This window comes from Vicia villosa, linkage group LG2, assembly GCF_029867415.1.
Source record: "Vicia villosa cultivar HV-30 ecotype Madison, WI linkage group LG2, Vvil1.0, whole genome shotgun sequence".
Taxonomy (NCBI): Eukaryota; Viridiplantae; Streptophyta; class Magnoliopsida; order Fabales; family Fabaceae; genus Vicia; species Vicia villosa.
Window position 1 is genome coordinate 214414597 of NC_081181.1, and position 72089 is coordinate 214486685.

Sequence of the window (72089 nt, forward strand, 5' to 3'; positions counted from 1 at the left end):
CATCGTCACAATAATAATTCACAAAATACAAACTTTCTTACAAAAACCAGAAAATATTCTTTCACTATTCAAGAAAAGATGCTTGCATGGTCCAAGAAAAGATGCTTGCATGGGCCTTCTTTCAAGATAAGATTCTTTCTTATCTTTGCTTTTGTCTTTAGCAATGTTTTTTCCCATAAGATAAGATTCTTAGCTTTGGAATTATTTATTGTTTTTTGAAATGGTAGACAAGATAAGATTCTCTCTTGTCCATTTCTCTTTGTCTCGAGATTCTATTATCTCTTTGTTGTCTTAGTTGGAAAGGTGGTGAAGAATTGATTCTTCATATAATCCAAGGTTCTAACCATAATTTCTTCTTCCGTTTCATTTGGATATTTTCTCTGGAAGAAGTTCTTCAAATTTCCCATAGAAATTTGTTGGGAACTTTGTTCTTTGATTTTATTATTTGTATCTTCAGCTATACCTGCTTGAATCAGAATAATTTTATTCTGGATTTCTTCAGAAATCGTCTTGTTCCACCATTTATAGAAGAAATTTATTTCTAAAATGGGAATGTTGAATTTGTCTTGAGATATGGTGATAGACCATCTCCATATCTAAGGAATCTGAAATTTGGCAAAGAACAAAAATGGACATTGTCCTGTTACTAAATTATCAGATAAAATATTTATGATAAGTGGACTATTATCACACCAGGGTTTTTACAAATCAAGTAATTCTTTGGGTAAAATTTCTAAAGACGGACCAAATTTAGTCCACCATTCGTAAAACCAATTTGGTATGGGTTTATTAATCATTTCTGGATTAATAGAGAAGAACCAAGAATGCTTATTCTTAGGATTTTGATAATAAAAAGCTTGAGTAAAATCTTGGACATAGTCCCAATAATTAAAGTAAATATACTTTCCTTCAGCAATTCTTATTGCTTTTTCACCAATAGGGTTGAGACCTCATTCTCTTGGTAACAAGATTTTATTAATGTGGCATCTACTGAAGTTTATAAAACTTCCAGGATTATTGTTTTGGTAGTGGTGAGTAATTGTTACCGATTCGGTAACAGTCAAAAGAATTTCTAGGTGAGGCCTAGATTTTCTATGAAGACCTGGATATCCTCGTGATTTGAGGTATCTCGTTTTGATAGACCATCCATCATTTGGATTTATCTTAATATCTTCTTCATCAACATACATGATTTTTTCAGTTACTGGATTTTCAAAATAATCCAGTTGTTCTTGAGATGGGTTATTAACCGCAACTTCCTTGTAGGATGTATTTTTATTAGAGGAGGAAGCAATATCTTCCTTTTTTGATGAAGATGCAGGTAATTGCTGCATTTTTCTCCCTTTGTAAACTGTAGTCCAATCCCCTATTAGAGGAATAATTGATTCGGGATGGGGTAACATATTGTTACTCCCTCTTCCACCACGGCCATAGCCTCGGCCTCTTCCCCTATATGGGGTCATCATTTTTTCCCTGCAAAAATTCACGAGTTAGGTAGTCAGCAAGTGAATTATTTTCACCTTTAATGTGTTGAAAATCAAATTCAAACATAGATAATTGAGATTTCCAGCTAGCAAAAATTTGCTTAGCAACAAGATTTTTAACATCTTTTTCAATAATTGATTTAGCTGAGCTGCAATCAATTTTTAATAAGAATTTCTTATTAAGAAGATCATCTTAAAATTTTGAAATACATTTTAAAATAGAAAGAATTTCTTTCTTGATAGTAGAATATTTAGATTGAGTAGGATTCCATTTTCCATAAGTAAATCTAACTAAAACTTCTTTTGATGTTTCAGGTATAACCTGTTTAAGGATTCCTCCATAGCCTAAGTCTGAAGCATCAGTTTCAACAATTTTGAAATACTTAGGATTAGCAAGAGATAAACAAGGCAAACATTTAACCTTATTTTTAATTCTTTGGACTGCTTGAGAATGTTCATTAGTTCAAGGGCCAGGATTTTTTCTAAGCCTAGCATGTAATATGGCAGTATCTTTAGCAAGATTTTCATAATAATCTGCTATATGATTAAGACTACCAAGAAATCTTTGTAATTGTTTTTTATCTGTAATTATATTGGGGAATTTTGAAGCAAATTCAATACTTCTTTGTATAGGAACTATTGTTCCTTGGTCAATTTCATGACCTAAAAATCTAACCTTTGTTTGAAAAAAATTTATTTTAGGAGCAGATATAACTAATCCGTTATGTTTAATTAATCCTTTAAATATTTTCAAATGTTTAATATGTTGATCTATAGTTTTAGAAAAAACTAAAACATCATCAATATAAACAATTATAAATTCTGTATAAGGATTAAAAATATCATTCATAATATTTTGAAATTCAGAAGGGGCATTTTTAAGGCCTAACGGAAGGACATTCCATTCATAATGTTCAAAGGGTACAGTAAAGACAATTTTATACTAAATTTATTTTAAAATCTAATGGTTCAGATTCATTCTCATGTTCTCACATAAAAATGTCATTCTCGTATGGTAAGTTATATATATATATATATATATATATATATATATGAGGAGGGATATTCTTACTCCAAGAGTAAGTTATCAAGACTTACTCCTCATTATAACCATTGATTCTTCTCAATCTAATGATTAAAATTAATGAGTGTTATTTTTCTCTCTCCACATTTAGTTACTTATTAGTTTTAACCATTAGATTGAAAAGAATCAATTGTCATGATGAGGAGTAAGTCTTGATAAGTTACTCTTGGAGTAAGATTATCCCTCATATATATATATATATATATATATATATATATATATATAAAAGGGGGTGATATATCAAGAAATAGTAAAATGATATTATGCTAATTTATTATTAATCTAATGTACATGTTCAAAAATATCATAATAAATAATAGTAGACATACATAAATTTATCTACATATAATAAATAGCTACTAATTCATATGACAAAAATATGTATCGGTATTATATAGCTTATTAATATTAGGGGTGTTACAAAAAATGCAATAGAGGATTTGATTTATAAGGGATGGTTGATAAATATGTACTCCAAAATAAAGGAGGAGCCACAAACAGTAAATAGATAAAGATATCACCTTATCCTAAAAGGAAGGCGAAGCCTACCTACGTTTCCAGAGAAGAAAAAGACATTGGATATGATGAACATAAGGAGTTAAATACGAAGCTCATCATGAATGATTTAGATGATGGGGAATCATTTCCCTCAAAGGCCAAAGCGAAGTTGAAGAACCCAAACATATATAGATGGCAAGTTCATATATGTTTAACTAAAGGATGACCTTGCAAAGACAATGATGATTGGAGTAGATCTCGTTAAAGATATCAAAACACATTTGGGCTTAAAAATTATGTGTAGAAAATTTTTTTCACAAAATTATGTAATATTATAAATATCTCTTATTAGAGTTTGACCTAACTCATCCTTACAAAATCGGTTGGTAAGGTGAGGAGTGTCCCTCTATATATACTCTTTCAATGCTCTATCTCCAACCAATATGGGACTTTTAGGATCTTCCTAATACACCCCCTCACGCCCAGCACTCTTTTTGGGCTTGGTGCGTGGATATTAACGGTGGGCGGCCCATGATCCGATCGATAGGTTCTGATACCATATTAGAGTTTGACCTAACTCATCCTTACAAAACCGGTTGGTAAGGTGAGGAGTGTCCCTCTATATATACTCTTTCAATGCTCTATCTCCAACCAATGTGGGACTTTTAGGATCTTCCTGATATCTCTTAAAAGGAACTCAATTTATATTCTTGTACTACTATAGAGATGTAATGCATAGTGTGAGGCACAAAGTTGCATTCGAATGACAAGGAAGAATCCATAAAGACATCTAGAGGACATCTTAGTGTGTGTTTGATTCTGCGGTGAAAAAAAAATGATTTTGAATGAATTAGTTTTGTAAAATTGATTCTGGATAAAAGTGAGTTAAATGTAAAGTGATTTATGTTTGGAGAAATTCTTGCAAAAGTGAGTTGAACAATAAATTGCAGTGTAAGAATCATGTTTAAAAATCACATTTGATCAAAAGCTACAAAGCCTAGCTTCAAGTAGAATCAATTCTAAAAAAATATAATCAATTATGCTCGAGATTAACAAAACACTTCAAAATCAATTCTAGATGTCCAAAATCAATTATAGATGCCTCAAACGTGAAATCAAATATAAACTTAAAAGGCGAATTTATAATCAACCCAAGTATACCACTTAGCTATCCAAATATATACTTTTCAATAAGGCTGGTAACGAGTGCCCTATGTATGTTGACTACTATGGTCTTAACCAAACTTGTCCCATAAGGCACCTATCTTCTCCTTAATATTGGAAACTAATGGATAATGGCCTGGATTTAAATTGTATCATTAAAGGGTGTTTATTGTGATTATAACCGCATACCATTGGAATCTAAGGACTATGCAAAAATAATTATTTGAGTCAAGCAAGAAAATGACTTGAATCAAGATAAGAAAATCTAGATTTACATGAATTTGATTTGTTTCATGAATTGTCCATGAATAGCCCATGATTTGAGTCAGATGAACATGTGACTTGAATAACACATCTCATGGAAAAATCTATTTTTCACATAATGATCTTGATTCAAGTCAAGCAATTCTCTATCTCGAGTCATGTTTCAAGACATAAATTCTGGGAATCATGAAAGTTCATGATTTGAGTCAATATTTTGTCTAGCTTGAACCATTTTGCATTGACTTGTGGTCAAATGCCTATTTTATGTGTGAAAAGTACGTTTTAATGAAAAATTGTCAATTCTAAAAGATGGGCAAAGAATTTAATAGTGAGGGGAACCAATTACTAAAACAATAACTAAATTCGACAAACATCAAAACCCTATAACTTCAGGGATATCCATAGGAGCAACAATTGGAAATAACTAAAGAATGCATACTTAACTTGCATAACTAGTTATGTTTAAATACAATTTTTAGTCACTTACAAATGTCAAAGGGCATACAAGAAGCAATCTGCAAAGCAAGAAAGCATCAATAGAGTCACAACTCAAGAAATTTGAGGCGATTAATTATTATATTGTATCTTCTTTTGTTGTTTTAACCTTGAGGAACCTTGGTAGGGCTCAAACAGTTAATGTGTTCCAATTAAAAAAAGTTATTTAGAAGAATCTCAGTCCAAATCTATCGAAACAATTATTTATCATATTTTGCTTACCATGGTTTGTATTTGGTTTTTTCTTAACAGAAACTTAAGCAAAGAAACAACAAATATATTTAATTTTCAAGCTTAGGAGTAACTTGAACAAAAACTTTACAGAAACAAAAACTTAGCAACAACAAACTCCACACACAGAGTTATGGTTCTATTCTGTTTCCTTTTTATTCACATTCACGTTAAAAGAACTGGTTTGTGTGGGCCTTAAAGAATTGGGTTGGATTGTCCCAATTGAAATTATTACTAGCTTTTTTTCTTTTCTGAACTTTAATTAAACTTATTAAGGGAAATTTTTATTTCACCCCATGTTTTTCCAACGCACCATGCGAAATTCCAAAAAAATCCCCCAAATCAGAAATATATCTCCGGTTTGCACCATAATTGACATTAACGTTGGAATTAACCGAAAATATAACTACGATATGAAACTGCAAGTATATTTCTTGTTTGTGGGACACCTAAAAGGCGTGTTGCCTCTTTCCCTCCTATTACAGTTTCAAAAACAAACTAAATACACTCACTCTCTCAATTTCACTTTCATCGAATCAACCGCATTTGCAATCGAAGTCGTTCTAAGGCATCAAGCATCAGTGTATCAAGCATCCAACAACAATCAAACAACAAAAAATAACAACAGTCAATCAAGCAAACATTTTACAATGATCTTACATATACACCATAAGGATGATAGTGGATGCCGCCAAGGTTATCAGAATTGAATTTTTACCTTGACTCATTTTGACTAAGTAAAATCAAAATGCAAAACCATAGAGTTTACCCTTATAGTTTTGAAGTCATAAGCTAGTATTGGATCAAACTCAAAATCAACAAACTGGTAGCTTTACGATTCGACCGAGTCGAATCATGCATGTTGTAGTCAAAGTCAGCTTAAGCATGCTATAGTCATAATCTCTTCATGTTTAATACAACATGCAGTTTAATGATGTAATACATATGTATGTCATGTAGTTATTATCATCTATTAGATAGATATGCTAATAATTAATAAATAGGATGCTCTCTCACTTTGTTAAGAGATAATTTGCTTGTTATTTTTCACTAGTAATCATTTAACGCTCTTTGAGAAATTGAATAGAATAACCGTTATAACCAACTATATTTCTCTCTCCTTCTTCTCTCTTCTCTCTCTTCTTGAATTGAACAATTTCATGTTTGATCATGAAACTCTCTCTTTCTCACAATTTTACTTTTTTTCTTGGCATCATTTCTCAACAAATTGGTACGGTGAGCATGGACAAGATGCCATCAACGAAGTATGAGATTAAAAAATTCACGGGAGTAAATAATTTCGAATTATGGCGTTCGAAGATGAAAGCTCTTCTTGTTCAGCATGGTTTGTTAGAAGCGGTGAAGAGATCACAAAAAAGGCCAGGGTGTTTCCCTAACGAAGAATGAGAAGAAGACGATGATTCAGAAGTCCCCAAGTTCCATCATATTGAGCATTTCTTTATAAGGTTCTCTGGCAGGTCTCGAAAGAGAAAACTGCATCAGGAGTGGTGATAAATTTCTACAAAAGTCTTATGTGGGTAATGCTACTACTATTATGTGTTATCACAATAAGAAGGAAGGTCATACCAGAAAAGTGTTACCTGGTAGGTTGAAAAGTTATGGTGATAGAAAGGACAATGGAAATGCAGCCATTATTCAAGATGATTATGAATCATCTGATGTCCTTGTGGTTTTGAGTAATAATTTTATCAAGGAAAGGATTATAGATTCGGGTTATGCATATCTCATAACTTGGTTATGCATATCTCATAGCTTTTGCTTTAATCTTTGCTAGTGAGATACTTGATGAAGAACTTAGAGACTACAAGGAATATGTGAGGAGTCAAAATAAGAAGGAATGGCGGAAATCCAAGGAAGACGATATTAAATCTCTTCATGAAAACAACACATGAAAGTTTATCATGAAACCCACAGATGTCAGATTAGTCAGCTGTAAATGGATTTTCAAAGTAAGGGAAGGATCCGAAGACGTTATGTCAAAGAGATTCAAGAAAAGACTGGTTGTAAGGGGCTTAACTTAGAGGGAAGGAGTGGATTTCAATAATATATTCTCTTCTGTTGTGAAACACACATCCATTAGAATGCTCCTTTCTATGGTGGCTAGGTTCGACCTAGAACTGGAGCATATGGATGTCAAAACTGCCTTTCAATATGGTTATTTAGACAAAACTATTCTGATGAAGCAACCTCGAGGGTATGAAGAAAAAGGTAAGGAAGATTATGTGTGCAAGCTGAACAGGTCGATTAATGGCCTAAAATAATCTCTTAGGCAATGGAGTAGGAGATTCGACAAGTTCATGGCACACATAGGTTTCACAAAGAGCAACTTCGATCATTGTGTTTATTTCAGGTTGCCACCTGAAAATTCATTTGTCATCTTATTGCTCTATTTGGATGACATCCTCATAGCAAGCAACCTCGTCAAAAATGTAATAAAGGTGAAGGCTGAACTTAACCATGAATTTTAAATGAAGGACCTTGGAGATACAAACAGGATTTTAGGTATTGACATTAAGAGAGGTAGAAAGCACTTGAAATTATGATTATCTCAAGAGTCATATCTGAGGAAGATTATCAACATGTTTGGTATGTGGAACTCAAAACTTGTTATAACACTAACAACTCAGCAATTCAAGTTGATTATAACTCAAGCTCCTAGTAGCGAAGTCAAAAGAACTAATATGAATAACATATTATATGTTGACATAGTAGGGTCTTTGATGTGTGATATGGTTTGTACTAGGCCAGACATAACATATGCGGTGAGACTTGTAAGCAAGTACATGGATAACCCTAGAAAAGAAGCCTTGAAATGGATGCTAAGATACATAAAAGGATCCTGAGCAGGGTCCTAATTTATGGCGGAGGCAAAGGTGATGATAACAAAGTTGAAGGATTTGTTGACTCTGGCTATACAGGTTGTATGGATACCAAAAAAATCTCTTTTTGGATATATTTTCACTATATTTGGTACAACGATTAGTTGGAAAGCGACACTTCATAAGGTTGTAGTTTTATCAACCACTCAAGTTAAATATATTTCCCTCACTGAAGCTGTAAAAGAAGTATTGTTGCTTAAAGGGCTTTCTAAGGAACTGAAACTTCAAAGTCAAGCCATCATTATTAAATACGATAGTCAAAGTGTCATACATCTCTTAAAGAATTTAGTGTGTCATGAGAGAACCAAACACATTGATGTTAGGCTGCATTTTGTCAAGGAGAAAATTGAAAGAGGAGAAGTCAAAGTGATTAAGGTGTCGATTGATCACAATGTTATTGATATGATCATTAAGTCATTGTCAAGTTACAAGTTATTAAATTCTATGCAGTTTATAAAACTGTATGATAATAGCTAGTTTGTTTCCTTGGTGTTTTGGAGTTTGTTCCAAGGTGGAGATTTGTAGCTTTGAAATCATAAGCTAGTATTGGATAGAACTCAAAACCAACAAGCTGGTAGCAATAGGATTCTACAGAGTCGAATCATGCATGTTGTAGTCAAAGTCAACTTAAGCATGCTATATAGTCAAAGTTTGTACATCTTGAATACAACTCAACTTGTAGTTTGATGATGTAATAGACATGCATGTCATGTAGTTATCGTCATACATTAGATACATATGCTAGTAGTATTTAAATAGGTTGCTCTCTCACTTTGTTAAAAGAGAAGTTGATTGTTATTTTTTCACTTGTAATCATTTAACAATATTTGAGAAAGTGAATTAAATAATTGTTATAACCAACTCTCTCTCTCTCTCTCTCTCTCTCTCTCTCTCTCTCTCTCTCTTCTTTCTTCTTTCTTCTCTCTCTTCTTGAATTGAATGGTTTCATGTTTGATCAAGAAACTCTCTTTCTCACAGTTTTACTTTGTTCTTGGCACCGATTTCTTAATTACCTCATATTAAAATAATATCAAATTTTATATACACGACACACACACATGTGTGTGTGTGTGTAAGTGTGGACGTGTGTGTGTATCGTGTATATAAATTTTGATATTATTTTAATATGAGGTTGTTGAGAAATTGGTACCTAGAATATAGACACACTTATATAATATTATAAATGCATTAGTAATTTAAAATTTTAATATGTGTAGAAGAAGTCTTTTAATGTGAATAAAATAAAACAGTTTGGTAGAAATTTTGATGAGACAAAATATAAAATGGGTTGTTGAAAATTTAACTAAAAAATAAAGATAAAATCGGGTCAAAAAGTAAAATCTAACAATTTTACACGATTTTACCGATTTCAAAGCAATTTAAATCTTTTAAAATCATCTCAAGATGTGATTTTACCTAAAAAAAATTACCTATATTTTAATACAAAATACAAACCTAAAAATGTGAAATCTATAAAATTTAGGCTTTAAATCGCGACTTTATCTACTTTAAATGTCGCTATAGAGGGGGGTGTTAATGAAAAAAAAACATTGAGAAAGCATATGCACTCATTAATGATATGGAACAAAACCATTTCTGGTGGTCCTATGATTGTGCTCAACCTCCAAAGAGATGAGATAATCCTGATTTTTACGCTTTATACCTTATTGCTTATAAGATAGATGTTTTGTTTTGGAAATTTAATAAATTAAAGGGTTAAATACCTTTTACCCCCTGCCATACCAGCGTGTTTGTGTTTATCCCCCCTTAAGAAAAAAATTGGCGCAGACCTCAACAAAAAATATTCCAGCGCCAAAGACCCTGATCCATTTTTTAGCTAATATTCTTAGAATCTGGCCTACATGGACATTATATATTTGCTTACTGTGTAGTGGCCTGACACATAGGATTTTATTATAAAAGCCATTGTTGACATATATTTTTATTTTTCTCACTTCACCCCCTTGAAAATCTAGGGTTTTGTTGCAGTCAAAATAGTAACCTGGAGATGACGAAGAGAGGTTCCACCACGATGAAGAAAAAGAAATTGAAGCCTTCAAAACAATCCAAGCAATCTAAGCAAGCGAACGAAGCTACTGAAGCAAGTCAATCGAAGCATTCAATTCAACCAGACATGCATGAAGAAGAAGTTAAGGCATCTGAAGCTCAAAAGGTTTGTTTTTCGTCACCTTATGTGTCGAACTCAGTAACGGTTGATGAAGGTTAGGTTATAATTGTTTTCCTTTTTAATTTAAGAATAATCAACTCTTCAATGTTGTGTTCCACCATGGAGGGATATTTGTGAGCTTGAATGATGGGGTTATGATTTACAAGGGAGGTGTCACGAATTTAGTCACTAACATCCACATTGCTAAGTTTACAATGGTTAGCATTCATAGGATGTTGAGTGGGTGGGGCTACAAGGAAGGGACATATAGAGCATGAACTAAGGTTATTGAAATTGATTCAAACTTTTTTCAGATTAGGAGGGATGATGATTGTTACGATTTCGCAGTAAGTTGATTGTTATTATCTGAATATGTTTGTAATTTAACAAGTCATTTATGTACTGATATTTCTTTTTGTCTCAGGGTCTAGTAGCTGTTTTTGAAGAAATTAATGAAAGGATAGAACATAGGTTGTGTCTCAAGCATCTCTATGCAAATTTCAAAAAATAATTGGTGGTGGATCTTTGATTAGAAATCTGATGATGGGGGCTGCAAAAGCAACATACTATCAGGGATGGTTGACCAAGATGAATGAGGTGAAGCATGTTGACTCAAAGGCATGGAGTTGGCTAATGGGAGTTCCTCACAAAAATTGGTGTAAGCATGCTTTCAATTTTTATCCAAAGTGTGATGTTCTCATGAATAATATTGATGAGTCTTTCAATGCAACAATATTAGCTGCTAGGGATAAACCAATTCTGACCATGTCAGAGTGGATAAGAAAATACTTAATGAATAGGTGCTCAACTTCTGCACTTAAACTTGAAAAATGGCCACACATGGTAATTCCTATGTGTCAAGCCACTACACAGTTAGCAAACATATAATGTCCACGTAAGCCATATTCTAAGAATATTTGCTAAAAATGGATCAGGCTCTTTAGCGCTGAAATCTTTATTTGTTGAGGTCTGCGCCAAATTTTTTTTAAGGAAGGAACATACAAACACGCTCGTATGACAGGGGGTAAAAGGTATTTAACCTTAAATTATTAAATGTTAATATTGCTATACTAAATACAGTGTTTTATGAATTCCGTAGTATAATTTGACGTATTATTATGGATTGTAAGATTTGAATGGCCTTCCCAACTATAAGTAGAAACTCTACTCTAGCAATAATCTTCCTTTGAGGGAATTATGATTGATATTTCCTATCACCTTCTTTATTTCATTTTTAGGGGGGACATTCGGGGCATATATTTGTCTCTTTTGATTCATTAATTCACTTCCTTTAAAATTATATATATTTCAGTAGATTAAGTTAGGTGTGTATATTTGAAATTTGTTAGATCTTTTGACGAGAGACAACTCAAACTTTAAACTATAAGTAGATGAAGAAGACATGATAATGGTTGACAAATTTGTTACAAATAAATTTTAAAGTGTACATGGACACACTAAGCTTTGAGCTCATTTTGCTCTACTGATTTAGTCAAAATTGATGGAAATGGGTAAATTGATAAATCTCCTTTAAGACATTTTAGAAATTTTGGCATAAATTGTACATTAAAATCAAACCTATCAATTAATGATATTTTACATAAGGGTAATGCTAAATTGTGCCCCAAATGCACAAGTTAAGTCCCAATTAAAGAAAGAATATTTAGAAAATTGTATACTTATTTTGATGAAAATGTAAAATTAATTTATTTTATTGTTTTTTTCAAAACAAAATTTCTATAACTGGATTTCTTAACTTGTGCCTTTGGGACACAAGTTATCATTACCCTTTACCTAATAAATTTTCATCAATTTTTCTCATTCATTAGAGAAAATAAAAATGATTTAAAAATACGTTTGACAGAATTTTGGCTCATAAACATATAAATTTCATGTTCTATTTATAGTAAAAAATTGTGTTTTTATTCATTTATTTAGGAGAAACAACTCATAACATTCGGGTTATATCATAAAAACTGTCTTGATTGAGTGGCTAAGAGATGTGCAATTTCACAAAGAAGTTAGTGGGTTAAATTCTCATCATACTTTTTATTGAATAAATTAAACAACCAGTATTTCATGCTAATGACATTCAACAATTAGGCTATTTCACTAACTTATTAATTTGTGATCCATAATCGTGAAGTCGACAAATGCCTAGTGAAAACGAACAATTTAGGTGAAGTTGAAAGTAGTGGCAACCAAAATGAAAGTAGTGGCAAACAAAAAATCTAAAAAATAATGGGCTGGTTTGAATTGGATTGATTGGGTACATTAGAAATAAATGTGTACAAATACTTTTAAAAAATATTTATTTTAAATCAACTAACTTTTTATAATAATATTAATTTGGCTAAATTACAGTTTTGGTCCCCCTATTTTGGTCAACTCATGAAATCAGTCCCCCTATTTATTTTTTAAACAGTTTTGGTCCCCATGTCCATTTTTCATTCAAAAAAACACTGTTGTGTACTATTTTTTAGATAAGTAGCATACTTTTATTGACTTGGAATAAAAAATATTAATTATTGACGATGTTTTCTTACTTTAATCGTCTTTTCTGATCGTCGCCTTTTTCTCCCAGCTTGTTCGTTCATCTCTTTCATTATCCAAAAAACTCTCTCTACGTTCTCTCTCGTTCATAAAGCATCCCATGAATACAAAAAAATTGAAAAATCAACATTTTTTGGACAAAAAATGGACATGAGGGACCAAAACTGTTTAAAAAATAAATTGGGGGACTGATTTCGTGAATTGGCGTAAATAGAGGGACCAAAATTGTAATTTAGCCTATTAATTTTTACTTTTTTATTTCTCTATACAGGTTGTCAATGTCACAAATGACGTTTTATTAGTTTTCTTGAAGTTGAATATTTTATACTAATTTTTATAATAATAATGATATAAATTATATGAATTAATATAATTGATTCGGGTAAACGGATTTGCGGGTAGAATTTTATATCCGTTGCTCGAAGTAACTAACATTAGATTTTATTGGTTTAGTTCAATTTTTGCCCGATCTGAGCCAAACCACCTTTGTTTAATTTGAATTTCGATTTAGTTTGCCCGAATAAACACCCATAATTCTATTCCACAATTAGTTTGTAAGGCAATGAGACTAAATTTTTGTAAATAAATATCTAATATCTAATCCAAAAACTAAAATTTTGTGGTTTGGTTTAGATGATATTGAATTAATTTGCAGTTATTTATTAAATCAGTATAAATTTAAAAATCTTTATTTAATAGATGGAACAGACATAAACCAGAAAACGCGATCGCTATAGTTCACTTTCTAAATATATCTAACACATGAGACATAATCTTGGGGATTATGAAATGAGGAGTTATATTATTTATTTTATCTTTAGAAGAAACTAGTCCCTTCATCCCTCTTATAAACACTCAACGATATTTATTTTACATGTATTAAATTTTAATAAAGTTGTTAGTATATAATTATTTTAAATTAATTTTTAAGATAAGTATTGAATATCACATTTTCATATTTTAAATTCGTTATTAAAATAATGCGTGTGAATGTGAGTGTTAATTTCACTTTAATAAATAAGTGAAATGTTAAATTTTAAATATATATATATATATATATATATATATATATAGGGAGCGTATCCGGTGAGAACTGATAACTTTTGTGAGAAATGAGAACTAACAATATTAACCTTCTGATTTAATTAACGCTTCAGATTTCTTTATTCCATATACAGAGTGTCTTACTGAATTTTTTCTATTATACTTAATATTTATAAATTCCATAAATAGAGAATCTTGTCAAAATTATATTTATTATACTAATATTTAGTATAAATAAAAATTAATAGTTTTCGATTTATTTTGTTTTTTTAAAAATTAAATAAATAATAATATAATAATTATTATAATATTGTCACTATACTGAAATTTATATTAAATGCACACAATTGTAAAAAATTTAAATATAATATTTTTTTCAAAATTTCAAATAAATAAATAAAACTAAACTAATATTTAAATAATAATCTCACATTCTTTAATATTTTTAATCGAATGAACATATAGATGTAAATCAATATTGTGTTTTTAATCAAATGAACATTTGTCTTTAATTTATGCGTTAGACTTAGTGTAATTTTTTTCATTACATAATTATAAATATATTGATATATAATTTATTTTGAAGAAAAAAACATATCGTTCTAGTATATTGATCTATAATTTTCAAGTATAAATAAATCTATTATAAATAAAAGCAAATTCTTATTTTTGAATATTTTACTATTATGACCATTTTAAATAAAAATATATAATTGATTTATTACTTATATTTTTATTTGATCTAAAATATTAAAAAATATAAATGATTACATATATTTTAATTTTTTTGATTTATTTATTTCCAAGTTAATAAATGTTTTATTTTTTATCTTCAACTATTTTGACCGTTTAAAATAAAAATAAATTATTAATTTATTACGTATATATTAATTTGATAAGAATTTAAAATTATCACCTATATTTTAATTGAGTTGATTTTTTTATTAGCAAATTGAAAAAAAATTTAGTTTTACATATTTTTAAGTTACTAGCATTTTAAATATATTTTATTATTCTAAAAATAATATGTTAATTATGGTGCTTATTAGATATTGGCAAACTAAAAATTTATTATTTTTTTAAATAGAAAATTATTAGTCTTTATTTTTACGAAATATTGGCATAAGAAAAATATTACTAGTATTTATTTATACCAAATATTAGTATAGTAAATAAAAAATAATTATGATAAGATTCTCTATTTATGGAATTTATAAATATTAAGTATAATAGAAAAAATTCAATAAGATGCTGTTTATATGGAATAAAGAAATCTGAAGCGTTAATTAAATCAGAAGGTTAATATTGTTAGTTCTCATTTCTCACAGAAGCTATCAGTTCTCACCGGATACGCTCCCTATATATATATATATATATATATATATATATATATATATATATATATATATATATATATATATATATATATATATATATATATATATATATATATATATATATATATATATATATATATATATATATATATATATATATTTTTAATTCTTTCAAATTTAAATAAAAGTGTGTCATCTCTCTTATAATTTTTGATTCTTGATTATTTATTGTCACATTCATGAGTATATATGATTTTTTTAATAAATTTATTCCCTACCTCAAAGTATATATTACAGTAAAAATTTATTTTGGTCTTTAAGAAAAATTGTAAAACTCAATGCAGCCTTTAAGAATAATAAAAATAACCTTTTAATCCGAAAGAAAAATATATCGGAAAAATTTAGTTCTTACCTTGTTTGGTTGATGAAAAGAAAAAAAATGGGATATAAAATAAGATGATAATTTAGTAAGTTGTTATGAGAAAAAATGTAGAAAATTATGATAAGAAGGAATATATAATTTTCTAAAATGAGATATATATTTAAACAAAAATTAGTTACAATTAAAAACTGAAAATAATTAATTAATTAATTACCATTAAAATAAAATTATAAAAAAATATAAAAAAACATGATATATTTTTTAATAATCAATTACTATTTTCAATTTAATAAATTATCAAATTATTTACGTACTATGAGTAAAATATTGAGAAAAACATAATGTTAATAGATATAAATAAGATGAAAAGATATCAATCATATAATATATATAAAATTAATTAAATATTATTAAGTATAGCTTATTATTATCCTTTTTATTACTTTTATCTATTTTTACATTTTTTTAAATTTGAGAAGATTAAATTTTAGAATAAAAATTAACATTATCCTCTGGAAATTTTTGTGTGATTCAATTTAGTTCATGAAAAAAAATTAATCAAAACTACTTATTCCCTACCTCAAACCATTACTTTTCATGTCTTTAATATTGTGTTTGAAAACTTAAAATGTTAAGGGAGAAAAACAAAAGAAAAAAAATCTAATTTTAAAAATATTTTTCATAATTTAACCGTAAAAAATAAAGTATTTAATTGTTTATCCATAATATATAAATGAATAAAAAAATTTAAATTTTTTTTATATATTTATTTGGAACAATTATTTATTGATAAAATGTTATTTATAATTTATAAAATTAAAATTTTTTGGTTGATTAATATGGAATTTATTAATTTTACTTTAATCTCTTTATTTTCTTTTTTGAACTTTTTTTATTGTAATTAATTTTTTTGCCTTTATACGATGTATTTGAATTTTATTTAAAAGTACTTATGTCATTTAATTAAGATACATATTTATTTATTTGTATTTTTTAAAAGACAAATAAAATATATACATGGCTACAAATGATAACACAAAAGGCACTCGAGATATCAAAGTAATTCAAAAGAAAATGAAACTAAATAAAGTACAAAAGTATAATAAAATTAAGGAGACATACATAAATTCCTAGGAACAAAACACCAATAGGATGAAAAACAAAAGAAAACAACAACGTGAAAAGGGAACTCAATTAGATCAACGAAATCTTCCAAATTGAACACTCTTTCTCAAGAAAAATGTTGAAATTCTAATCGACTCTTGGCTGTAGTATGTACTAGTGTGGTGTTATATTTGCAAAAGGTCTAGACTAGGACGATGCCTTTAGACCGTCTTAGAAGAGGCGGCAGTAGAAGTAGGGGTGGTAAATGGGCATGTCTGTCCCGTTTAGGCCCGCAAGAAAACGGAGCGGGGCGGGGCGGTCATTGTTAAGGGTGTGAGCCTAAAATATTGGTTCGTCCCGCAAAAAAGTGAGGGCAAGGTGGACTAAACCTACGGGCACTGCACTTTTTAAGTCTAAAAATGCTAAATTTATGTTAATTTTCGTGCCCGCAAAAGCCCAAATAAAAAACGGGGCGGGGCGGTCACACTAGAGGGTGAGGGCCTAAAATCTTGGTCCGTCCCGCACAAAAGTGCGGGCAAAACGGGCATGCCCAACGGGCCGGACCCGTTTTGCCACCCCTAGGTAGAAGGTCGCATGTGGGAAGTATCTCCTCGCCTAGTAGTATTCCCTCGCCCCTTCGTGAGAAACGTGGGATAAGACGTTTCTCTGGCAGAGAGAGTCAAAGTCACTAACTGATTCACGCCTCCCTTAAAAATAGGGATTTAACTGTCCATTATTGACTAAGTGGACGATGACCGTTTAGAAACCCTAGGTCCCGAAACTACTATAAATACATATCCTCTCAAAGAGAGAAGACATAATCCAAGTAATGCACATTCTTAACATCCAAAAGAGCACAACGCTCACGACCCTCGGCGATTGTACTTTTGTTATCAAGCATCATTGGTCATCAGCAGAGTCTCTCACCTTACGTGAGCATGTCTCTTAAATCACCTAAAAACACCACCGTACAAGACTTCTTGCTGTCGTGGACAAACCCTCACTACCTAATTGTATTATAAACCTACGGAGGTCTCTGAGTTTCTCTTCTCTTATAGAGGAACATGCCCACCTGTACTTTTTGACTGTACAGTGGCGTTCACCGTGGATCCCGATAAAACTAACTTGCCCCACACTTCTACTCTAACTCTCTTCAACTTTCCTCTAAAGATGGCCGACAAAATTATAATCTATAACACAAACACCAACGTCGGAGGCTTTGCCGATGGAGGTACCTCTAGATCTTCCCAGAAGAAGTACGCAAGCCTGGTATTTGCAGCAAATGTAATGTTGAAAGAAACAAGGAGTATAGAAAGATGTATGATAAAGGAAAATGTGTGAATCCTTAACCTTCAATTATTAATTAATTGGCCATAAGCAAAGTTCCCTCTAGTGACAAGATTATCACAAAGAAAAATGGAACTGAAAAAGAATAGGACCTGCAAGTGAGGATGAAGAAGAACATTATGTTGAAGCACTGAAGTATAATGGAAGTTTGAAGCTTCATAGTGATGATCAATTATTAAAGACATTGTTGAATGCGTGAGCTTGTTATCCTAAGTTGATAAAGGAGTTTATGGTAAATAATGATGGTATTCCCCATGGGTTGTTGAGGTTCAGTAATAAGATGTTTGTTGGGAAAGATATCTTAGACATTATATCTAACATCTGTGCACCTGTTGATGAAACTGATATGGTGGTTGATGAAGATAAGTTGGATTTTGTTCACCTCAACTTGTAGTTGCTGCTACTAGTTTTTGGTGTTCCTTGTTGTATGTGCTCTTGTGATCTGATTATGTGGTTCATGTTCCCAATTTAAGGACCTTTAAATGATCATGTGTGCTAGTTTGGTTGTCTAATGTTCTTGTAAAGTTTTTGTTCTAGATCCTGAAGCTTGCTAATTTGTTTGTGGTTCTTGCATAGGAAAAATTACCAGTATTTAATAAGACAAGCCGCTTAATAAGATTATCTCGCGTTAGAACCATGTCTTAAAGAAGATGTTAAGAGAAGACAACCACTTTTAAGGGGATTGACTAAGAAACATTAAAGGCAAGATTGAATCTTCTTTGTACAAGGCAGTGGAAACTCAAAGATCATATTCAAGAAGAATAATGCAAGATGAAGCAACCAAAAAACAACATCCTTACCATGTCTCCACCACCAACAATCACCGCCTAAAGAAAAGATAGTTCATTGGATCACTAGAAAGAGGTTAAAAGCCAACGCTTGTTCCTAAATAAAGAGAGTTCTCCTTTAGTAGAGATTCTGGACCAAAGTCTCATCAACCAAAACTTAAATTTCATTCACTTTCCTATCATTTTGTTTAGAAATAAGATAAAACCTAGTAGACATGTCCTTAACTGGAGTTTACTCCACCCAGTTGTTCTCCCTAAACAAAGTGAGGAAGCTATGGATAAATTTGAGTTTTATTTGACTAATGACTTAGATAGTCTTCTGGTCTCTGTATGTTGGTGTGTTTTTTATTTTAGTTCATGTATTTTTTTTGGAAATAATTCCTGAATGTTAAAATCCTATTGACTTTAGTCCCTAAAATTAAAATCCGAAGGGAAACTACGAATTTTCTTACAGATTTTAACTTTAGGGACTAAAACCAAATGAAATTCAACATTTAAGAACTAAAACTAAGAAAAAAAAGAGAACCTCTCATCCCACCCCTTGGGGTTCTCACGCACCATGTGCATTTCCAAAGACGTCCCTTGCTTCCGGAGATATAGTTACAGATGCACCTTTTTTTAATTTAAGGTTGAATTGTTCCGTGGATGCATCTACGAAACTTTTTTTTACATTGTTTAAATGGTTCCGTATATGTATCTACGGAAGAATTCAACAGAAAATTAAAAAAATGTGCTTCCGGAGATACACCTCCAAAAACAAGAGACAAAAATGAAATTTCGCCAGATGCCAAAGAGTATTATGGAATGAATTTGGGATATTCTCAAAAGAATATACAAAGACGAAAATAAAAAACACGTAAACTTGACTTAAAAAAAACTATTTAATCCTTGATTAATTTGTAATTACATTGGAGATCTATTTATAAGTCTAATTAGTAGTATTAGTGAGTTACATACAAGTTTTTTAACTGTGTTAAAAAGTTTAGTTATAGTGTTAATTACAAAGGCATGATGCCGTGTAAAAGCCAATAAATCTTACACTATTACATGATTAACTCTTTTAATATAAATAAACATAGAGACAGTGTAAAATATTTTTATACTGTGAATCAATTACCACCCATGTATTCAATTAAACCATTTTTTTATTTAAAAAAAAACTTAATGCCATGGCACATTTATGATTTTCTATTAGATGACGGTGTAAAATTATTTTACACTCTCAGTGCACTACCTTTTAACTCATAAACATATACAAGTTAAATATCTGATTTTTCAAAAAAATCCAAAAATAAAATCATTAATTTTTTGACAACAAATTATTTTTCTTAAATTCACACAAACACAGCAATAACTAATCGAGAGAGTAATTAAAAATTCCCCACTTTAAAAATATAAACTCGTTAACATTAAATAATTGCAAATACATTCAATTGTAACATTTTATTTATTTATTCATCTTTAAATAGTAAAATTCTAACCATTAAATTATTTCATTTTAAGAAAATAAATTACAATAACAAATTAATAGTAAAAACAGATAATGTTCATTGTACAAAAAAACACAGGATTCAATGTACAAAATAAAAAAACAGAAACCACATAGGATTATGCGTGAATCTATGTCAGTTAGCTATTAAGAATAATCGTGGTTTAAAATTTTAGATTCTCATAACGAAAGAAAAAAAAAATGCTATTTGTCATGTTTTTAAGTCAACAATAATTCACCTGGTTCGTTTTCAATTTCTACTACAAAACTATAATCAGATAGAGTTTCAAACAAGCCTTTGAATCTCTTCCCTCTCTCTCATCTCCACCAGGTAAACAACATCAAACCCATTTCAGTTTAACTCAGTAATTGTTTTGTTTTTAGCTAAATTTTGAAACTTTGTGATTGCATGTGATGTGGTGTTACAAATTCTCAAATCTGTGTGTTGTAGGTGTTATTGTGCTTGGAAAATGGCTTCTGGAACTGTGCCTGCTTCGTTTTCCAGCCTCAGGATGTCTGAATCCGGTTTGGGGTTTGTGAAAAGTATTGATTTTGTGAGAGTTTCTGATTTGAAAAGAATGAAATCTGCAAGGACTAAAGTGTCAATTATCAGAAATTCAAACCCTGGTCAGGAGGTTGTTGAACTTCAACCTGTTTCCAAAGGAAGTCAGCTTTTAGGTATGTTCATGTTCTTGATGCTTCAGTTGTTTTGTTTCTGGAACAATTTTCATTCTTAATCTTGTTTTAGTTTTGCTTAATTTGTGGATGATATTTTGAATGTAGTTCCTAGGCAAAAGTATTGTGAATCGTTGCACAAAACTGTGAGGAGGAAAACAAGGACTGTGACGGTTGGTGACGTGACGATTGGTAGTGAGCATCCGATAAGAGTTCAGACCATGACTACGACCGATACTAAGGATGTTGCTGGAACAGTTGAACAGGTTATACGATTTTTCTTTTACTTTATGCCGATATGAAAAGATACAGTTGATGGGTTTATTAAGATGTTAATGGTTGGTTCTTTTTGTTCTGTCTATTGGCAGGTGATGAGAATAGCTGATGAAGGAGCTGATATCGTACGGATAACAGTTCAAGGGAGAAAAGAAGCTGATGCTTGTTTCGAGATTAAAAACTCGCTTGTGCAGAAAAAGTGAGCATAAATTATAATGAATGCTTTGATATCGTACGTTCGTATTGTTTATGTGTTCATCTACATCCTTATGTGCCTATGTCCAGCTACAACATACCGCTGGTGGCTGATATTCATTTTGCTCCGACTATTGCTTTGCGAGTAGCTGAATGCTTTGATAAGATTCGTGTCAACCCTGGAAATTTCGGTATGCGTTTCTTCGCCAATTCAGTAGTCTTTTTATATTCTCCTTTCTCTATTTCATTTATTTATTTTTTCAATATATGTTTAAAATTGTCTTGCATACTGAATCCAAAATGATGTCTTTCACAGCCGACAGACGAGCTCAGTTTGAAATATTGGAGTACACCGAAGACGACTATCAGAAAGAACTTGAGCATATTGAACAGGTTGAACCACCTGTCTCGTTTATATTTTCTTCTAATGTTTTGAAAAGTTTATTTTCTTCTATCCAATGTCTGTTAAATTATTAATACCTCGACTGCAATGTGAAGTTTTTGACCTATTTTATGCTTTATAAAATTATAGGTTTTCACGCCATTAGTTGAAAAATGTAAGAAATATGGGAGAGCAATGCGCATTGGAACAAACCATGGCAGTCTTTCTGATCGTATAATGAGCTACTACGGAGATTCTCCTAGGGGAATGGTAATTCATTTCCCTTATTATTCTGCAATGAACCATTTGTGTATTAAAGGTGTTTGCGCTAGAATTTGTTCGTATTACTAAGCAATGATTGGACAGGTGGAATCTGCTTTTGAATTTGCAAGGATATGCCGAAAGCTGGACTATCACAATTTTGTGTTTTCCATGAAAGCAAGCAACCCAGTCATCATGGTTCAGGCATACCGATTACTTGTGGCTGAAATGTATGTCCAAGGCTGGGATTATCCATTACATTTGGGAGTTACTGAAGCTGGAGAAGGTGAGGATGGTAGGATGAAATCTGCAATTGGCATCGGAACTCTTCTCCAGGTATGCATGTGAATCGATTTTGACATGTTTGGATGTTATCGGGTATAATTGATTTTGCCTCCGAAATTGATTCTAACTTTAAGCTATAATTTGTAGCTTTTCTTTCTACAATTAATATGTAGCTTTGAATTATTGTTCAATCCACTTTTGCATTAATGTATATCCCAGAATCAGTTTTACTAAATCTATTTTTGTCACCACATAACCAAATAGACACGTATATGTTGATGACATGCTTTTCATCAGGATGGATTGGGCGACACAATACGAGTTTCACTCACAGAAGCACCGGAGGAGGAGATAGTTCCTTGCACAAGGTTGGCAAACCTTGGAATGAGAGCATCTGAACTCCAGAAAGGAGTGGTATGGTTCAAAACAATGCTTCAGTTTGACACGCCTACACTTTCTAAAGTCTAACGTCGTAAAATTGTATGAACTTACTTTCGTTGACACTGCTTTCCTCAGGCACCTTTTGAAGAAAAACATAGACATTATTTTGACTTCCAGCGCCGTACTGGTCAATTGCCAGTGCAAAAAGAGGTAAATATTAAAAGTTTTGTAGAAAAACTTAACCCGATTTACACGTTACACACAGACTGTGAACTTTCTTCCGCGTCATCCTTCCTATGACACTGCATCACGCATTAATTACATAACTTTCCATCTTAATACAGGGTGAGGAGGTGGATTATAGAGGTACGCTCCACCGGGACGGATCTGTTCTCATGTCAGTCTCCTTGGATCAGTTAAAGGTAACATTTGAGCAGCCCCTTTATTCTCTCTTCTTTTTGGTTGACAAAATGTCCCTTTCAATGTATCGGTTTGTGTTAAATTACATTTTATTCTCTTTATTCCGTAATTTTGACAGACACCAGAGCTCCTTTACAAGTCCCTTGCTGCGAAACTCATTGTTGGCATGCCATTTAAGGTTTTGGTTACTAAATCGTATTCAATGAAATGTCCCGTGGGTTTAAATAACAAGTTATTTACATAATATGCACTGTATATTCAGGATCTGGCAACAGTTGATTCAATCTTATTGCGGGAACTCCCTCCGGTAGATGATGTTGATGCTGTAAGAACTAAGAACCTTTTCATCTTTTTTATCCACCAAACCATTTCTATACTGTCAAGTTATTGCGCCGTTGGAATAATTTTCTCTTCCACTCTCTTGTTTTTGGTACCATTATCAGCGGTTAGCTCTAAAAAGACTGGTTGATATAAGTATGGGAGTTATAGTTCCTTTGTCAGAGCAGCTAACAAAGCCATTACCAAATGCCATTGTTCTGGTAAACCTTAAGGAGCTATCGACTGGAGCTGATAAGCTTTTGCCACAAGGTGCTACTAAATCCACACTTTTTTTTCTCCCCTTTTTTATATTCTTAGTAAATGTGTGATCTTATATATCTATTGGTTACATATTAGGCACACGATTGGCTGTGTCAGTACGTGGCGACGAGTCTTATGAAGAGCTGGAAATTCTCAAAGGTGTTGATGCAACTATGATACTCCATGACCTGCCTTATACTGAAGACAGAGTTAGTAGAGTGCACGCAGCAAGGCGGTAAGAATGATACTTCATATTACATGAATTCAATTAGTATATAAAATCTATATTTACTAATCTCGACATCTTATCGGCGTCAGGTTATTCGAGTATCTATCAGAAAATTCGCTAGACTTTCCTGTCATTCACCATATTCAATTTCCAAATGGAGTTCACAGGTAATTTTTAGTTAAGATGAGATGAGCGAATATATAGTTCTTGTAAGCCTAATCAACTCTCTTACAGGGATGATGTAGTGATTGGTGCTGGCTCTCATGCTGGAGCCCTGCTGGTTGATGGACTTGGAGACGGTCTTCTTTTAGAAGCCTCAGACAAAGATTTTGACTTCATTAGAAATACTTCTTTCAATTTGCTGCAAGGATGCAGAATGAGAAATACAAAAACAGTATGTTGTTCAAGCACATTAACACAAAAATTTGAATTGGAAAAGAAAAATTCGCATTCTTTACTGATATGCCTAACATGTCTTGCAGGAGTACGTCTCATGCCCATCCTGTGGCAGAACCTTATTTGATCTTCAAGAAATAAGTGCAGAAATTCGAGAGAAGACATCACACCTCCCCGGTGTTTCGGTAATATCGCTCAGTCTTTTCCTTCATATTTCGTAGTACATTGACATTCTCCAAATTGTATCAGTGTACTATAGTTTGTAAACTGCATTTATGCAAAGAGAAAGTGCTTTGTTTTCTATTATTAACTTTCTGTTGCCATGCGTATTAGATTGCAATCATGGGATGCATTGTAAATGGTCCCGGAGAGATGGCTGATGCGGACTTCGGGTATGTTGGTGGTGCTCCTGGGAAGATTGATCTCTATGTTGGGAAGGTAACATATTCTTTATGCTTAAATGCAAACTTTCATTTAGACCTGTACATACTTTTGCAACACCGCAAATCTAAACATGCACTTATGTCCTGGAAAAAATCCCTATCAATTGAACTTTATATATGTTGAATGGAGTTTGACATTAAGTTCAATGGAATTGTTACAATTGCAGACTGTGGTGAAGCGCGCGATTGCGATGGAACAAGCAACTGATGCCTTGATCGATCTGATAAAAGAGCACGGACGTTGGGTAGACCCACCTGTAGAGGAGTAAAAGCTACAGCTCAATGTTCGAATTAGCCAATGAGGTTCCGGCACGTGTAACATATGGTGGATCCTCTAGGATGATTATTACTTTATGCAGTTTATGTTATTATTTTAACCTCAGAAAGTTTTATTTTCACGTTTCAACATAGTTGATTTTCTTGTTACAATGGTTCCAAATAAAGTATGGGGTAGGAAACTCTTGAGGTTCAGGATTTATACAATAAGTCAAAACCATTGTATTGTCATGCCCAATGAATAATATGATATTATACAGAAATTATATGAACGGTCATTTTATGTCAATCAATCTGTCTTTTATTCGGATTTCAGAATGTGGAATGTGATGTGTTTGATAAGTATGAATTATATGTAGACACTGAAGAGAAGCAGGCGCAACAACATTTTATGTCAACCAAACTGTTTTCTATTTGGGATTTCAGAATGTAAAATATAATGTGTCAGTTGAGTATGACTCATATATACACTTAAATACATTGGTGGATATTCGGTTAGAACTTGAAATCACAATAATGGTGAATAATTCAGTGCGGAGAGGGAGAGTAAGGGACCAATACTTAGAAGATTACACTTGATTTCGGGGATATATAACACATCATTTATCAAAGAGTGTCTACCACCAGTTCTCTCGATTGATACATCACTTCCGCTGCTAGAGTGGTATCATCCGTAAACTTAACCTTGTTCTTCATGGCACAATTGATTGCAACAAACTAATCTTTCTTTCCCATCATATGTGTTGAACATCCGGAATCCAGATACCATTGATCATTGCACCACTTCTTTCGTAGTCACCATTGGGTTTTTTTTTTACATGTAACCAATTAGCATAAAACTGCAACCGATTACATTTTGGTTCTGTAGTGTTCTTCAAACTGATGATGTTGTCTTGCACCTTGCTGCTGCATTCTCCTTCAGTAATCATGACCAGGAGGTGTTCTACTCATCAAAATCTTGTCTTGCAACTCTAGATTTATCTTCTTGAGATTCTTTCTTATTGACATTGCATTCTTTTGACAATTATAGTACTGCACACTACTCTTGTCAACCGTCCTTCTTCCTCCTCTACCTCTTACATTTCTATCTCTTGAGTTGTTTAATCCACCAACCCTATTGCCATTGTTTTCACCCTTTTGAAATATTTAATTTTTGGAACTTTAGAATTATCTTGCACCAAAATTCTGAAAGTTCTCTCTACATTTATTCATGGGTCATTTTCCCTTTGCCTTCTTACCTCTCTCATTGGAACATGTTTGCAACACGATCTCCGCATTTGCCTTATCAATATTCATTTCCTCCATTATCTGCTCATGTGATTCAAAAGAGCTTTACAACTACTCTTTACTCATCAATGCAAGATCCTTCGATTCCTTAGTTGCAACCGCCACATTATGAAATCTTGGTGTCAAAGAACACAAGATTTTCGCGACAACATACTTCTCCAAAATCGTTTCTCCATACGCCTTTACTTGGTTCTCCAACCGAGTAATTCTCGGCATAAAATCGTTGATGACCTCCTTCCCATCCATTTGAATAAACTCAAGCTGTCTTTTGTGAGTTTGTAACCTCACAATCTTCGCCTTGTCAGCTCCTGCATACGCCTTCTTCAAGATTTCTCACGATTGCTTCGATCAATCGCAATCACCAACTTTCTCATAATTATCTGCATCACATTGATGGATAAAAAACAATGACTTGTAATTTTTCGTCTTCTTCTCCTTATGTTTAGATCTTTGTGCATCTGCTGCACCTTCTACAATTGTAGTTACTCCGTTCTTGATCACTTCAAGAACATCTTGATATCCAAACAACACCTTCATTTATTTGCACCACTTATCGTAATTCTTTGCATTGTGAATTAGGAGATTTGCATGGATTTGTTCATTTGAAACAAAGGTCATTTTCGCACACTAGGTGTTTCATGGATCGAATCACCTAATTTAGTGTGGAAAAGGAGAGAGTGAGAGAATGAGAGAATGCGAGAGAATAACTAAGGGTCAAAATATGAACATTTGTTCATTAATGAGATGCCCAAAAGACATCTATACAACAACATAAAATGAGGTACAATTATCAAATTGAATAACTGAAAAACTTTTGGATGTAACCAGTTGACATATTATATCAATCAGTTGCATTTAGCTATTACCTCAAAATCTGGAGGAAAAACTACAGATGTAACCCGATTACATTATGATTATATTTGAAAACTAAACACGGCATAAGAGAATGTAACATGTTGACATAAAACTATAATTTATTACATTCAGGCTCTGTTTGACAAACCACATTTTGAGCTTAAACCACATTTGAGCTTATAGCTTATAAGTTTGTATGATAATAAAAGATTTGTTTGGTAACAATATTTTCATCACGAGCTTATAACTTATTTTACTAACTTATACCTTATTTTTCATACACTATTTTAAATAGCGTTTTAGCTTATAACTTATAGCTTATCATTTTTTTTCTTTCATTAATACCTTTATAAAGTTTAATTATTTTAAATGTACATTTAATTATTAATTAAAAAATATTTTTTATGTCATTTTACATCTATAAATTAGTTAAACCGTTAGTTTTACCAAACACTTTAATTAACTTATTAGTTACAGTTATCAGTCATCAGTCATAAACTATAAGGCATAAGCTAACATATCATCCAGACATCCAACCACTAATTTTATCAAAGAAAATCTAAATTGAATTATATTATATTCTCAACATTTTCAACCGATATAACAGTCGTCATCAACTTTGAGCTTGTTTGTCTTAGAAAACTTATACCAACCATTCCTTATATTTGGTTATTTTTTACCTTACTATTTAAATGTTTGACTTCGTAATAGACTTCTTCAATTAATTCATTTATATTCACAAGCAAAACAATTTCTTGCAATGTGCTTATAAAGCAATATTTGTGAAGCAGAGTTTAGCGGTTATTATGACAATAAAGAAATAAATACAATATTAACGATTAATTGAAGAAATGTAAGTTAACTTAAAATTTGCATAAACAATACATATCAGCACGTTATTGTCCTTTTTCACTAATTTATTTTGCAACAATTAAAAACCATGCATTTTCAATATCATTTTGAGTAGACTACAACTAGTAAAATCGGGGGTTTAATTTTAAATTTTTTGAAGAAGATAATATTCACAAAAATAAGGGTTTAATTGTTATATACGGTATGTAAAGTTCTTTACACTATTAATTAGTATAGCTCAACTATATTATTTTACAATTAATTAAATGAAAAATCAAATAATTTAAATAACTTAACGGTTATAATTAATTGACGGTGAAAAAAAATTAAGTATTAAGTCGTGTCCGTGTATTTAAATTAAATTCTAAAAATAATATAGACAAAGTTGAATTTGAGGATGATATAGATTTCACTACTTAGAAAAACCTTTTTTTTACATCTGTTGGAAAATAGGATTTACTAGAATCAACTACATTTTAGATGGTTATCTAAATAGTGTAGGAGTAGAAAAAGAAGTGCCCTTAATTGAGTGTCTTTTTACAAGTCGCAACGAAAGGAAATTTACAAAATAACGATGACAATAATAATAGAGTATAGGAATTCAAAATATCTATTGCAATCATCAGAGATCAAGAACAAAAGAATCTACAAAAAAAGTAAACTAAAAAAAATTGAATCATTCTATCCAAATAACGGCAATAAGAGGAAGAGTATAATAACCTCGATACAAATGAAGTTACGTATACAAATACAACAACTACTAGTATACTAGTATATTCTTTACATAATATCTCTCCTTACACCGTAAATATACTGATTTCTCCGTAGATTCTGTTTCCGTTTCTTGTACACCATTCCTGCCAACATAAGCACGCTCGCCGCCACTATTATTCCGATCGCTATCCCTGCTTTCTTGCTTCCACTCATTCCTTCTGCCGACGAATCATCATCTGTTTTCTCATCAAGACCGATGTGGTTTATTAAAGTAGAATCCTCCGGCGAAGGAGCCGGAGTACTGGAAAATGGACTCGGATTTGACGGAGGCGGCGCTGGTGGCGACGAAGCCAGAGGCGAGATGGATGGAGGATAGTATCGAGATGGAGTGTTAGCCGGTGACGGTGATGGTGATTCCGGCAATGATAACGGTGAAGGTGATGGTGATTCCGGCGATGATAATGGTGATGGAGACGGCGAGGAATCGGCGTTCACGTGAAGTGAAAGAGTGAGTAGCATGAGAGAAAGAAAAAATAATCTTGCATTTGCCATTGGTTTGAAAAAGAGAGAGAGAAAATGAAAATGGAAAAAAGAAAGAAAGAAAATGGATCTGAAATATAGAAGCGAAGAGAAAGAGTGGAAACTGTTTGAAGGAAAACGGTTAGAAAACGGTTAACGAGAGAAGAATCTGAAATCGGAGGGTTTGTATTGAAAGAATCGCAAAGGGAGAGGATATGAGAATGTGACACGTGGCTTTGTAAAAAGTGCGAGATTCACTGGAAATGAAGTAAAAGAGTTGAAGATTAGTTCATACGGAAAAGGGAAATGCATGTGAAATGCAAAATGTAATACAAATGAAAAGAGTTTGTGTAATGGAAAAGATAATAAGTGAAAGTGATTTTTAGGCATTTGAATACGCAGCCATAAACATTTTTAAAGAGATGGTAAAGGTTGTTTCACTTTTCATGCAATTCAAGGAAGAACTTTTACATTTTGTGTTTATTAAAATTAAAATGTATGTATGCAACCATAGTAAGTAAAATGTATTATATAATATATCTAAAATAATAGCATAAGAAACAAGAGAAAAATTAAACTCGTTGATTCTTATTTCCCAAACGGCATGTTGGTTTAAATTAATAATGTGAAGCTATCATGCATTGCATTGATAGAATTGATAGAATGTAATATACTATTATATCTTTTATAGTGATCTTAAATTAAAATATATGTAATATAATCAATTTATAACTAATCACAACTACCTTGTAACTTCTTAACCAAACTTAACTAATTCTAATTAATATGAAGCTTATTTTGATGGTTTGATTCATGAATTTTTTGAACTAGAGATTCATAAACTTATTTTGGCGAGTTCGATCAAATGTAGGCTCCCGAAAGATTAATATATGGGAGGAGGATTAAACTAAATACCAGAAATAAATAGGGAAATTTTTATTAAAGCCTCAACCCAAAAATCTAAATACTCAGTTTAATAATACATTTATCTCAGATGTGTCCAGCCTTTCCCTTCTTTACCTCTTTTAAAGGCTTGGAGAGAGGAGTTGGTGATTGTTCTTCTCTAAGTTACTATGTCAGAATCAATCTGATCATAGAAGTATAAATAGAAACATGAAATTTAACTCTTCATAGTTCATCCTTCACATCAGTATTGATACTTTGGTTCTCTTTGGTATCAGAACTCTCCTTGGCATCAGAGTCCTCTGATTTTGGAGATGAGGTTGGTTTCTGGAGTTTGAATGGAATTGAAGCATGTTGCTTGAGGAACTTGTAAAAGGCTACCACTGTACGATCTGCCTCAACAGTAATCTGCAGACACAATTAAGCAATTATAGACGATAATCACTAAATGATAAAGCATATGAAAGCTGAATTAATAAAATATGAACTGTTGTTTCACATACAGGATCAAAACTTTTGTTTCCGGCTGGGAAGAAGAGAAGAGTGGGGAATCCATCAGACTGCAAAGTGAACATAAATCGAGATTGATTAAGTTCTTATATCTGCATTTGAAGCTGGAATGAAATTCAAAATCTTTGCAATGTTTAATTTGAATTTGGGTTTACCTTTGCCCTGGGATGCTCATTTGTTGTTCCATCCATCTTGGCTATTACAAGAGAGTCAATACTACGAAGATGTTTTGCAAGCTTGTTGTATATTGGTTCCAAATGTTGGCAATGGCCACACCATGGAGCATATATCTGATATTCCATCAACCATTAAATTAACACGACAAGATTACAGAGCTTTAGATGCAAATAAAACTTGTAAACTAGAAGGTTAAAGTTGTACCTCAAGGAGAACATCCTTTGATTCATCCAAGACAATTTCATCAAAATTATTCCCAACAACTATTTTCACGTCGCCGTCATTCTGTCACCAATTTTGCAAACATGTTAGACATGAAACATTCAAGTAAATAAAGCAGAATTGTTGGCAGCAAAATCAAATAACTTACACTTTCAGGAATTGGATCTGACTTGAAAAAAGGTTTTAGTTTGTCTTCAAGGAAATTTTCTCCAAATGCCTGAGATAAAGTAAAGATTTGAAATTTTGTTAAAATATTACTTTCAAACCTCATTGAATGAAAGAAAAAGGATTTCATACACATTCTATAACATGGCAGCAAAACTAACAGAGCCCAAGGAAAGAGAGAAAAAGAGTACCTTAATTTTGTCAACAGTCACCTCTTCATCAAACACAAATTTTTTCCCATCATCGTTTCCAGTGTATGCCAGTACCTGCATCGGAAATTCCATGGGTTACTTAAATATACTTCCAAGTGATTCACAGGTAGCAATATGTAAATTTTATGTATTTCATGACTTATCATTTAAATAAAACTTAAATAGGGAAGATGAAATAATTACTTTTGGATCAGTCCCACTGATACCAAAGTATTCTGAAACAGGCTTTCCAACATCTTCGTTATCAGTTTCCACAAGCACAAAGATCAACTGCAATGGATAAGTGCACAGTTAAATCATCCATTCTAGAGCAAAAAATCAACGACCCACTAATCAGATATTACCACTCAGCATAAATCAAACGATCAATTATCATGATTTTATAAATTGAGGCATGTTCGGCAGATTCAATACTCATAACGGCCCACTAATCAGTAAGTATATGACACCTGATTTCTTGTGGAAAGCAAGGAAATCTATTTTATTTTGACATAATGATTAGTTACATCTATGAAAATATACCTTTCCCTTGAAAGACTTTGCGGCTTCCTGAAATATGGGGAGGAATTTCTCTGAATCATTTGAAGTCACAAACAGCAACACCTGAAGAAAAAAAGTTTCAAACATGTTACAATCTTTAAAGAACATTGTGATGCCATTTTTCAAATAATTTTCTAATGAGATTAAATTATAATAAGATACATCTCATAAACAATCACCTGTTTCTTGATTGGGTTTTCAAAGACCTCAGGAGCATTTTCTCTTGTAAAAACTGTTACCAAAGGAAGCTTGTTCAAGGAGACAAAGTCTGCTATTGCAGACTTCCCGAATTGGCCATCTGCGGAGACAAGGTGAAAACACATCAAATTTGCAACTAAAAAAAAAATAATAATGAAATAAGAAAGAGAAAAGTAAACAAACCAAAATGATTCAGTTTTTCGTCCTCTTTCTTGATAAGGATCAAAGCGGGGCGTTTGACATTAATGTCAAGATGGAATAGCTTTGCCACTTCAGGATCCACAGTCTGATAAAAATTGACATCATCCTCAAGTCGTGAAGCCGCAGCTAGCTCCTCACTCTCAGAACCCTACATATGCATGACAGGATAAGTAACACAACAATCAACAATGTCATTCACTCCATAGAATCAAATCAACAATGGCAAATGTCTTTTAAGATGGTCAACTCATCGAAAAACAAACTTGCTGATTGATCATGAAATAAAGCAAAACGTCTTATAACAACACATGTATCCAAGGGATTAAAAACTAGCCCGTTATCACAAAAACGATCGCACAAAATGGCATCGGAAGGTGCCGATACCAATCTAGTATTCACCGTTTTTATGATAAAGAATAAATTGTGGCTAATCCACAACGCGCCGACCACAATCAGTATCGCAACACATACACGTGAACATTATTTAAAACCTTGTCTAATCATAATGAAGATCATATCCAAACATCAATCTAACAAACATTTTCTCAAGGTTTAACTTAAGGAACAAGAAACAAATCAACAAGTCATATGACAACAAACTTCTGTAATCAAACCAATCTAACATTTAATAGCATATGCAAAAACCAATCTAACATTTAATAGCATATGCAAAAACCAATCTAACATTTAACTCAAGAAACAAAATCAATAAAATATGATAACAATCCACTTGCTTTTACTTACAACTAAAGAATTGAGGAACCCCAAAACAACTTTAGTTTCAGAGGCCAATATGCTTTGAGCATCCTCCACTGTAGTAATGTTATGTATATCAGGTCCTGTCTTCTTCTTAATCCATGAAACGATAGCTTCTCTGCATAACAACGAAACAAAATAAAAAAAATTTCAGATCCACTAAAATTGAAAGAAAGCATGAATTGAAATCGAAAGAGAAAATATTAGAGATAATTACTTGGTTCTTTGTCCAGAATAAGTCTTGTGAACACCATCAATAAAGAAATAAATAGTAGGAAAACCCTGAACATCAAACTTCTGAGCAACCTCACTCTCTTCCGTCGCATCAATCTTCGCCAAAACAACATTCTCCCCCTTCAACTCAGTAGCAGCCGCAGCATACTCGGGAGCCAAAGCCTGACAATGACCACACCACGGCGCGTAGAATTCAACCAACACGAACCGATTACTATTGACCGCGTCAGTGAAGTTGCTATCCTTCAAAACGACGACGTCCTTTTCGTCGAATTCGGGAGGTTGATAGGACTCCTGATGCTCGTATCCGGAGAAGTCTTCTTCGAGATCGGATTCGTGTTCAGCGTCATCGTGATGGTGGTGTTGGTGGTGTAAGTCGGTTTCGTCGGGTTCGTCGAGGAAGCTGAGATCTTCGTCGGGTTCTTCTTCGGAGAGGACGTGAGAGAGGGAAGAGAAGAAGAGGAGAGTAGTGAGGGAGAGGAGAATGAGAATTCGCATTGTGATTTGTGGTTGCAGAGAAACGAAGTGAGAGGAGAAGAGAGAAACAGAGAAAGAGATCTGTGAGTGATGAGTTATGACTGTGATTTGAGAATGGGTTGACTTTAAACTAACTGCAAATGGAATGGACCTTTCCTACGACGCCGTTTTACTCATTCGTTACAATTTACTACAATTAATCCCTGTTTTACTGTTTTTCTTTCCTTAATTACAGTATTTGAGTACCCATAACTTCATCTAATAAATCAATTATATTTTATTATGGAATTAATTATTATAAAGCGTAAAAAGTTTTACATGATTAATCTATCAGAATTATTTATAATTATTACAGTAATTTATAACTAATTAAAATAAAAGTCAATAATTTAAAATTTGACGTGACAAAAATATTTTATATTTTCCAATAAAATTATTTTAATATTTTATTGATTGGTATATTATATTTTAATATTATTTGTTTTTTAAATAAATTTAAATTTATTTATAATAAAAGTACCGGTATATAAATTTACCTTTTTTATTTATATAAAAAAGTTTACATTTTTTTATAACCATAAATAATACTAACTCAATTAGTTATTTTATATTTGTTGTAATTGGGATACAGTAACAAGTAGCAATGCAATCTTTTTTCTTTTATTTATAATATTTTTGAAACAATATCGTGTTAAATTAATGTACGTCTCATAATAAATATTTGTAATAAGATGTTTTATTTTTGAAAAGCGCATTCATTTGTCAAACGGAGTCAAGCCATTAAGACAAGACCATTGAGAATTATATCGTAATTTGCTTTGTTCTTATATTGATTTGTGTATGATTCTCCATGCGTCGTCATCTCTTGTATAAGATCAAGGTAGAAAAATTGGTGGATATCCTCTATCTTATTAATTAAACCTGAAACAGCTCGAAAATCACAGTTGACGTCACTTTCAACATTTACAATTCGTTCGATGTATTTGTGCATAAAAAGCGATATCTCTTCAATGAATTTGATTTTTGGTAATCACGGTGGAAGAGATGGTTTGCTAATGCGTGCACCCTTGAAAACACTTTTTTTGAGAATTTGGAGTCTGAGAATCCAGAAAATGTGAGTCAACATGCTCGAAATAAGAAGGAGACTGTCTCGTGGAGTTGTCACTTTGATTTGGTTTTACCTTTTTAGGGGAACCCTTTGTTTTAACTGGTTCTGACGGTGGTTTCAAATCTGTTGTTTCTGGATATGCAACCGTTCTAGGTTGCTCTTTGATGTGCAATTTCATTATATCATCAGCTTTCATGAATCTCTCTTGGTTCACTTTCTATTCAGTCAGGATAGATATGTTTGATTTATCATCCTTCCTTACACTATCATCATCATCAAAATAGAAGTGGATCTAGTGAGTGCAAACTTCGTCCATACCTATTGGATTTTCATGTTTCAGCTTCTTTGAAATTAAACAAGCACATGGAAGACCATAAGTCTTCCTAAGTGTACATCCAAACTTTTCTTTGCTTTGCTTTACAGTTGTACTTTTCTTTCCTATTCTACCTTTCAATGGATCCCTCCTTATCTATAAAGGGAGCCATTAAAAGAATTTGAAATTAACGATTTCGTTCTACAAAACTACACCAAAGCGCTACACAAGCTCTGTTAGAGAAATTCTTTGTATAGTTTTGAATTTTTAGTTAGGAGCTTTTGTTCGCATCTTCCTTATCAACACTTGTGTTGCTATACTTAAACATTGTGTAATTTTCTTATTAGAAGCATCTTTGTAATACACACTTGTAATTAACTTGGTTGACTGTTTCCTTGGGGGACTAGGTGCTAGTCAGAAGCCTCGAGAAGACTATGGTTGCAGTCATAGTGGTTTCATGATAAGAATCATCTGAATTTGTTAGGGTTGTCAGCAAGGTTGGTCATAAGCTTATTGTGGTTGTTTCATTGAGAGACTAGTGTTAATCAGAAGTCCCAAATAGACAGTGGTTGCGGTCATTGTGGTTGTTTGTAATGAGTTTGGTTATAGTGGATTAAATCCTTATCGAGAAGGAAACATCACATTGGCGGGTGAACTGGAGTAACTTAGTTAACAATGAACCAGTATAAAAATATTTGTGTTCATATATTTTTATTCACTTGTTAACCTTGTATTGTGTTGCAAAAAATTTATATTTGGTGCAACTCAATTCAAACACCTTTTCTTGTGTTTCTCGCACCTTTAAATTTGAGCTATCAAAACATGTCTTATCAGCTCGTTTGGCCTCGTGAAAAATAAAATTCAACGCCACCTGAGATATGTTGCCAACCAACTATGAATAAAGGATGTTGTCTTTGAAATGGTTTTCTAACACTGTAATGCTCCGACCAAAAGATGTTTGTTTTTCATTATGTTATTTGTAGAGCATTTGGTTCACGGCATCCCCATCTCGAAAAAAATCACCTTCACTGTTTCCCAACCAGTTCTTCAGTCCAGCATGCACAGATTCAACTCTGTTAATTATTGCATTTCCAAAGTGTCGAACCTAATCAGTTCATGCACAAACAATCTTCTTTTTAACATGATCCAAAAACATATTTCAGCAAATTTGGATATATCACACACACATTCCTGAAATGTAGAACATATTCGACCTATAATTCTTTAGTGGGAGAATTTACTATATCATTCCATGCATCCATTATCTTTTCCACAACCGCACCAGGTTTGACAACTTTATCATCTTTACCTTTAACTTGTTTTGTACCAACCACAGGCTTTACTCAACCTCTCACATTTTTAATTATGTGATACTTACAAAGAGGCGAAAGAATTAGGAAACATCGTTGAAACCGAATTCATCAGTGTGATGTCATGATCGGTGATTATGACTTGTGGCATATTTTCTTGGTCCTTTAACATAGTCTTGCATATTCCCAAAACCCATGTAATGTTGTCTTCTTTTTCGGATTTCGAAAATTCAAAACTGACTGAATAAGTCATCTTTGTAGAAGTGACACCAACAATTTCCAAGAGGGGAAGTCTATACTTGTTTGCTTTGTATGTTGAGTCATATATGAGCACGAAGGAAAAGGTGTTGAATATCTTCACGGAATCAGGATGACTCCAAAATATATCTCGAACTGTGACTTTATCATCACAAACTATGTACCTCGAAACATATTTGTCATCTTCCAAAAGCTTCAACAGTTGTTGCATCTTAGATCTTGGCCCTCTTATCGCCTTGTTGTCTTGAGCACGAACCTTGTATATTTGCTTGATATTTGAAACATTTAAAGTATTTTTCTGTTTCAAATACACGAGTATGTTTTTCGGCGCCACCATGTTTAATGTCATGTCTGAAACAAGTTCCTTATCCTCCGGAACAAGGCAAAATACAATGGAATGACCTAATAACTTGTCATCCAATCCATGATTATGCATCTCGGAGATCACATTAAATTTCCATGTCTCATATGCCATACATTATTCATGCAATTTAAACGGACACTCACATTTCCTCGACCTCGTGTCATCTCTTTTCAACTTCCTAATTTTTGGTCGGTACGCGTTACTTCTTTCTCATATCATTGTTACAAATGTTTGTCTTTTATCCGAACCATTGTCGGACCTTCCAATTACAACTCCAAACCCCAATTTTTCGGCCTCCCTATGTTCATGAACAAACAACACTTCTTTATGTATAAGTTGTGCACGAACATCTACCTCTACAACGGCCGATCGAGCATTCAGTTTAACATCATCATTCGCTTCTTCCGGTTGAACATTATCATTCACTTTATCCGATTTAGCATCATGCTTCACTTTGACTGGTTTAACATCTACACTTATAATAGCTTTAGAAAATATATTCGGGTGCACCATATCTATTGCCACCAATAATAGAAAAATCGTGTAAATTTTTTAACTATTAGGACACTTCGGAGATGCACATCTAGATCACACGAAACTTTCTCCGAAGATTCATCTACGAACTCAACGTTCTTTTTTTAGCTTCAAACTTTGATTAATGCAAGGAATGATCTATACATGTAATTTCAGTTTGTTTTGCTCCATTTGAAATGATGAAATACAAGAATGATATTTTGGTGTTGAAAAGATGATTGAGTAGGAGAGAGCTTTTTTCAAGGGTTTCGCAGTTGTTTCTTGTTTTAGCATGAATAAATAAGCTCATACAAGGTGGTGTTTTATCAACCTTCCCGTTGGGCATTTCTGGAGATGCATCTTCGAAAATATCACTGAGATGTTATTTAAATCAGTTGTGTGAATAACAAAATTTCGTAAATGAATATAGAGGGTGTTTTAAAGATGCATCTCCAAATACACCTAAACAGTATACGGAGATGCATCTCCAAACTATTTTTTTCAAATTTGGGTGAATCTCATAAAAGAGAAGTTTGATATGATTTTGAGTGCGCCTAGAGATGCATCTTTGAATGCTTGAAGGATAATTTCAGATTTTCAAGGGTGTGACATGCATGTAAAAGTAGAAATTTCCCTAAGTTAATTCTTACTACAACTTGTGAAAATTGTGTCCAATAATAATCTCGAAATTTCCCCAAGTTAAATCTTACTACAGCTTGTGAAAATTGCATCAAATAATAATCTCGAAATTGAGAAGTGTTATTTTTTTAATTATGTACATCAATACATTTTGCATTATATTTCAATGTATCCATCTATCAAAAATATCTAAATAGAGTTATGTTCTTGCATAACACTTTTAAATAGAGTTATGTTCTTGCATAACACTTTTGAATAGCCTTTTTGAAATGAATCAAACAAGACTGCAACTATTCTGTGTTTAAGAGACTTTTCTAAGTCTATTAAACTTTTTTTTTCAAGTTTCTTTCGTGAACAAAGATGATTGTCTGACTAATGATATTTCTATTTTCTTCTGTATTTTCTAAATTTTAATTTTTAAAATCTATAAAAATAATTATAAAACAACATAGTTTTGACACTAACAAAAATAAAGTTAGCAATATAGAACTGATTCCAGTTGTTTTATTTCAATGCTATTAAATCTAAGCAACAATGGAGGGTAAACATGGACATGGGTAGGAGGGAGATGAGTAAAGATTTAGCCGGAAAGAAACACCTTAAGATCTATTGGGTCTTCAAAATTTAATGGCAAATAAAACTTGTGCACAATGCAGTGGTTTTGTAGCATAAACAAAGATCTAATGGACATTCTGAATTTTCCTTGATTTGGTTAAGAAACCCGCAACTAATTATGCAGTGGTGGTTTTGTAGCATACACAAAACAGGAATATCAAATGGATCACAATCATCAAACTCAAGGAACTATGCATTACGAAGCACAACTAATCAACGGTTAAATACACGCAAAGTAATAAGAAGTCAATTATATTTCAAAATGAAAACTTTAACCATAGTTTCAAAATTAACAAAATACAACCTGAACAATCAGATTCTATGGCTCCACTGTTGTCACCTGTTGCCATTCCCCATCGACTGCTTCTTTCCATAATGTGACGTTGTTATTTCCATCCGCCACAGCCAGTATATTTCCTGTCAAAGACCATGAAACCCTCCAAACAGGGGTCTTGAAATCATTCAAAACTTTTCCTTCCCAATGATCCCCTTCTTTGCCTACAGTCCATATGATCACTTTCCCATCCTGAGACGCGCTAGCAATAGTAGATTTAGGAAGTCCCAAATTTGGTGCCCAAGCAACATCTCGAACCCAATCATTATGCATCTGAAGTGCAGGGAAGCAGTCCATCTTCCACTGCCCATTGCTAAGCTTCCACACCTTAACAGTATTATCACAACCACCAGAACAAAGCTTCTGCACAGGATCAAGTAACCCTGAACCAACAAGAGCACCTGGCGCCATAGAAGGAGCCCAAGACACAGAAGTGACACCAACTGGATGAGCTTGATCAATCCTCGATGTGTCCCATCCACCATCTGCTCTTGCAGTGAATACCGATATATTCCCATCAGACGAAGCACAAGCCAAGCAAAGACCCAATTCATGAGGCGCCCAAGCAACTGAATTCACAGACGACTTATGGTCATCAAATACATGAGCTTGCATCCACTCGTTTGGGTTACCCTCCTTCCAAAGAATAACACGCCCGTCAAAAGAACACGAAGCGAGCAGAGATCCAAACTTAGGATGAGCCCACGCAACCTCCCAAACAGGTCCTTGGTGACCAGTCAGAGTAGCTAGATGCTGAGAGGCCGAATTGCTCACCCCAATTATCTTAATTGTGTGATCCGAAGAAGCTGTCGCCAGCCTCTTTCCATAATAATCCATCGCAACATCGTGCACGGTGTCTTGATGACCGGTTTCAACCTTCTGAGAAGGCATATTTCTGCTATCAACATATCAAAAATTTATACAGTTAGTTTCATGCTATGAAGTATGCACACCGACCCTAACACGTCGACACCGATATTAATTTGAGAAAAAGAATAAATTAAACTCAATCACATGTGTCAGTTTCAGACGGACACTTTTTTCCAGAGGTGTCGATGCTACATCGATTTCAAACAATCATATACCATATCAAATATAACTAAACTAAAATCTCTTTCAATTTTCTGCTTCCAAATTCATCCTAGATCAAAGAGAATTAGGGATCAACAAATCATAGACCTAAGATTCAATCAAATCTACCTAAACAAATATAATCAAAATCATCGAAATAGGATACTATTACTACTCAAGTTTCAAATCTATATAGTTAATCTCGACCGACGGCCACATCGCCGCCGTGCGGCGGGCAACATTGCCGCGGGAGAGAAAGCGTTAAAATGAGACGGAATGTAAAGATCTAGGTTGAAATTCCGAAAAGATGGAGTGGATCGTATACAAGAGAGAGGGAGAGAAAGTACCTGAGAAAGAAAGAGGTGAGACAGAGAGAGTGGTGGAACGGAAGGCGGTGACCGGAACTGCGGTGGCCGGAGCTGTTGGTGAATTAGGATACGAGATCCAAAAACGATTACACTTGAACGGAATATGAGAGGAAAAATTCAATGCTGTTACTTTTCTTCTTTTTTAATTAAATTCATTTATTGGGCTTTTTTTCTTACGAAATTTAATGGGCTTTCTAGTTCAATTATATAGAGAAATCTTTCTGTCACCCCATTTTGTACTTGACACACCCGATGGCCGATGTCTATGCTTTTACCATATTAGCCATGAACTAATTTATATTTTCTTTCACGAACATAATTGTAAATTTTCGAATTTTTTCCGGATATTTTAGACACCTTATCAGACATTTCCAGTTGATGACAAGTGAGAATGAATTTTTAGAGCATTTTTTAAAAAAAATTTTGGATTTTTTCGTGAAATTTTACTGAATATTTTAAAACGTCGGGTAAAAATGTATAGTTTTTAGGATATTTTGAAAATGTTTGGTAAAAACTCATACATTTAACCGGAGATTTCAAAAGATTCGGTAAAAATACATAAGTTCTTCCGAATATTTAGAAAGATGCGGAAAAAACACATAAATATTTATGGTTTTTTCAAAATATCTAGAAAAAATGCATACATTCAAACACACATTTTCCAAAAAATCGAATGTGTGTCGGATATTTTGAAAAATCCTAAAATAATATGGTATTTTCCTTATTTTTATAAAAAAACCGAAATATCATTTGCTTCTTTAGCGCATATTTAGAACATTTGGAAAGATCGTAATTTTCAGATATTTTAAAAAATCTGATAGGTTATACAATTTGTTTTTTTTCTTTTCAGTGAAGACTAGAGGCATAAATAGTTCGATTGTCGGAAGACAACATGATTTAGCTGCTGCGAGGGGTCAAGATAAGCTAGGTGATGTGAAGGACTCACATCTCATGGAGGGGAGAATGGCACCGAATGGTTCTCACAAGAGGCAGTTGGATGATCAAGCACAATTTTGTGCACTCAGACTATCTAACGTATGAGATCTAGAGTTACTTTTTGATAAACGATAGATGATGAAGATGAGCCAGTTGATGTTCAGGTACCATCTTCACCAATTTAGATGGTGGTAGAGGAAGATGTACCCCCATCTGACAAAGGTGCCCCGTCCTTCTAAGGTAGAGGCAGCAACGACTACTCAATTTGCGGGGTTATTTCAAAATATAATGAATTTAAAAATTGTTGTTATTTGAAGCGATCACGGAGGTGAGTTTAAAAATAATTCTTTTGAAAATTATTGTGACAAATATGGTATTGATCATAACTTTTCATATCTTAGAATTCCACAACAAAACGGTGTTGTGGAGCGCAAAAATTGTGTTTTAGAGGAGTTGGCAAGAACAATGTTCAATGAGAATGGTCTACCTAAATATTTTTGGGCCGATACGATAAGTATAACTTGTTATGTTCTAAATAGGATACTTATACATATTATTTTAAACAAGACTCCATATGAGATTTTAAAGAGTAGAAAACCTAATTTTTCACACCACCACGTTTTCGGGTGCAAGTGTTTGTCTTAAATAATGGAAAAGATAACCTTGGAATATTTGACGCTAAAGCATATGAGGGTATCTTCCTTGGATATTCCCAATCTAGTAAAGTATATAGAATTTATAACAAAAGATTACTTATCGTTTAGAAGTCAGTATATGTTTTCTTTGATGAATCTTATCCGAAAAATACGTCGGGAAAGGTATTTCTCTTGATGATGCAGGTTTATCTTCTGAAGATATGTAACGCCCGAAAAAATAATTATTTGCTTAATTTAGACATTTGTGATGTTTAGCGAAATTTTCGTATTTTGGGGCGATTTAGTCGGTATTAGTTCGGGATAGCGGATCGATATTCAATCGAAAATTTTAATATTTCTAGTATTAGAAATATTAATGAGTTAATATTTAGCGTTTTGGGAATTTTCCGAGTAATTAAGATTAGACCAAAAATATGAGACATTGAGTAATAAGTCGGTATATTAAAATAATCAGATTTTATTTTAATGGTATTTAAGTGGAAGTATTGTTTTTGCTTTAAGTATAGAAATGATATTAGGCTTAAATAACGGTGTCGCGAAGTAATAAGGGGTGTATTTTATTAAGCCCATTTGTGTAGTTAGGTGACCAAATATAGTTTTATTTTGGAAATAAAAGGAGTAGAGCAGCTAGTGTTATCAGGAAAACAAAAGGAGGGGGAAAGCTAGGGTTGTGAAGAGGAGAAAAAGGAGACCAAAGTGTTGCTCCCAAGTGCCATTTTCCCCAAAATTTCTATTGATTCTCCTTAGAGCTGCACCCAATTCAAGGTAAGGGGGGATTCTTTCTACCTAAATGGGAATATGATGGATTGTATGTGGGTTAGGGTATAGATTGGTCATTGTGTTGTGTTAATTTTATTTTCTGTCATTGTTAAAAATGCAATTTATTTCCATAAACACATGCGGTTGTTCATAAAATTAGAATGCTATTGATTCTGTGTGTAAATGGCAATGAATGAAATAATGGTTAATGTTGTTGTAAATGTGAGACATCCGTCCTTGGTGACCTTGACGACCGGCATTAGGTAGTGGAAACCCACTTAGCCAATCACCTTCGTTTCATGCCTTTGCTGTTTTATTTTCCTTCCTGATTAATATATATATACATGTAGCTTTGTTTCCATATCTTCATTTATTATTATTTAAGAAATATATGTAGTGGTATGCTACATATGAAAATGGAAACACCCCACTTGGTATGTTCCGTGTATTCATATATTACTTAACTAAACATATATAATGGCAACAATAGTATGATGAACCATAAATGTGGGATAATATATAAATGAACAGTAGGATATGAATTATGAAAACAGTAGCATTAGTAAAACAATAGGAATGCTAGAATTTGGAAATGGAATAGAAATGGAAGTGAATTGAGATTAATATAGTGTGATATTAATTGGTTGATTAAATTAATAGTTGAATTAATTTCACAAAGTCTAATTGATTGGAATATACTTGGAATTGGATTAATTATTCGGTTTATCGGTAAATTACGGTATCTTGAGAATTTGACCGTAATTGTATTTTGGCTGAATATTTATGTTGAGAATAATATATTGTTATGCCAATGATGTTGTTTTGATAATTAACATTATTTCTAATTGAGTTAGATGATAATTCGAAGTAGATTTGGTTTACTTGATATATTGACATATTGTGATTATTTTGCAAATTGACCAAAAATTATGATTTTGGTTTGAATGTCTTTGTTGCGAATAATGTTGTGATTGCCGATATTACTATTATTATTGTGCATTGTTCTGTGGATAGCCTTATGGCATGAATCCTAGCGAATTGTCATTAGTTTAGTTGATTATGATGATATGTTGGTATGTCGAGATAGTGATAAATTGTTGTTGTTGGTGTTGTAGATTGAGTTGATAGAGTTGATTGTTGTTGATAGAGTTATTTGAATTGATTGAGTTGTAGTCGAAAATTTGTAGCATAGCATAACATTGTTAGAGTTGGCCTTTAATGGAAAAGATGATAGAGTTGTTGAGTTAATGCCTCAGAATTACTGACAATTGATAGAGTTGGGAGTTTTACTCCAATGGTACCACATGCATATGCACAGTTGAGTCGCATTTGAGTCGTTGTCAGTTGTTGTCGGTGGGGGTTGTTGTTTATGCATTAAGATGCTTATATGTTGACTTGTTTAAGATGCTTATGTATTGATATCACGACTATTCGTTGATGATGTTATTTATGTTGTTTTATGTTGATGTTGTGTGAAGCGCTGGTTCATATATATTCTTTACCTAATATATAATTTATCACGATCCTATTTATAGAGTTTGATATCTCACCCTTTCTGTTTGAATTTTTCCTCCACGTGGGTAACGTGCAGGTAATCCAGATGAGTAGCTGTTCCCGCTTATAGTCGAGTTTTGGGTGTCATTTCTCTGATACGTAGCACTCGGGGGGAAATGAACACTTGCTTTATGTTGCTATTTGCTTATCGAACCTTATGATGTATATGAGGAGTTTGTTTGTATTGTTTCCATTTTATGATTCAAAGATGCTATGTCTATTTGGTGAATCATTGTGAATCCGCTGCATGTTTATTCAGAAGTTGAAATTATATGATGAAGTATATGTTTATGAGTTATGTTCATTCCGATCCTGAAAGTGTTATGTATTAGTTTAAAAAGCATGACAGGTGTATGTTTATGTTGAATGTGTAACATCCTGATTGTGTTGAGAATTTTTATACTCTGATATTTTCCGCATAAATGCTTGGGGTAGAATTGGGGTGTTACATTATTGGTATCAGAGCAGGTCGGTCTGTCCGGCCAAGTGTCGCGCAACGCACGCTGCTGGTGTGCTTCCTGCCCGCGAGGAAAGAAGAGCGACAAGGTTTAGTTAAGATTTGACTGTTTGCAGCATGTGAGTTTCCAATAAAAATAATTTGTTCTTGGATATATCGACTGTTTTTTCAAATTAATCCCGCAGATATATAGAATTCAGAGGAATATGTAAGTGATTCATATACAACATCTTTTTCTTTTATTGAGGGTTCTACCAATTGATATGTTTCCACAAATAACTGAAATTCAATTTCTTGATCTGTATCTTCAATTTTTGGAAACCTAGATTATCCCCTTAGGAAATCGCCTGACAGAGAGAGATGCTCTCTCGCTAGATGCGGAACCTAGGAGCTTTCCTCTTCAAAGTAGGGGTAAATTTTTCGTAGGGGGTAAGGAAGGTGCCGATATCTTAATAGAAAGGAGTTGATAGTCCCGTCTGCTAGGCTTTTCTAACAATCGTGTATTGTTGTTTGTGCTGATTGCTTTTGTGTTGTAGTGATTCTATGGCTGGGAGGAATGATGCTGCGATAGCTGTTGCTTTGGAAGCGATGACTCAGGCTATGCAGAACCAACCGAATGCTGACGAGAATGTTGGATCTCATATCTTGACGACTTTCCAAAGAGAGAATCCGCCAGTGTTCAAGGGTAAGCATGACGCTGATGGTGCTCTTGATTGGTTGAAGGAGATCGAGCGAATCTTTTGTGTTATGGATTGTACTCCTACACAGAAGGTTAGATATGGCACTCATATGCTGGCTAATGAAGCTGATGATTGGTGGTTGGAGGCGCTTGCTAGGTTGGAGGCTTCAGGTGATGAAATCACTAGGATTGTGTTCCGTAGGGAGTTTCTGAGAAAGTACTATCCTGAAGATGTTCGAGGTAAGAAAGAGATAGAGTTCCTAGAGTTGACGCAAGGGAACATGTCCTTTATTGAGTATGCTGCCAAGTTCACTGAATTGGCTAAGTTCTATCCTCACTTTGATGACGAAGGTGCTGAATTTTCTAAGTGCATCATGTTCCAGAACGGGTTGCGCTAAAAAATTAAGAAAGTTATTGGGTACCAAAAGATCAGTGTGTTTTCTGATTTGGTTGACAGTTGTAGGATCTTTGAGGAAGATAGTAACGCTCATCACAAGATGATTAATGAGAAGAGAGGCAAGAATCAACAAAGCCGTGGAAAACCATATGATGATGGTAAAGGGAAACAAAGAGTTGCTCATGGTCAGAGGTCTAGTGGGGGAGATGCTCCTGCTAGGATTGTGTGCTTCAAGTGTGGGCAAGCTGGTCATAAGAGTTATACTTGTAATGCTGATGTGAAGAGGTGTTTCCGCTGTGGCGAATTTGGACACGCAATTTATGATTGCAAGCACAAGAGTATGATATGTTTCAACTGTCGTGAAGAAGGGCACATTGGTAGCCAGTGTCCAAAGAAGAAGGCACAATCTGGTGGAAAGGTGTTTGCTTTAGCTGGGACTCCTACAGCTAGTGGAGATCGACTCATCATAGGTATATGTTTCATTAATAGTACTCCTTTAATCACTATTATTGATACTGGTGCTACTCATTATTGCTTCTGATTGTGTTGAAAGATTGGGTCTTATGTTGTCTTCCATGAATGGAGAGAAGGTTGTCGATATTCCAGGTAAGGGATCAGTGACTACTTCTATGATGTGTTCAAAGTGTCCTTTGTCGATCTTCGACAAAGAATTTGTTGTTGACATGATTTGTTTTCCGTTGAGTGGATTAGATGTAATCTTGGATATGAATTGGTTAGAGTATAACTATGTTCATATCTGTTAGAACAAGATTGAGAACTATATTCAGAATTTGGTTTTGATGATAACAAACATATATTTTGTTAGTAAAATTTTTATTACTAATGGTTTCATTGATTGAACAGATGACTATATCAGAAATCCTCTGTTGGAAATTATTCAAAAGTTGCTGAATCAGAATTTCCGAAGACTAAAGAATGCAAAGGACTTCAGAAGTTTCAGACATGCTCAAAAATAATAGATCAGAAACATCAGTAATGCAACAAGAAAAAAAAGAACATCGTAAAACATTCCAACCAAGTCACATGCATGCAATCACAGTGCCCGAAGTAAAGTCAATGATGATATCTATCTTGGCTACGCCTTGTAAGAATGAAAATGTAGAAGACACGCCACAAATAGTAATTATCACACCAAAAATAAGATTTGCCGTGGAAATCTGTATAAAGCATTAATTGTTGTCCTCAACGGTTATCCTCCAACGGCATTATACCAAATCTATATAAAAAACAAACTTAAAACTTGAAGGTGTGGCAATACAGTGCACCAGAATACACATAAGAGGCAACACACTTATGAAATGTGTAGTGAGTAAACAAAAATATTGTAATATACAAACAATAAGCCTATTTGAAGAAAAACTCAAGTAAGAAAAGGAAATTCTGCATGTTATGCAGTATGCTCCAATGGAGTAATGAGTGCTTGAAATACAAGAGAAGAAAACATCAAAACAAATGATCATACACTCTACATCAAAATGACTTAAAAATCTTAATGTATTTGGAATTGCTGCTTAATGGTGCAATCATTAAGTTTAAGTGCATGAGAGTGTTATTTGCTCATCAAGAGCATCATGATCAACATCAAAGGAGTAATCAAAAGAGCTTTTTATTCTGTCTATGAATAAAATGTTACTAGGAGGATAAGGATATATTAAATAAAAATAAATAACTATCCTTTAAGACGTTTCGCGGTACTGCCAAATTTATGCAAAGCAGCTCTTAAATGCCCACGACGCCTCCAGGATAAAACATCCCGTTTCAAGAAATACGATTCATAATTGCACATGTGATGAATCGTCTAAGTGATACACATTCAGAGATGGTTTAAGAATCGGTCGTAGAATCTGGAATAAATCCAGTCGAAAACAGAAAATAATATTTTTGTAAGGAAGTAAAATAAGGGATAGACGATAGAATTCGGATGTGAATTCTAGAGTACCGAAAAAATGAATGAAGGCAATATATTTATAGGCAAAGAAAGATCCAACTGAGTGGACAAAATCGTGGGCAAAAATATAGTGGGAGTGTGGAACCGGCCCAGTGAAGGTAGTCGTTCTTCACTTGATCAGCAAGTTACGTATGACTCTTGGAGGGCAAGTAACCAGTCAACATTTAGGTTAATACTTGGTCTTATGAGGACACATCACCATTTCATAAATAATTAATATTAAATATTAAATAATTTCCTACTATTATTTAATTTTTCACCGAATTAATTAATTAATTAATGAAAATTAATTTCCACTAATTCGGACTAGACCGAGCCGGCCGAAAGGACGGCGGCGCGTGCGCGCGCATGTGCGCGCGTGTGTGTGATGATTGCATTTTGGTGTGTCCTCATTCCTTTACAAAGTTGTAGGTGCCATTGGACCCAACAACCATTGTCCAAGTAGGAATATATATACACTACTAATATTTGTGTTCCCTCCAATGTGAGACTTTAAATGAATCTTTTCAAATTCATCTCCATATTAGTTCTTACTTGTGCTTATTTATTGCTCATTTAATGTCAATAAATCATTCCAACTCCTCCTCCTCCTCCTCCAAATTATCATCATTCCAAATATTCCAACAAGGATTAAAGGAGCGGTGACAAAAGTAAAGAAACAAGGAGAATGCAGTAAGAACAGTTGTATCTTTTTATAGTTATTATATTTATCTCAAAATAAATTTACATTATATATTAAGAAAAACATGAATTAATGAAGTTTACTAATTAATTATGCTGTGATTTTAGACAGTTGTTGGGCTTTTTCATCACTTGCAACTATAGAAGTAATTGTCCAGATAAAAACTCATAAATTGGTGGAACTTTCTCAACAAGAACTGGTCGACTGTGAGACGGAAAGCAAAGGATGTAGTTCTGGTATAGTAACATACGCATTTTACTACGTAAAGGAAAATGGAGTAACAACTGCAGAACAATATCCATACAAGGCTCAAGCTGGTAAATGTGATACCAAAAGTAAACCAAAGGCTGCTAAAATAAAAGTCTATAAAGAAGCAAAAGGGGAACAAAATATGTTAGAAGCTGTGGCACAACAACCAATTAAACTTGGTCTCCAGGTTTGGCAGAGTTTTATAAGTTACAAGAGTGGAATATTTGGTAACCAGCCAACTGAGGAAAAATTGAACGGTGTTCATGGAGTTTCTCTAATTGGTTATGGTGGGGAGGGTGAAGATTCCTATTGGCTGATAAAAAACTCATGGGATACTACTTGGGGTGAGGCTGGATATGGGAGAATCAAAAGACAAGGTGCTTCTGGAATCATAATCAAAAGAGCTTTTTATCATGTCTATGAATAAAATGTTACTAGGAGGATAAGGATATATTAAATAAAAATAAATAACTATCCTTTAAGACGTTTCGCGGTACCGCCAAATTTATGCAAAGCAGCTTTTAAATAGCCACAACGCCTCCATGATAAAACAACTCGTTTCAAGAAATACGATTCACACTTGCACGTGTGATGAATCGGTCTAAGTGACACACCTTCAGAGATGGTTTAAGAACCAGTCGTAGTATCTGAAATAAATCCAGTCGAAAACAGAAAAAAATATTTTTGTAAGATGAAGTAGAATAAGGGAGAGACGAGAGAATTCAAATGTGAATTCTAGAGTACCAGAAAAATGAATGAAGGCAATATATTTATAGGCAAAGGAAGATCAAACTGAGTGGACCAAATCGTGGGCGAAAATATAGTGGGAGTGTGGAACCGGCCCAGTCTAGGTAGCCGTTCTTCACTTGGTCAGCAAGTCACGTATGACTCTTGGAGGGCAAGTAAACAGTCAACATTTAGGTTAATACTTGGTCTTATGAGGACACGTCACCATTTCATAATTAATTAATATTAAATATTACATAATTTCATACTATTAAATAAGAGTATTTAATTTTTCACAGAATAAATAAATTAATTAATGAAAATTAATTTCCACTAATTCGGGTTCCAAAAAAATAATTCATTTAGACCGGACCGAGCCGAGCCGGCCGGAAGGACGGTGGTGGCGGCGCGCGCGCTTTTGGGTCATGATTGCATTTTGGTGTGTCCTCACTCCTTTACAAAATTGTAGGTGCCCTTGGGTCCAACAACAATTGTCCAAGTTGGAATATATATACTACTAATATTTGTGTTCCCTCCAATGTGAGACTTAAAATGAATCTTTTCAAATTCATCTCCATATTAGTTCTTAATTGTGCTCATTTATTGCTCATTTAATGTCAATTATTCATTCCAACTCCTTCTCCAAATTATCATCATTCTAAGTATTCCAACAAGGACTAAAGGAGCGGTGACAAAAATAAAGAAACAAGGAGAATGCAGTAAGAACAATTGTATTTTTTATAGTTATTATATTTATCTCAATAAATTTACATTATATATATTAAGAAAAAAATGAATTAATGAAGTTTACTAATTAATTATGTTGTGATTTTAGACAGTTGTTGGGCTTTTTCGTCACTTACAACTATAGAAGGCATTGTCCAGATAAAAACTCATAAATTGGTGGAACTTTCTCAACAAGAACTGGTCGACTGTGATACGGAAAGCAAAGGATGTAATTCTGGTATAGTAACATACACATTTGACTACGTAAAGGAAAATGGAGTAACAACTGCAGAACAATATCCATATAAGGTTCAAGCTGGTAAATGCGATACCAAAGGTAAACCAAAGGCTGCTAAAATAAAAGGCTATAAAGAAGCAAAAGGGGAACAAAATATGTTAGAAGCTGTGGTACAACAACACATTACACTTGGTCTCCAGGTTGGGCAGAGTTTTATAAGTTACAAGAACAGAATATTTGGTAACCGGCCAACTGAGGAAAAATTGAATGGTGTTCATGGAGTTTCTCTAATTGGTTATGGTGGGGAGGGTGAAGATTCCTACTGACTGATAAAAAACTCATGGGATACTACTTGGGGTGAGGCTGGATATGGGAGAATCAAAAGACAAAGTGCTTCTGGAATCATAATCAAAAGAGCTTTTTATCCTGTCTATGAATAAAATGTTACTAGGAGGATAAGGATATATTAAATAAAAATAAATAACTATCATTTAAGATGTTTAGCGGTACTGCCAAATTTATGCAAAGCAGCTCTTAAATACCCATGACGCCTCTAGGATAAAACAACTCGTTTCAAGAAATACGATTCACACTTGCACGTGTGAAGAATCGGTCTGAGTGACACACCTTCAGAGATGGTTTAAGAACCAGTCGTAGTATCTGGAATAAATCCAATCGAAAACAGAAAAGAATATTTTTGTAAGATGAGGTAGAATAAGGGAGAGACGAGAGAATTCGGATGTGAATTATGGAGTACCGAAAAAAATGAATGAAGGCAATATATTTATAGGCAAAGAAAGATACAACTGAGTGGACCAAATCGTGGGCGAAAATATAGTGGGAGAGTGGAACCGGCCCAGTCAAGGTAGCCGTTATTCACTTGGTCAGCATGTCACGTATGACTCTTGGAGGGCAAGTAACTAGTCAACATTTAGGTTAAGACTTGGTCTTATGAGGACATGTCATCATTTCATAATTAATTAATATTAAATATTAATTAATTTCCTACTATTAAATAATAAGATTTAATTTTTCACCGAATTAATTAATTAATTAATTAGTGAAAATTAATTTCCACTAATTCGGTTTTCAAATTTTTTATTCATTTAGACCGAACCGGACCGAGCCGAGCCAGCCGGTCGAACAGACGGCGGCGGCGGTGCGCGCGCGTCTGTGTGATGATTGCATTTTGGTGTGTCATCATTCCTTTTTAAAGTTGTAGGTGCCATTGGGCCCAACAACAATTTTACAAGTTGGAATATATATACACCACTTATAATAGTATTTAATTTCCTACTTATGAGGCCACGTCATCATTTCATAATTAATTAATATTAAATATTAATTAATTTCCTACTATTAAATAATAATATTTAATTTTTCACTGAATTAATTAATTTATTAATGAAAATAATTTTCACTAATTCGGTTTCCAAAAATTTTATTCATTTAGACCGAACTGGAGCGAGCCGAGCCTAGCCGGCCGGACGGCGGCTGTGGCGCGCGCGTGTATGTCATTATTGCATTTTGGTGTGTCTTCTTTCCTTTATAAAGTTGTAGGTGCCATTGGGCCCAACAACAAGTGTCCAAGTTAGAATATATATACACTACTAATATTTGTGTTCCCTCCAATGTGGTACTTAAAATGAATCGTTTCTAATTCATCTCCATATTAGTTCTTACTTGTGCTCATTTATTGCTCATTTAATGTCAATAAATCATTCCAACTCCTCCTCCAAATTATCATCATTCCAAGTATTCTAACAATCCCCCACTTGAATTTAAAAGGTGATTTTTAGAAGTACGTTAAACGTTTCTAAGATTGTGCATAAGCAAAGATGTCTACGACTTGAATTTTTGTGTATCAACTAGGATTTTGATTCAACAAGAGTGACACTATTGTATTGAGCTCTATCTCAAACATCAGACCTGCACACAACCTTTTCTTAAGGTGTATTCTTAATAGCCCGTGCTTTTAATGGCCCTGTGTTGCACCCCAAAATTTGCTCACATGTTTATTCCTAACTAGCTTTCACATCTCATTCATACACATGTTTCATTTTGGTCATAACCCAATACATGCATTCATATCATTGTTGCTGCTTGAAAATTAACAAGAAAAAAGTTTCTACTGAAGAGGAATTCTTGGCTAAAAGGAGAGGATCAGAGGTCTCATTGTATTTCAACCTTTTCATCAGGATCCTCAAGAATTAGGGTTTCATGATACTCGATCAAAGCTTTGGTTCAAGATTCACAAGTTTGAAGTTCATCTTGTCTTCCCTAATGTAGGGTTTTGACCAAAGTGTGAAAGTAAAAGAGGTGTAAAGTATGAAGGTTCAAACTGAGTGCAAGTTAATATGCTTGGCAGATTCTCGCCAATGCAAGCATTTTGTCAAACAAGTGGTGTGCCATTTTCAATACTGATTTTAAGGAACTATAAGCATCTCCAGAATTCCAATACCACGTCAAACTCTTGTATCCCGTGTCCTCTACCCAACGAAAAAAGAATCAAGCTGATTGGGTGTATATTGAGAAAAATATCAAGGCTTAAAGTCAGCACCATGACTAGCTTATTGTTGGCAAGGCACCAATCCGGGGGACAAGTCACACGCGCGCGGGATTTTGGCAATGGCGACACGGCGAGTTCGTAACCATTTTTCTTACATTTCTAAGTGTTTTCTCAAGACGCTTTCAACATTAAAGTTGTCCAATTTGTGGCACTCTTTAAAGTTATAGAAGGAATCAATGATTAATTCTTCATGGATGTAGAGTTACACGTTCAAGAAGTTGAAAGTTCGATATGCTTGATTGCTGACACGTAGAGAAATTTAAACAAAAATCTGTCCAACATGAACGTGTTGTTTGAGGCAATATTTCATACGACACAAGCTATGCTTTAAGAACTCTCCAACATAAAAGCTACTCCATCATGATTAATCTTTCTCATAAATCTAAGAAGAAAGCATTTGAGCTAATGGTTGACAAGTTAGGGGACTAAGAAGGTTGCCACGTGAAACCTGTGGGATGGCAGATTCGGTTCAGGTTTCTGCGGCGTTAGATGGTCACGAGCCAGACACTTTGAGGCCGAATTTCATGTAGCAATGATCAGTATCGCAAGAAATGTCTAAAAACAATCCTCCCTCACTCTCAGATTCTCTCTGTCCCAAACAACAAAACGTAACAAACTTTGTAACCACCTCCAAGAACTCCATAGCCTTCAACCTCCACTCTCACTCTTTCTTCAACCTTCGGATTCACAAAGCTTCTCCATCAATCATCAATCTCAGTTCCAATTGTCACCATCGCCATCAACTCGAGAGCACAGTCACGATCTCTAAAAGATCCAAGAATCATCATCTTTTACCATTCCTCAGTTTCGAAGATTCCATCCACCTCTGAGTTTATTTCTCAGAGGCTTGTGTTCATTACAATATTGCACGCCATTGACGAAGAGGACGATTGCTATATTGTAGAGTTTTCTTAAATTCTTGCTTCAAAGATTTCCAGGTATGTTTACTGAAGCTTTCTCAGCATGCTAGCAATATTAGGGCATTTGCATCTGGGAGCTCCTTTCACCGGGAGGCTGGACGATTAGCTCGAATGTGGTGGTTGACTTGTTGCATGTGTTTAATCTTGCAGATTCACGATTCCAATCGAAATGTGTTGTTGACTCTTGTTTCATTGCGTCTGATATTATATTCGCATTCAGTGTTGATAAACATGATGATTGATAGGATTCATATGCATTTTGGTGAAGTTTGCTTAGGTTAGGGTTTCACATGTGCGTTCGATTATGAGATTAGAGGACTCTATTGGAAAAATGGATGGTGGATTCGGACTCAGTGAAGGAAAACGTGTAGGACAATGGTCGCTTTATTGATTTCTGGGTAGTTTGATTAGATCCGGTGGGTGGAGGCGCCGGAGAAGACGACCGGAGGAATCTCCGGCGTCTGAACTTGTGATTTTCTTTTTTCTCTCAGATGCTTACGTGTCTTGGTCTAATTGGCCCTTGCTTTCAGCTTTTGTCTTTTTCATATGATTAAATGGTGATGTGTACGTGCGTGATTGGTCCAGGCCAGTTTTTTTGTCTTATGCCACTTAAATGAGGGGTGACCGGTTGATGTATTGTCCATTTTATTTTTCATGTCACCATAGTATAAAACACATAAAAGTTGAAAATGAAATATAAATTGCTGATAGTTAAAAACGTAATAAAAATATAAATGTGGAATAAAAGATGGAATTGATATAGTAACCCAGTCTGGGCCTCGTTTTTTTCACTGGGCCTAGCACCATTTCGTATCCCCACCCCCTAGTTTTTAAGCCCAATGCGCCGTTTAATAAATTTCAGTTCAATAAAGAAATGCTAGCGCACCCCCCTGGGAGACAGACTTCTAGAATTTTGTTCATCTAGTTTTCTTCATAACTTTTGACTTGTAATTCAGTTTTAAATCAAATAAAAAATGTGAAAAAAATATATTTTACATACAATGTTGTCTTAGGATATTTGTGGTAATTTTATGGATTTTTTCAATTGCTTTTGATATTTTGAATAAGCCATTTTCTAAGGTATGTTCGCAATAATTTCGATTTTGACTCTGTGCGTTTGGCTTTGTTTGAGTGACCTATAAAATGATTTTGGCCATATTTTTTGGTGTGTATTCAGTAGGAATATATAGGATACCATATGTAAAAATCCAATTGCAAATTTCAATTTTTGATTGAAGTTTTTAGACTCGATTCTTGTATATTCATAAATGATACTTGTGTAGTTTTTGCTCATAAACGAGGATGCACCTGTGCAATGTTTTTGAATCCTTTTTAGGATGTTATAAGGGATTTTTATAGGTCTTTGGACCTGAAGGTTGAATTTTTAAATCACTTCTTTTTACTTTGCTTGTAGTTTCCTTTCCACATGTAAATGACTTGTTCGTTGGTTAACAATTGTATCATAACTTGTGCAAATGACTTGTAATTTTGTGCAAAACTTTTGGTATGATTCCATGATTGTTTAGACACATAGTAGAGGTTATTAAATACTGACTTCTATCATTTTCTTACATTTTGCTAACTCCATTCACCATTTGATTTTGTTTAGCTAGTTTAACCTAGTTTTGTGTGGTTTTCGTTAGAACTTTATGTTGCTTCAAGATAATTGATTAACATGGATTGGTATAAGGTCTTAGACCTATAAATGCAATTTTATGATACTGACCCTTGACTTAGTTCATGTCTTCATATGCTTTTTACTTTGACTAATTGATACATGTTTGTTATTTGTTCAAGTAACGATAGATGCACTACTTTGGCAACTTCTTGTGGATGTTTTGTGTGATACCATAATGCTTTTGTGTTTGGTTTAGGATGCATAATTACTTGGTTTTCTACTTCCCTAGGGCCTTCTTCCTCCATCTCCATGCTTTACTTCTACTTTCATTCGTGAATAGTTGTTAGATTAAGTGATGATGGATGGTTGTTCTCCTTCCACCTTTTGTGGACTGTATTCATTGGATTTCATTTCTTTTGTGGATTGTACTTTTGGATTTCATTGTGGTTAAGTATCTCTTAGGAGTAGACTTGGTTAGGGACTTGATTAAGTCACCAACCATGGAGGAATTTCTAGAGGAATTTCTTTCTCAAGTTTAGAACTCATACTTTTGAGAGTAGAGTCTTTATCCTTAAGAAAAAAGTTTTCTTTTTTCAAGATGGAGAATTCTTTCTTAAGCTTATTGTGTTTTTCATAAACAAATTCATGGACCTTTTTCAATTCCTTGAATTTGATCTGAAGTTCCTGATGTTTTTCCAGAATCTCAAATAAAGAATAAGTTAAATCAGAACGAGATATGTCAAGAAATACCTCTTCTACGTGTGATTCAGATTCTTATTCAGCTTTTGGTTGAATCTTCTCATCAAATCCTCTAATGTTGGATATTAACACCATTTTAGCTTGCTCTTCTTCAGAGTCATCTTCTGAGGAGTCAAAATCTTCCCATGTTGCCATAAACCCTTTCTTGTTGCCTTTGAAGAACTTCTTTTTTTTAGCTTCTCCTTCTAGAGCTTGGGGAACTCGTTAATGTAATGGCCTGGATATTTGCACTCGTAGAAGGTAACATCTTTGTTGCTACCAGATTTATTAAGTCTAGAAGTAGAATTTAAGTCTATGAGTTTTGATAATTAATGTGAAATATTATTAAATATTATATGTTACATTAGTATGTCAATACGATCAAATGGCCTAGTGGTTGTGTTGTTCCATTTAAGATTTTTATATGTGCAATTTGTGTCTAGCAGGATTTGAATCTAAGACCTAGAGGACAACACACCCTCAAGACTCAAGCTTCCACCACTAGGCCACACACACATAACTTATTTAAAATGATCTTTTAAAAATTTATGATCCAACAATAAATAAAGTGTAGTTTGTTTTAATTTTTTAATATATAAAACAAACCCTTTTGAAATCAAAAATGGAAATTACAAAAGACTAAATATATAATTAAATATAATAGCAGCCATTCATTCAACCTACATTATTTTTATTTTTAGAACATTAATGGCTATTTAGCAAACTAATTCTTTTACGATAAAAAAAGGACAACATTCATAAAAAAAAGGACAACATTCATAGACAAAAGTTAATCTTAAAATCTTAAAAACAAGATATAAACTTCATACCATCCATAGAAATTGAAAATGAAGAGGAAGACGCATTTCAAATCTAATTATTGAATTTGGAGAGAACCCAAGCCTTGACAGTAGATAGTAGTCCAACTTTGTCTTTGCATTTGGAAGTCCCACCACTAACAGGAGAAACATTTTTCTCAATCATTTCCATGTTTTTCTCCTCTTGTATCTCTGATTCTTCATTCTCATCTCCACCATTATACTCAACATCCTCAAAGAAAAGAACATCCTCCTCATCTTCAGGTAACACTTCTTTCTTTATCTTCCTTTTTTTGGAACAAGACCCAAACCACATATCTTCTTCCTCTTCCCTTCTTAGGTTTGATTTTTTCCAAATTTGATCTGCTCCATCTCCATCATTATCATCATCATTGAGGAAAATAATATCTTCATCTTCGGGTAGCACAAATCGTTCTTTGTTTAACTTCATTTTGTTGGAACCAGAGGAAAACCACAAATCTTCTTCCTCTTTCCTTCTTAGCTTTAATTTTCCACGAGTTCGATCTGAAACTGAAACTGAAACTGGAATCATCTTGATGAGAAACAATAGAGAATGTGTGTTTTGATATGTTGTAGTATTTTTGTTTCTATGACAGGTTATGGGTTATCATATATGCTGGAACGTTATCATGCAAATCATTCCTCACCAAGGTTGACTAGACCAATAGGTATGGGTTATTGATTGGACGTGACATATGCAAAAACGAATATTGAAAAACAAGTTTTCTTGGGAATGAAATAAGTCAATAATGCATTAACTCATTTCTCTAGCTATACTTTATGTAGTGAAATGAGAATCTCACCTTTTATTTATGGAGAGTTGATATGCTTACGCCTAAAATCATACCTAACAAATTAAGCAAGACTCATTTGTTTTGTTTTTCCGTAACAAATAAAAAAAATTAAAAAATTTAGAAAATCAAAGTGTTACTTTTTATTGTATAAGTTACATTTCTCTTTACTTATGTCATCACATGGTATTATATTTTATACCACTTCCAACTTATCCACACTATAAATTTATTAAAATTCATAAAATAACGACTTTCAAATAAATTTTAAGAACATTTTATAAAAGTGATAAAATACTTTTATCAATTTATTAAAATTCATAAATAGCCACTTTCAAATGAATTTTAAGAACATTTTATAAAAGTGAAAAAATACTTTTAGAATCATCTTGTTGTTTATATACTAAATTTTATATAGAAGGTATGATATATATATATATATATATATATATATATATATATATATATATATATATATATATATATATATATATATATATATATATAAAACAAACCATTTTAAAATAAAAAATGGAAATTACGCAAGACTACATATATAATTAAATATAATAGCAGCCATTCATTCAACATACATTATTTTTATTTTTAGAACATTAATGGCTATTTAGCAAACTAATTCTCTTACGATAAAAAAAAGGACAACATTCATAGACAAAAGTTAATCTTAAAATCTTAAAAACAAGATAGAAACTTAAAACCATCCATAGAAACTAAAAATGAAGAGGAAGACGCATTTCAAATCCAATTATTGAATTTGGATAGCACCCAAGCCTTGACAGTAGATAGTAGTCCAACTTTGTCTTTGCATTTGGAATCTCACCACTAACAGGAGAAACATTTTTCTCAATCATTTCCATGTTTTTCTCCTCTTGTATCTCTGATTCTTCATTCTCATCTCCACCATTATACTCAACATCCTCAAAGAAAAGAACATCCTTCTCATCTTCAGGTAACACTTCTTTCTTTATCTTCCTATTTTTGGAACCAGACCCAAACCACATATCTTCTTCCTCTTCCCTTCTTAGGTTTGATTTTTTCCGAATTTGATCTGCTCCATCTCCATCATTATCATCATCATTGAGGAAAATAATATATGCATCTTCGGGTAGCATCTTCGGGTTATTGATTGGACGTGACATATGCAAAAAGCGAATATTGAAAAACAAGTTTTCTTGGGAATGAAATAATCCAATAATGCATTAACTCATTTCTCTTGCTATACTATATGTAGTGAAATGAGAATCTCACATTTTATTTATGGAGAGTTGATATGCGTACACCTAAAATCATACCTAACAAATAAAGCATGACTCATGTGTTTTTTTTTCCGTTACAAAAAAAAATTAAACAATTTAGAAAATCAAAGTGTTACTTTTTATTGTATAAGTAACATTTCTCTTTACTTATGTTATCACACGGTATTATATTTTATACCAATGTTGCTTTTAACTTATCCACACTATAAATTTATTAAAATTCATAAAATAGCCACTTTCAAATAAATTTTAAGAACATTTTATAAAAGTGATAAAATACTTTTATAAATTTATTAAAAATCATAAAATAGCCACTTTCAAATGAATTTTAAGAACATTTTATAAAAGTGATAAAATACTTTTAGAATCATTTTGTTGTTTATATACTAAATTTTATGTAGAATATATATATATATATATATATATATATATATATATATATATATATATATATATATATATATAACAAACACTTTTGAAATCAAAAATGGAAATTACACAAGACTATATATATAATTAAATATAGTAGCAGCCATTCATTCAACATACATTATTTTTATTTTTAGAACATTAATGCCTATTTAGCAAACTAATTCTCTTACGATTAAAAAAAAAAGGAAAACATTCATAAAAAAAAGGACAACATTCATAAACAAAAGTTAATCTTGAAATTTTAAAAACAAGATAGAAACTTAATACCATCCATAGAAACTAAAAATGAAGAGGAAGACGCATTTCAAATCCAATTATTGAATTTGGAGAGCACCCAAGCCTTGACAGTAGATATTAGTTTAACTTTGTCTTTGCTTTTGGAAGTCCCACCACTAACAGGAGAAACATTTTTCTCAATCATTTCCATGTTTTTCTCCTCTTGTATCTCTGATTCTTCATTCTCATCTCCACCATTATACTCAACATCCTCAAAGAAAAGAACATCCTCCTCATCTTCAGGTAACACTTCTTTCTTTATCTTCCTTTTTTTGGAACCAGACTTAAACCACATATCTTCTTCCTCTTCCCTTCTTAGGTTTGATTTTTTCCGAATTTGATCTGCTCCATCTCCAACTCCATCATTATCATCATCATTCAGGAAAATAATATCTGCATCTCCAGGTAGCACAAATCGTTCTTTGTTTAACTTCATTTTGTTGGAACCAGAGGAAAACCACAAATCTTCTTCCTCTTTCCTTCTTAGCTTTAATTTTCCACGAGTTCGATCTGAAACTAAAACTGAAACTGGCATCATCTTGATGAGAAACAATAGAGAATGTATGTTTTGATATGTTTTAGTATTTTTGTTTCTATGATAGGTTATGGGTTATCATATATGCTGGAACGTTATCATGCAAACCATTCCTCACCTCGGTTGACTAGACCAATAGGTATGGGTTATTGATTGGACGTGACATATGCAAAAACGAATATTGAAAAACAAGTTTTCTTGGGAATGAAATAATCCAATAATGCATTAACTCAATTCTCTTGCTATACTATATGTAGTGAAATGAGAATCTCATCTTTTATTTATGGAGAGTTGATATGCTTACACCTAAAATCATACCTAACAAATAAAGCATGCCTCATGTGTTTTTTTTCCGTAACAAATAAAAAAATTAAACAATTTAGAAAATCAAAGTGTTACTTTTTATTGTATAAGTAACATTTTTCTTTACTTATGTTATCACATTGTATTATATTTTATACCAATGTTGCTTTTAACTTATCCACACTATAAATTTATTAAAATTCATAAAATAGCCACTTTCAAATAAATTTTAAGAACATTTTATAAAAGTGATAAAATACTTTTATAAATTTATTAAAAATCATAAAATAGCCACTTTCAAATGAATTTTAAGAACATTTTATAAAAGTGATAAAATACTTTTAGAATCATTTTGTTGTTTGTATACTAAATTATATATATATTAAATATAGTAGCAGCCATTCATTCAACATACATTATTTTTATTTTTAGAACATTAATGCCTATTTAGCAAACTAATTCCCTTACGATAAAAAAAAATGGACAACATTGATAAAAAAAAGGACAACATTCATAGACAAAAGTTAATCTTAAAATTTTAAAAACAAGATAGAAACTTAATACCATCCATAGAAATTGAAAATGAAGAGGAAGACGCATTTCAAATCCAATTATTGAATTTGGAGAGCACCCAAGCCTTGACAGTAGATAGTAGTCCAACTTTGTCTTTGCATTTGGAAGTCTCACCACTAATAGGAGCAACATTTTTCTCAATCATTTCCATGTATTTCTCCTTTTGTATCTCCGACTCTTCATTCTCATCTCCATCATTATACTCAACATCCTCAAAGAAAAGAACATCCTTCTCATCTTCAGGTAACACTTCTTTCTTTATCTTCCTTTTTTTGGAACCATACCCAAACCACATATCTTCTTCCCCTTCCCTTCTTAAGTTTGATTTTTTTCCGAATTTGATCTGTTCCATCTCCATCATCTTGATGAGAAACAATAGAGAATGTATGTTTTGATATGTTTTAGTATTTTTGTTTCTATTACCGGTTATGTGTTATCATATATGCTGGAACGTTATCATGCAAACCATTGCTCACCTCGGTTCACTAGACCAATAGGTATAGGTTATTGATTGGACGTGACATATGCAAAAACGAATATTGAAAAACAAGTTTTCTTGGGAATGAAATAATCCAATAATGCATTAACTCATTTCTCTTGCTATACTATATGTAGTGAAATGAGAATCTCACATTTTATTTATGGAGAGTTGATATGCTTACACCTAAAATCATACCTAACAAATAAAGCATGACTCATGTGTTTTTTTTCCGTAACAAAAAAAAATTAAACAATTTAGAAAATCAAAGTGTTACTTTTTATTGTATAAGTAACATTTCTCTTTACTTATGTTATCACACGGTATTATATTTTATACCAATGTTGCTTTTAACTTATCCACACTATAAATTTATTAAAATTCATAAAATAGCCACTTTCAAATAAATTTTAAGAACATTTTATAAAAGTGATTAAATACTTTTATAAATTTATTAAAAATCATACAATATTCACTTTCAAATGAATTTTAAGAACATTTTATAAAAGTGATAAAATACTTTTGTTGTTTATATACTAAATTTTATGTAGAAGGTATATATATATATATATATATATATATATATATATATATATATATATATATATATATATATATATATATAAATATATAACAAACACTGTTGAAATCAAAAATGGAAATTATACAATACTAGATATATAATTAAATATAGTATCAGCCATTCATTCAACATACATTATTTTTATTTTTAGAACATTAATGCCTATTTGGCAAACTAGTTCTCTTACGATAAAAAAAAGGACAACATTCATAGACAAAAGTTAATCTTAAAATTTTAAAAATAAGATAGAAACTTAATACCATCCATAGAAATTGAAAATGAAGAGGAAGACGCATTTCAAATCAAATTATTGAATTTGGAGAGCACCCAAGCCTTGACAGTAGATAGTAGTCCAACTTTGTCTTTGCATTTGGAAGTCTCACCACTAATAGGAGCAACATTTTTCTCAATCATTTCCATGTTTTTCTCCTTTTGTATCTCCGACTCTTCATTCTCATCTCCATCATTATACTCAACATCCTCAAAGAAAAGAACATCCTTCTCATCTTCAGGTAACACTTCTTTCTTTATCTTCCTTTTTTTAGAACCATACCCAAACAACATATCTTCTTCCCCTTCCCTTCTTAAGTTTGATTTTTTTTCCGAATTTGATCTGTTCCATTTCCATCATTATCATCATCATCTAGGAAAATAATATCTGCATCTTCGGGTAGCATAAATCGTTCTTTGTTTAACTTCATTTTGTTGGAACCATAGGAAAACCACAAATCTTCTTCCTCTTTCCTTCTTAGCTTTAATTTTCCACGAGTTCGATCTGAAACTGAAACTGAAACTGGCATCATCTTGATGAGAAACAATAGAGAATGTATGTTTTGGTATGTTTTAGTATTTTTGTTTCTATGACCGGTTATGTGTTATCATATATGCTGGAACGTTATCATGCAAACCATTCCTCACCTCGGTTGACTAGACCAATAGGTATGGGTTATTGATTGGACGTGACATATGCAAAAACGAATATTGAAAAACAAGTTTTCTTGGGAATGAAATAATCCAATAATGCATTAACTCATTTCTCTTGCTATACTATATGTAGTGAAATGAGAATCTTACATTTTATTTATGGAGAGTTGATATGCTTACACCTAAAATCATACCTAACAAATAAAGCATGACTCATGTGTTTTTTTTCCGTAACAAAAAAAAATTAAACACTTTAGAAAATCAAAGTGTTACTTTTTATTGTATAAGTAACCTCTCTCTTTACTTATGTTATCACACGGTATTATATTTTATACCAATGTTGCTTTTAACTTATCCACACTATAAATTTATTAAAATTCATAAAATAGCCACTTTCAAATAAATTTTAAGAACATTTTATAAAAGTGATTAAATACTTTTATAAATTTATTAAAAATCATACAATATTCACTTTCAAATGAATTTTAAGAACATTTTATAAAAGTGATAAAATACTTTTAGAATCATTTTGTTGTTTATATACTAAATTTTATGTAGAAGGTATATATATATATATATATATATATATATATATATATATATATATATATATATATATATATATATATATATATATAACAAACACTTTTGAAATCAAAAATGGAAATTATACAAAACTAGATATATAATTAAATATAGTATCAACCATTCATTCAACATACATTATTTTTATTTTTAGAACATTAATGCCTATTTAGCAATCTAGTTCTCTTACGATAAAAAAAAGGACAACATTCATAGACAAAAGTTAATCTTAAAATTTTAAAAACAAGATAGAAACTTAATACCATCCATAGAAATTGAAAATGAAGAGGAAGACGCATTTCAAATCCAATTATTGAATTTGGAGAGCACCCAAGCCTTGACAGTAGATAGTAGTCCAACTTTGTCTTTGCATTTGGAAGTCTCACCACTAATAGGAGCAACATTTTTCTCAATCATTTCCATGTTTTTCTCCTTTTGTATCTCCGACTCTTCATTCTCATCTCCATCATTATACTCAACATCCTCAAAGAAAAGAACATCCTTCTCATCTTCAGGTAACACTTCTTTCTTTATCTTCCTTTTTTTGGAACCATACCCAAACCACATATCTTCTTCCCCTTCCCTTCTTAAGTTTGATTTTTTTCCGAATTTGATCTGTTCCATTTCCATCATTATCATCATCATCTAGGAAAATAATATCTACATCTTCGGGTAGCATAAATCGTTCTTTTTTAACTTTATTTTGTTGGAACCAGAGGAAAACCACAAATCTTCTTCCTCTTTCCTTCTTAGCTTTAATTTTCCACGAGTTCGATCTGAAACTGAAACAGAAACTGGCATCATCTTGATGAGAAACAATAGAGAATGTATGTTTTGATATGTTTTAGTATTTTTATTTCTATGACCGGTTATGTGTTATCATATATGCTGGAACGTTATCATGCAAACCATTCCTCACCTCGGTTGACTAGACCAATAGGTATGGGTTATTGATTGGACGTGACATATGCAAAAACGAATATTGAAAAACAAGTTTACTTGGAAATGAAATAATCTAATAATGCATTAACTTATTTCTCTTGCTATACTATATGTAGTTAAATGAGAATCTCACAATTTATTTATGGAGAGTTGATAGACTTACACCTAAAATCATACCTAACAAATAAAGCATGACTCATGTGTTTTTTTTCTGTAACAAAAAAAAAATTAAACAATTTAGAAAATCAAAGTGTTACTTTTTATTGTATAAGTAACATTTCTCTTTACTTATGTTATCACACGGTATTATTTTTTTTTCCAATGTTGGTTTTAACTTATCCACACTATAAATTTATTAAAATTCATAAAATAGCCACTTTCAAATAAATTTTAAGAATATTTTATAAAAGTGATAAAATACTTTTATAAAGTTATTAAAAATCATAAAATAGCCACTTTCAAATGAATTTTAAGAACATTTTATAAAAGTGATAAAATACTTTTAGAATCAGTTTGTTGTTTAGATACTAAATTTTATGTAGAAGGTATATATATATATATATATATATATATATATATATATATATATATATATATATATATATATATATATATATATATATATATATATATATATATATATATATATATATATATATATATATATATATATATATATATATAGCAAACACTTTTGAAATCAAAAATGGAAATTACACAAGACTAGATATATAATTAAATATAGTAGCAGCCATTCATTCAACATACATTATTTTTATTTTTAGAACATTAATGCCTATTTAGCAAACTAATTCTCTTACGATAAAAAAAAGGACAACATTGATAAAAAAAAGGACAACATTCATAGACAAAAGTTAATCTTAAAATTTTAAAAACAAGATAGAAACTTAATACCATCCATAGAAATTGAAAATGAAGAGGAAGACGCATTTCAAATCCAATTATTGAATTTGGAGAGCACCCAAGCCTTGACAGTAGATAGTAGTCTATTTTTGTCTTTGCATTTGGAAGTCTCACCACTAATAGGAGAAACATTTTTCTCAATCATTTCCATGTTTTTCTCCTCTTGTATCTCTGATTCTTCATTCTCATCTCCATCATTATCATCAACATCCTAAAAGAAAAGAACATCCTCCTCATCTTCAGGTAACACTTCTTTCTTTATCTTCCTTTTTTGGAACCAGACCCAAACCACATATCTTCTTCCTCTTCCCTTCTTAGGTTTGATTTTTTCCGAATTTGATCTATTCCATCTCCATCTCCATCTCCATCATTATCATCATCATTCAGGAAAATAATATCTGCATCTTCGGGTAGCATAAATCGTTCTTTGTTTAACTTCATTTTGTTGGAACCAGAGGAAAACCACAAATCTTCTTCCTCTTTCCTTCTTAGCTTTAATTTTCCACGAGTTCGATCTGAAACTGAAACTGGCATCATATTGATGAGAAACAATAGAGAATGTATGTTTTGATATGTTTTAGTATTTTTGTTTCTATGACCGGTTATGTGTTATCATATATGCTGGAACGTTATCATGCAAACCATTCCTCACCTCGGTTGACTAGACCAATAGGTATGGGTTATTGATTGGACGTGACATATGCAAAAACGAATATTGAAAAACAAGTTTACTTGGAAATGAAATAATCTAATAATGCATTAACTTATTTCTCTTGCTATACTATATGTAGTTAAATGAGAATCTCACAATTTATTTATGGAGAGTTGATAGACTTACACCTAAAATCATACCTAACAAATAAAGCATGACTCATATGTTTTTTTTCTGTAACAAAAAAAAAAATTAAACAATTTAGAAAATCAAAGTGTTACTTTTTATTGTATAAGTAACATTTCTCTTTACTTATGTTATCACACGGTATTATTTTTTTTTCCAATGTTGGTCTTAACTTATCCACACTATAAATTTATTAAAATTCATAAAATAGCCACTTTCAAATAAATTTTAAGAATATTTTATAAAAGTGATAAAATACTTTTATAAAGTTATTAAAAATCATAAAATAGCCACTTTCAAATGAATTTTAAGAACATTTTATAAAAGTGATAAAATACTTTTAGAATCAGTTTGTTGTTTAGATACTAAATTTTATGTAGAAGGTATATATATATATATATATATATATATATATATATATATATATATATAGCAAACACTTTTGAAATCAAAAATGGAAATTACACAAGACTAGATATATAATTAAATATAGTAGCAGCCATTCATTCAACATACATTATTTTTATTTTTAGAACATTAATGCCTATTTAGCAAACTAATTCTCTTACGATAAAAAAAAGGACAACATTGATAAAAAAAGGACAACATTCATAGACAAAAGTTAATCTTAAAATTTTAAAAACAAGATAGAAACTTAATACCATCCATAGAAATTGAAAATGAAGAGGAAGACGCATTTCAAATCCAATTATTGAATTTGGAGAGCACCCAAGCCTTGACAGTAGATAGTAGTCTATTTTTGTCTTTGCATTTGGAAGTCTCACCACTAATAGGAGAAACATTTTTCTCAATCATTTCCATGTTTTTCTCCTCTTGTATCTCTGATTCTTCATTCTCATCTCCATCATTATCATCAACATCCTAAAAGAAAAGAACATCCTCCTCATCTTCAGGTAACAGTTCTTTCTTTATCTTCCTTTTTTGGAACCAGACCCAAACCACATATCTTCTTCCTCTTCCCTTCTTAGGTTTGATTTTTTCCGAATTTGATCTATTCCATCTCCATCTCCATCTCCATCATTATCATCATCATTCAGGAAAATAATATCTGCATCTTCGGGTAGCATAAATCGTTCTTTGTTTAACTTCATTTTGTTGGAACCAGAGGAAAACCACAAATCTTCTTCCTCTTTCCTTCTTAGCTTTAATTTTCCACGAGTTCGATCTGAAACTGAAACTGGCATCATATTGATGAGAAACAATAGAGAATGTATGTTTTGATATGTTTTAGTATTTTTGTTTCTATGACCGGTTATGTGTTATCATATATGCTGGAACGTTATCATGCAAACCATTCCTCACCTCGGTTGACTAGACCAATAGGTATGGGTTATTGATTGGACGTGACATATGCAAAAACTAATATTGAAAAACAAGTTTTCTTGGGAATGAAATAATCCAATAATGCATTAACTCATTTCTCTTGCTATACTATATGTAGTGAAATGAGAATCTCACCTTTTATTTATGGAGAGTTGATATGCTTACACCTAAAATCATACCTAACAAAAAAAGTATGACTCATGTGTTTTTTTTCTGTAACAAATAAAAAAAATTAAACAATTTAGAAAATCAAAGTGTTACTTTTTATTGTATAAGTAACATTTCTCTTTACTGATGTTATCACATGGTATTATATTTTATATCAATGTTGCTTTTAACTTATCCACACTATAAATTTATTAAAATTCTTAAAATAGCCACTTTCAAATAAATTTTAAGAACATTTTATAAAAGTGATAAAATACATTTATAAATTTATTAAAAATCATAAAATAGCCACTTTCAAATGAGTTTTAAGAACATTTTTATAAAAGTGATAAAAATACTTTTAGAATCATTTTGTTGTTTATATACTAAATTTTATATAGAAGGTATGTATATATATATATATATATATATATATATATATATATATATATATATATATATATATATATATATAACAAACACTTTTGAAATCAAAAATGGAAATTACACAAGACTAGATATATATAATTAAATATAATAGCAGCCATTCATTCAACATACATTATTTTTATTTTTAGAACATTAATGCCTATTTAGCAAACTATTTCTCTTACGATAAAAAAAAAGGACACCATTCATAGACAAAAGTTAATCTTAAAATTTTAAAAACAAGATAGAAACTTAATACCATCAATAGAAACTGAAAATGAAGAGGAAGACGCATTTCAAATCCAATTATTGAATTTGGAGAGCACCCAAGCCTTGACAGTAGATAGTATTCCAACTTTGTCTTTGCATTTGGAAGTCTCACCACTAATAGGAGAAACATTTTTCTCAATCATTTCCATGTTTTTCTCCTTTTATATCTCTGATTCTTCATTCTCATCTCCATCATTATCATCAACATCCTAAAAGAAAAGAACATCCTCCTCATCTTCAGGTAACACTTCTTTCTTTATCTTCCTTTTTTTGGAACCAGACCCAAACCATATATCTTCTTCCTATTCCCTTCTTAGGTTTGATTTTTTCCGAATTTGATCTGCTCCATCTCCATCTCCATCATTATCATCATCATTCAGGAAAATAATATCTGCATCTTCGGGTAGCACAAATCGTTCTTTGTTTAACTTCATTTTGTTGGAACCAGCGGAAAACCACAAATCTTCTTCCTCTTTCCTTCTTAGCTTTAATTTTCACGAGTTAGATCTGAAACTGAAATTGAAACTGGCATCATCTTGATGTGGAACAATAGAGAATGTGTGTTTTGATATGTTGTAGTATTTTTGTTTCTATGACAGGTTATGGGTTATCATATATGCTGGAACATTATCATGCAAACCATTCCTCACCTTGGTTGACTAGACCAATAGGTATGGGTTATTGATTGGACGTGACATATGCAAAAACGAATATTGAGAAACAAGTTTTCTTGGGAATGAAATAATTCAATAATGCATTAACTCATTTCTCTTGCTATACTGTATGTAGTGAAACGAGAATCTCACCTTTTATTTATGGTGAGTTGATATGCTTACACCTAAAATCATACCTATCAAATAAAGCATGACTCATGTGTTTTTTCTGTAACAAATAAAAAATAATAATTAAACAATTAAGAAAATCAAAGTATTATTTATAAAAAATAAGTATATATATATATATATATATATATATATATATATATATATATATATATATATATATATATATATAGGAGGGATATTCTTACTCTAAGAGTAAGTTATCAAGACTTACTCCTCATTATGACCATTCATTCTTCTCAATCTAATGGTTAAAGTTAATGAATATTATTTTTCTCTCTCTACATTTAATTACTTATTAATTTTAACCATTAGATTGAAAAGAATCAATGGACATGATGAGGAGTAACTCTTGATAACTTACTCTTGGAGTAAGAATATCCCTCCTCATTTATATATATATATATATATATATATATATATATATATATATATATATATATATATATATATATATATATATATATATATATATATATATATATATATATATATATATATATATATATATATATATATATATATATATGTTATTATTGGGTGACTCTAGAAGTTTGACGAACCACTTCCTTTTATTTCAATTATCTATTTCATTTTCAGCAAGTTTCTCTAAAATTATCCTTTTTCATACTATTGTAAAGTTAGAAACAATTAGCATGTGGGAGACAAAGTGTCTTGTCGCTGGCTAGGGGTGCAAGTTTTCAGACGGTAGTGTGTTGCACCCGTCCTTTGTAGCAAGGGCATAAGTTATGTATTGTATTGAATGTTCTATGGTGCAAAGTTTTGTCTTCTAGCGCAAGAACTGGATGTAATTTGAATTCAAAGGTTTGTACTAATTTTTTATCACTTTTTCTAGACTTATAAATTAAAACAAAAATTATGTCATTTCAGACTAGTGTATATCCAATTTAATTCTTAGAATAAAGTGCGCGCGCGCACACACACACATACATACATACATATATATATATATATATATATATATATATATATATATATATTTATATATATATATAGAGAGAGAGAGAGAGAGAGAGAGAGAGAGAGAGAGAGAGAGAGAGAAATGTATTCACACCAATCAAATGCATTTTTTTGTTAATTAATGAAATATTTAGTGTTTAATTTTTCACCGAATTAATTAAGTAATTAATGAAAATTAATTTCCACTAATTCGGATTCCAAAAAATTAATTCATTTAGACCGGACCAGACCGGACCGAGCCGAGCTGGCTGGACGAACAGCGACAGTGGCGCGCGCACGTTTGTGTCATGATTGCATTTTGGTGTGTCCTCACTCCTTTACAAAATTGTAGGTGCCATTGAGCCTAACAACAATTGTCCAAGTTGGAATATATATACACTACTAATATTTTTGTTCCCTCCAATGTGGGACTTAAAATGAATCTTTTCAAATTTATCTCCATATTAGTTCTTACTTGTGCTCATTTATTTCCCATTTAACGTCAATAAATTATTCCAAATCCTCCTCCAAATTATCATCATTCTAAGTATTCTAACAAGGACTAAAGGAGCGGTGAGAAAAGTAAGTAAACAAGGAGAATGCAGTAAGAACAATTGTATTTTTTCATAGTTATTATATTTATCTCAAAATAAATTTACATTATATATATTAAGAAAAACATGAATTAATGAAGTTTACTAATTAATTATGTTGTGTTTTTGACAGTTGTTGGGCTTTTTCGTCACTTGAAATTATAGAAGGAATCGTCCAGATAAAAACTCATAAATTGGTGGAAATTTCTCAAGAAGAACTGGTCGACTGTGATACGGAAAGCAAAGGATGTAGTTATGGTAGAGTAACATACGCATTTTACTACGTAAAGAAAAATGGAGTAACAACTGCACAACAAGCTGGTAAATGCGATACCTAAGGTAAACCAAAGGCTGCTAAAATAAAAGGCTATAAAGAAGCAAAAGGGGAACAAAATATGTTAGAAGCTGTGGCACAACAACCAATTATACTTGGTCTCCATGTTGGGCAGAGTATTATAAGTTACAAGAGTTGAATATTTGGTAACTG

The 72089-nt window shown here is 32.2% G+C and overlaps 5 protein-coding genes across 6 annotated transcripts; 1 reads left to right on the top strand and 4 right to left on the bottom strand.

The window, feature by feature from the left end:
* Positions 1-20465: 20465 nt before the first annotated feature.
* LOC131653825 (4-hydroxy-3-methylbut-2-en-1-yl diphosphate synthase (ferredoxin), chloroplastic-like) lies at positions 20466-25418 on the top strand. The gene is made up of 20 exons (XM_058924121.1): positions 20466-20662; positions 20783-21009; positions 21115-21272; positions 21375-21481; positions 21568-21668; positions 21794-21870; positions 22010-22129; positions 22226-22456; positions 22703-22819; positions 22922-22996; positions 23131-23208; positions 23325-23384; positions 23469-23531; positions 23650-23794; positions 23882-24020; positions 24104-24181; positions 24249-24408; positions 24497-24595; positions 24744-24848; positions 25021-25418. The coding sequence occupies exons 2-20, from the start codon at positions 20802-20804 to the stop codon at positions 25120-25122; spliced, it is 2223 nt and encodes a 740-aa protein (XP_058780104.1). The 5' UTR covers positions 20466-20662; positions 20783-20801; the 3' UTR covers positions 25123-25418.
* A 3226-nt stretch (positions 25419-28644) lies between these two features.
* Positions 28645-29840, bottom strand: LOC131653830 (alpha carbonic anhydrase 8-like). Its single transcript, XM_058924127.1, has one exon. The coding sequence runs from the start codon at positions 29387-29389 to the stop codon at positions 28904-28906; it is 486 nt and encodes a 161-aa protein (XP_058780110.1). The 5' UTR covers positions 29390-29840; the 3' UTR covers positions 28645-28903.
* A 424-nt stretch (positions 29841-30264) lies between these two features.
* On the bottom strand, positions 30265-34060 carry LOC131653827 (protein disulfide isomerase-like 1-4). Its single transcript, XM_058924123.1, has 12 exons — positions 33458-34060; positions 33229-33358; positions 32467-32632; positions 32265-32383; positions 32068-32148; positions 31729-31815; positions 31525-31599; positions 31317-31385; positions 31151-31231; positions 30925-31059; positions 30763-30819; positions 30265-30667 (listed from the first exon to the last, which is right to left on the bottom strand). The coding sequence occupies exons 1-12, from the start codon at positions 33970-33972 to the stop codon at positions 30485-30487; spliced, it is 1698 nt and encodes a 565-aa protein (XP_058780106.1). The 5' UTR covers positions 33973-34060; the 3' UTR covers positions 30265-30484.
* Positions 34061-36746: 2686 nt separating this feature from the next.
* On the bottom strand, positions 36747-37376 carry LOC131651288 (protein FAR1-RELATED SEQUENCE 5-like). Its single transcript, XM_058920959.1, has one exon. It carries the CDS (start codon positions 37374-37376, stop codon positions 36747-36749), a length of 630 nt encoding a protein of 209 aa, XP_058776942.1.
* Positions 37377-39246: 1870 nt separating this feature from the next.
* LOC131653831 (protein transport protein SEC13 homolog B) lies at positions 39247-40979 on the bottom strand. 2 transcript variants are annotated; one of them, XM_058924128.1, is made up of 2 exons: positions 40824-40979; positions 39247-40300 (listed from the first exon to the last, which is right to left on the bottom strand). In XM_058924128.1, the coding sequence occupies exon 2, from the start codon at positions 40294-40296 to the stop codon at positions 39391-39393; it is 906 nt and encodes a 301-aa protein (XP_058780111.1). In that variant the 5' UTR covers positions 40297-40300; positions 40824-40979; the 3' UTR covers positions 39247-39390. The 2 variants fall into 2 exon arrangements, with proteins under 2 accessions (XP_058780111.1, XP_058780112.1); XM_058924129.1 differs by having other exon boundaries at positions 39247-40303; positions 40824-40962.
* Between the last annotated feature and the right edge of the window lie 31110 nt (positions 40980-72089).

Coding starts and splice junctions, on each gene's coding strand:
- LOC131653825 (XM_058924121.1), top strand. CDS start 20,802: ATGGCTTCTGGAACTGTGCCTGCTTCGTTTTCCAGCCTCAGGATGTCT. Junction 21,482..21,567: donor AACTCGCTTGTGCAGAAAAA/GTGAGCATAAAT, acceptor GCCTATGTCCAG/CTACAACATACCGCTGGTGG. Junction 23,795..23,881: donor TGATAAGCTTTTGCCACAAG/GTGCTACTAAAT, acceptor GTTACATATTAG/GCACACGATTGGCTGTGTCA.
- LOC131653830 (XM_058924127.1), bottom strand. CDS start 29,389: ATGGCAAATGCAAGATTATTTTTTCTTTCTCTCATGCTACTCACTCTT.
- LOC131653827 (XM_058924123.1), bottom strand. CDS start 33,972: ATGCGAATTCTCATTCTCCTCTCCCTCACTACTCTCCTCTTCTTCTCT. Junction 33,359..33,457: donor TATTCTGGACAAAGAACCAA/GTAATTATCTCT, acceptor GTTGTTATGCAG/AGAAGCTATCGTTTCATGGA. Junction 32,633..33,228: donor GGTTCCTCAATTCTTTAGTT/GTAAGTAAAAGC, acceptor ATGCATATGTAG/GGTTCTGAGAGTGAGGAGCT.
- LOC131651288 (XM_058920959.1), bottom strand. CDS start 37,376: ATGCATAATCATGGATTGGATGACAAGTTATTAGGTCATTCCATTGTA.
- LOC131653831 (XM_058924128.1), bottom strand. CDS start 40,296: ATGCCTTCTCAGAAGGTTGAAACCGGTCATCAAGACACCGTGCACGAT.